The sequence below is a fragment of the Vigna unguiculata genome, chromosome 3, assembly GCF_004118075.2.
Source record: "Vigna unguiculata cultivar IT97K-499-35 chromosome 3, ASM411807v1, whole genome shotgun sequence".
In the NCBI taxonomy this organism is placed as follows: domain Eukaryota; kingdom Viridiplantae; phylum Streptophyta; class Magnoliopsida; order Fabales; family Fabaceae; genus Vigna; species Vigna unguiculata.
This window is the reverse complement of record NC_040281.1, coordinates 47,000,163-47,072,251: the sequence shown is the minus strand read 5'-3', so window position 1 is coordinate 47,072,251 and position 72,089 is coordinate 47,000,163. Positions and strand designations below refer to the sequence as shown.

General features: G+C 28.4%; 4 protein-coding genes and 1 long non-coding RNA gene across 6 annotated transcripts; 2 read left to right on the top strand and 3 right to left on the bottom strand.

The window, feature by feature from the left end:
- Positions 1-5,287: 5,287 nt before the first annotated feature.
- LOC114175494 (sugar transport protein 10-like) lies at positions 5,288-7,490 on the bottom strand. The gene is made up of 3 exons (XM_028060249.1): positions 7,035-7,490; positions 6,302-6,925; positions 5,288-5,743 (listed from the first exon to the last, which is right to left on the bottom strand). The coding sequence occupies exons 1-3, from the start codon at positions 7,488-7,490 to the stop codon at positions 5,288-5,290; spliced, it is 1,536 nt and encodes a 511-aa protein (XP_027916050.1).
- Positions 7,491-14,592: 7,102 nt separating this feature from the next.
- Positions 14,593-17,222, bottom strand: LOC114179165 (U-box domain-containing protein 30-like). Its single transcript, XM_028065403.1, has 2 exons — positions 17,061-17,222; positions 14,593-16,768 (listed from the first exon to the last, which is right to left on the bottom strand). The coding sequence occupies exon 2, from the start codon at positions 16,514-16,516 to the stop codon at positions 15,185-15,187; it is 1,332 nt and encodes a 443-aa protein (XP_027921204.1). The 5' UTR covers positions 16,517-16,768; positions 17,061-17,222; the 3' UTR covers positions 14,593-15,184.
- A 6,514-nt stretch (positions 17,223-23,736) lies between these two features.
- LOC114177411 lies at positions 23,737-24,441 on the top strand. Its single transcript, XM_028062737.1, has one exon. It carries the CDS (start codon positions 23,798-23,800, stop codon positions 24,266-24,268), a length of 471 nt encoding a protein of 156 aa, XP_027918538.1. The 5' UTR covers positions 23,737-23,797; the 3' UTR covers positions 24,269-24,441.
- Positions 24,442-45,567: 21,126 nt separating this feature from the next.
- LOC114179427 (cyclin-D2-2-like) lies at positions 45,568-47,332 on the bottom strand. Of its 2 annotated transcripts, XM_028065770.1 has the most exons (6): positions 47,158-47,332; positions 46,841-47,057; positions 46,677-46,763; positions 46,285-46,594; positions 46,081-46,196; positions 45,568-45,984 (listed from the first exon to the last, which is right to left on the bottom strand). In XM_028065770.1, the coding sequence occupies exons 1-6, from the start codon at positions 47,199-47,201 to the stop codon at positions 45,826-45,828; spliced, it is 933 nt and encodes a 310-aa protein (XP_027921571.1). In that variant the 5' UTR covers positions 47,202-47,332; the 3' UTR covers positions 45,568-45,825. The 2 variants fall into 2 exon arrangements, with proteins under 2 accessions (XP_027921571.1, XP_027921570.1); XM_028065769.1 differs by lacking the exon at positions 47,158-47,332 and having other exon boundaries at positions 46,841-47,145.
- A 10,727-nt stretch (positions 47,333-58,059) lies between these two features.
- LOC114174983 lies at positions 58,060-60,277 on the top strand. Its single transcript, XR_003602796.1, has 3 exons — positions 58,060-58,272; positions 59,188-59,285; positions 60,048-60,277. It is a non-coding gene; the product is annotated as an uncharacterized LOC114174983 (long non-coding RNA).
- The last annotated feature ends 11,812 nt before the right edge of the window (positions 60,278-72,089 follow it).

Sequence of the window (72,089 nt, the reverse complement as noted above, 5' to 3'; positions counted from 1 at the left end):
TAACATAATAATGCATATACCTCATCCTAACTATTGCCACAATTTATAGCACAAATCACCATAGGATTAGACATAATTAAATTAGTTGGTGTACTTTAGTCAACAACAACGTCATTGTTACCCATTGAACTCCATTATGTGGGATCACCATTCATGTAAAGATGAGTGTCCATTGTTGCAACTAATTTATGAGCTTTAGTTTCATTCCCCTAGACAACTCAAATACTTATTGTAGAATCAACCCTTTGATAAGCATATTTGAAGTATTTCTTTATGACCTAACAAAGTCAAGAGAGATAATACCATAAGTAATTAAGTTTCTAATTAATTTGTCTCAATAGGATATTAATTAAGTATCACACTTATTTTTTTATAAGTAGTTGTTTAATAATTTAATTGTTATAGATTTATTTTCTATAGTTTATTATAAAACCACATAGTGTTTTTAGAAAACCGTAGGGTGTTTTAGAAAACCGTGGGGTGTTTTAATGTCCTTCGCATTAACTCTCTCCACCAACGCATTAACTCTCTCTAACAACTCCTTTTTTTCTTTTTCTTTTTAAAACATTGTTCCCTCCTCTGCATTTTCACTTACCCCTTCCAATTTATTGGTCAAAGCAACTCTTCAACACTCAACCCCTTCCAACCTCAGCTCCTTCTAACCTCAACACCAGCGCAACTCCAGCTCACCACTCAACCTCGCCGCTGCTCGAGCCCAACACCGTTCCCACCCAATCTTGAGCCACTCTAAACTGCAAGCTTGTCGCCGTTGTTCGAGCATTGTCGCTGCTCAACCCACACCTCACTCACACCAATAACAAGCTTGCGTGTCCTAACTTCGAGTCATGTGTCCAGTGTTGTCGCACCACCCACCACCGAAGATTTTGTAGTCCACCAACAATCCGATAATGAACTCATTTACGTGTGTGTATTGTTCTCATTTGTGTGTGACAAACGAACTAGCCACTCGTTATTGTAGCAAGACTTTGTTGGTCTTGCGAGAAAATGTACTTTCTTCTTTAATATATGTTCTCTTATTTGCACCCAACATGAACAAGGTGTACTGTGACAAAATTGTTGTCTTTACGCATTTAATGTATGCCAGAAGCGATCGACCACCGTATGGTCGGTTCACAAGTTGGAATCACATAAGTTTGTGACATTCCCTCGTAAAAACATTTGTCTCTAGAATCTATACTGATTTATTGTGCAAACACAACTATTGAACTATTATTCCCTATGAGTGAAATGCAATTGATTATGCATGCTTCTTCAATTGTTTAAATAGAACTAGTAAACCAATGGTCTAGCCAACATTAGTAATCCAGTTTTAAGCCTGAAATATAGGCAGTGTTGAGAAGGAATGATTTCTTCTAAGTAACTACAAAGTTCTTGTTGTTATAGAAAATCACAGGGTGTTTTAATGTCCTCCGCATTAACTCTCTCCACCAACGCATTAACTCTCTGTAACAACTCCTTTTTTTCTTTCTTTTAAAAAACATTGGTCTCTCCTCTGCGTTTTCACTTACCCCTTCCTATTGATTGGTCATAGCAACTCTTCAACACTCAACCCCTTCCAACCTTAGCTCTTTCCCACCTCAGCACCAACGTAGCTTCAGCTCGCCACTCAACTCCATCGCTGCTCGAGCCCAATACCGTTCCCACCCAATCTCGAGCCACTCTAAACCGCAAGCTTGTCGTCGCTGTTCGAGCATTGTCACCACTCAACCCACACCACTAATGAGCTTGCATGCTCTAACTACGAGTCTCGTGTCCAGTGTTGTCGCACCACCGACCACCGAAGACTCTATAGTCCACCAACAACCCGGTAATGAACTCTTTTACGTGTGTGTATGTTATTTTCATTTGTATGTGACGAATGAACTAGCAACTCATTATTGCAGCAAGATGTCGTGGATCTTTCCAAAAAATGTACTTTCTTCTTTAATATATATTCTCTTATTTCCATCCAGCATGAACAAGGTGTACTGTGACGAAATTGTTGTCTTTACGCATTTAATGTATGCTAGAAGCGGTCGACCACAGTGTGGTCGGTTCACAAGTTGGAATCACATAAGCTTGTGGCATTCCCTCATAAAAAACATTTGTCTCCAGAATATATACTTATTTATTGTGCAAACACAACTATTGAACTATTATTCCCTATGAGTGAAATGCAATTGATTGTGCATGCTTCTTCAATTGTTTAAATAGAACTAGTAAACCAATGGTCTAGCCAACATTAGTAATCCAGTTTTAAGCTCTGAAATATAGGCAGTGTTGAGAATGAATGATTGCTTCTAAGTAACTGCAAAGTTCTTGTTGTAGCCTTTTAATTGTTAGTTCATATTTGCATACACGTGATTATAATTGTGATTACTGCTGCCTTGTTGTGCTTACTGCTACCTTGTTGTGCTTACTGATTTATAAGTTATTTTCCATTTACTTTGCTTACTGATTTAATGTGATTATAATTGTGATTGTTGCTGAGAGATAACACACAACTAGCATTTTAGGCTGATTAAAGAAGGATTAATCATAAGGTTACTCATTTCCTTTAATATAAAATTTAAAGTGTGGGGTGGAAGAAGCTTAACTCTACCGTTGTGCTGTTGTAGGTCTGTTGCACAAGTTTCAATCTTGAGAGTTGCACATCTAACTTGGTTCCATCTTCCTTTTCCTAATTCTTGTATGTTGTTTTTAGTATTTTATTTTTTTGTCAATTTTACCTTGAAATTTGTTATGTTTTTGTGGTATATTTCTAGGCATATAGTGAATTTTTTGCAATTCAGTTATAATTCTATAAATACCTGCAATAGTTGTTTAGTAGATGAAATTGATCTTGTTTTGTTATTGTTTCTAGTTAATTTTGATAGTATTAAGCCTATTTCATATTTACATACTCATTTTAGTAGTGTTCTAAAGTAGTTTATCAAGCACAAGATGATTTTTAATTTCTACATAATTTTTAGTAGTTAGTTTTTTCCATTAGTCTTTTGCTATTTTTAAGCTTGCAATAAGTATGCTGTTTGTATTGAGATAAACTTTGTCTTGGGACATAGTTTTGACTGTGTTGCTTGTTCAGATTCTATTGCTATTTTTAAGCTTGCAATAATTGTGTTATTTGTATTAAGATAAACTCTGTCTTGGGACCTATACAATGATAAGGCACAAGTTTTAATCACCCTAAAATTTATATTAAAACCCTTTAATTATTCATCCTGACTTATAGTGAAATTGTGCTTACCATGCTTCATTGAATAAGCAATTGAAAAGGCCTTTTTTCCGTGGGTTACCATTTTCATACAAATTAGTGTGTTGGTCATGATGTGTTATATTATACTTTAATTATTGACATGTGATGTTTTATTTCTTTATTTTGGGTCATTATTTTAAATCATAACTTGTATTAGTTGTAGATATAAATTGCAAAATCATGTGTATATCTAAGTAGTCAAAACTAATTCATTTTCACACCAATTCAAACTACTTTGGAGTTAGTTTTAATGGATTGAATATTTTTCTAAAATAATAGTTGAGTTTAGCCTAGTTTGGTATTTTCTTAGTGAAACTGTGTTGTAGTTTGATTTCTATACGCAGTGCAGTTTAGTTTGCCATAAAACTCAACAATCTTGGCTTCGTTAAAGTATACAGTTTTGCACTTGAATTCATCATTATCATTCTCCACCCTCCTTTCCTTCTCATCTCTAGAGTTAATGTATTCATTGGATTGCAACTTGTATACTGTCTCTCTCTGATTCATTAAACTTTTGTGTACATATATTTTTTTCTGCCAACTTCGATTAATTCTTTTATCTGCTCATATTTTTTCATTAATTGCTCTTGTATATGTTTATGAACTGAATAAATGTAGGAATGGCATTTAAGGGTTGTGGCAAGTTGGACACATTAAAAGAGTTATATGACGAATTGGATAATGGAATGAAGGCTTTCATTACTGAAAGCATATCCTCAAATGGTCCAGTTAGTTGTCTTTTCCGCTTATTGATGGTAGTGCGTAAAGGCAACCCTCTTCCAACTTGTTTGTGTCAAATTTTATTAGAAAAGTATCAAATTAAAGTCGAATGCCTAGACTTTTTTTTCTTAGTCAATGACATCTGCATGAACATCATGCTTGAGGATGTTCTTTTTTTAACTGGGTTACCCATTGATGGAAAACCTATCATTCCAGCTTTTAGTCGTGATGAGGATGCGTTTTCTATATTTGAGTCCAATGCAAAGACCCTTAGTCTTGGTGAATTGAAAAGAATTGCATGTGGACAAGGGCCCCAGAACCATAAGATTTATGTTGTACTGTTATTCATTATCAATTGTATAATAGTACCATCAGGAGATGGACATTTATGTCACCCTACATATGTTCAATTCATTAAGGAATTGAACGATGTAAATGGTTATGCTTGGGGGGCTGCATTACTTTCATTCCTCTATCATGGGATGAAGAAGTATAGAAAAGGATAGAAGAAATTTTGTGATGGCAACATGTGGGTTCTATGGTAAGAAAAATTCTTATGAAAAAGAGGTCCTCATGTGGAACCGTAAGCTATTTGCAGAGAATTGCATTAACGATTTGCCATCTATGGAACCTGATTGGTTGTTGAGGAGCTTGCTACTGTGGATTCCTCTGCAGTAGGACCTGTAGCTATAAAATAAGTACATTGAATATGACGTAAAATTGTTCATTATTTTTTTATGATTGGTTAGCTACTATAGTTTGTTATTAACATATTTAATCAGCTAAATTAACTTTCAATCAATTGTTTTTATTTAATCAGCTAAATTAACTTCCAATCAATCGTTTTCAAAATATTGAACAGATAAGAAAACATATTGAATATGCTAACAGACATACTATAAAGTATGATTTTTCAGAAAGAGCATTAACAATTGGTAGTTTTTGTGGGTGAAAATCAACGTGAAATACTTAATAATGACATTTACAAAATAATGTTATTTAAAATAATTAAATTAAAAAAATATTTATATTATTTTTAATATTTTGTATATCATTACAATTCATGAGTATTCATAATGGTTAACTATTCATAATGTAATATTTCAAAAATCTAAAAGACAACCTACAATAATTCTTTTTACTTGATGAATTAAGGAATTTACCTTCGCATAAAATTTGTTACTTAAAATAAGATAGAACAACAAGAATGAAAAGAACTCATTTATTTTTATTGCATAATTTTGAAAAGATTACACCTTCTCCAAATTATGATTTTTTTTAATCATAACCAATACTTGACTACAATTGGATTTATACAACAGACTTATTGTTCTTAGAGTTAGAATCAACATCCTTGGGAACAATTTTATTCCAAAACCAATGTGAAGTCCAGAGTAGATTCATTTCTTCAATGGGAACGTTCTTGGTTTCGGGTAAAAGTAATGCAATGAAGATGGTCATGATAACCACAAATCCTGCGAAGAAGAAGAACAAACCAAACTTCAAGTGACAAAGCATGGTAAGAAAGACTTGAGCAATTGCAAACGTAAATAACATGTTGACTGCAACATTGGTAGCTTGGCCTGCTGGTCGAATTTCTAGAGAACATATTTCACTTGGCACCAGCCATCCCAACGGTCCCCATGACCATGCATATGCTGCAACATATGCACAGATAAAGAACAACAAAATATCTGCTTCAGATTTACTAAATGCTCCTTGACCATTTAGCCCAAACTTTAGACCGATCATGATTCCAACGACAACCTTCAATCCAAAGCATTAGCAATAAGAAACATGATATATAACAAATTATGTTTAGCTTAGGTTTCAAGATTTATAGTGTGATACACAAAAATATTGTTTGTTATACAAATGTATCAATGGTGTTTCAAATAATATTTATTAAATTAATCATGCATGTTCACATACAAGAAATTGTTGGAGATCTCTCATCAGTTAGATAATATGGTCAATTTATAGTATGTAAGTGGGTGCAAATCTCATCTCACAAGCAATTTTTGTTAGCTCAAGTTAAACTTAAAGTCTACTTTTTAAGATGATATCATAATCATTTAAAGCCTATTCTGACGAGGTTTGTTATTTGTAGGATTTATTGTATCACACATTATTTTTATTGCTATCAAACCATCCTTAGATATCTAATATGACCCTTGAGATGTATATGAACCTCAACTTACAAGCTAATTTTTCAAGACTCAAATAGGTTTAAATCCATTTCTTAAGAGAAAGTAGCTAGGTTTAAAGTTTTATTGAAGTTATAGGTTGCAAAAGCTTAAAAGTATTAGACTTATCCACTTTTACCTGACAAATAAACATTTGGACACCACCTTCAAGAAATAACACTCTTCTTCCAAACTTGTCTACTGTGAAGATAGAAACTAGTGTGGCAACAACATTAACAACTCCAGTGATAACTGCAGACATGAGTGAAGCCTCATTACCGAAGCCTAAAATCTGAAAGAGAACCGGGGCATAAAACATGATGACATTGATGCCGGTGAGTTGTTGAAAGGCTGGAATAAAAATGCAGAAAGTTAGTTGAGGCTTGTATTTTGGTCTTGTAATGTTCTTCCATGGATGTTCTACATTTTTTGCTTCTTCACTAGCATCAACAAGATCTTGATATTCCTCATCAATTTTCTCAGTGCCACGAATCTTCTGCAACATTTTCTTAGCTTTTTCATAATTTCCTCTTTCAATCAAAGAATTAGGTGTTTCAACTACACAGAGAGATCCTATACATAACAAAATTGCGGGCACAGCTGCAATGCCTAGAGAAATCCTCCACCCATTTTCATGCTTGGCTGTACCATAGTTGATTAGGTTTGCAACTAGGATACCAATTGTAATCATCATTTGGAAGCCAATATTGAGTGCACCTCTAATTTTTGGTGGAGCCACTTCAGACAAATACACTGGTACGGACTATTGATGTAATAAACAAAGGTGGAAAAGTTAATCATCATTTTCCTTGGAAATAAAAAAGGAAAACCAAATTAAATAATTAAGATGTATAGCTCATGCTAATTCTTACCTGATTACAAAATCCCACTCCAATTCCTAAAAACATACGACCAATGATAAGCATTGCAATGTTCATGGCAAACCCATTCAGTAGTGAACCAACAAGAAAAAATAAGCCACCAATAAGCATAGAGACTTTACGCCCCAGCATTCTAGTTATAGTAGAAGCAAAAAAAGAAGCTATTAGTGCTGCAAGGTATAAGGAAGAGGTGAATAAAGTAAGAAGTTCGTTGTCAAATTTGCAATATTGATTCTTGCTTTCTGTTGTATCTTTCATTTCTTTGTGCACACCAGGGAAGAACTTAATCAAAAATGGTTCCATGGAAGTCACTCCTCCTGTAATACCAAGATCATATCCAAAGAGAAGACCTCCCATTGCAGCTACAAAACATGTAATCAGTACAAATGTTGTGACATTCCCTTCATAATGTCGCACTGCTCCATCTACAGCAAAGCCACCTGCCATCTTTCAAATTGTAGTTCTCACAAATATTCGAACTCAATTTCACTCTCCACAAGGTTAACCTAGTCCCCTTCAGAAGTGTGTAATTATTATAAGAAAATAACAATAACCACTTTGAAAATTTTATTGCCTCCTTTTCTTTCTTTTATTCTTTTCTCTTGTCACTTCTTTTACACAGAACTTTGTGCTTTAATAAGTAGAGTAACAAAACACTTTTGATGGTTGAAAAAATTTCACGATAAAAATAGGTTTGAATGGTCACTTATGCATTACTTTTTTTGTTGGAATGATGAATAATTTGATTAAATTTATTAGTATTTGCTAGAAAGTTGGAAATCAAGTAGTATTTACCTCAAAAACATTACTAATTAAAATTAAGATTTGGACTTTGTTATTTGACTCATTCTTATTATTGATCGTTTCTCCTATACTTTAATTTGTGTGTAACAAAGTATAATTATTTTCTCAATTCGTAAATAGTGTTACCCCACGAAAGTTTATACTATATTTTCTCTATGTAATAATAATAATAATGATGACCAAATATACTTGTAAGGTAGAATGAAAATGTAAACATAGCTGAACATACATTTATATCTATATCTTGCCTTTATTTTAATTAAATTTAAAAATAGAGAATCACTTTTTTCCTCTCCTTAGTTGTGACCTTATGTTTATTTTATTTCAAAATTTTCAATTAATTAATATTTTATACGGAATAAATTTATCACAAAATAAATAAAAGGTAAAAGTATAATTTATAAACTTAGTTTATTGTACTTATATATTATAATAATAATTTAATAAACCTCAATTCTATATAATTTATAATATTATGGGTAATTTAAGTTCTTGAATTTTATAAAATTATCAAAGCAACGTAAAAATTAAAATACTTTCTATATTCAATAATATAGTTTTATATAAGAATATGAAATTAAATAAAATATATTTTTATTACTTTCTTATGGTTTTAGTTATAGTGGAAATTTAAAATAATCTCTATATCATTGAAAACTATTGTGAATGTGAGATAATATGCAAAAGAGTTATTATTAGTCTTTGGTATCGAGAGCAACGATATTTAGTGTATAAATTTTGTAGATATATGTTGGTTTCATAAGTTTGAGTGCGATTACAAAGCTTATTAAAACCAGTGATCAACCAGTATATCATTTTAATAAATAGTAATAATTTTGAATTCTTATAATGTGATAATTATTCAATTTGCATGCATTCTTAGGTCATTTTCGTAAAAAAGAAAATGCTTAAATATCTTTTTGGTCTTCATTCATTTTTGTAATGTTTGTTGCGGATGGTCCTCATTTTAACATAATGTTTAAAATGGTCATCATTTTTACCGAATGTTTAAAATGGTCCTCATTTTCGCAATTTGTGTTTTATTTGGTACTTTTCTGTGACGCCGTTTAAATCATTAACGAAGCATTGTATAGGTGACACGGTTTGTAGTAGGGTGTGTTACGTTAATGATTTAAACGGTGTCACAGAAACCGTGCTACCTCTACAATGCTCTGTTAATGATTTACACGACGTCACAAAAAAGGACCAAATAAAACATGAATTGCGAAAATAATGATCATTTTAAATATTCGGTAAAAATGACAATCATTTTAAACATTTTGTCAAAATGAGGATCATCCGCAAAAAACACAACAAAAATGAGGACGAAAAAGATATTTAAGCCAAAAGAAAAGTTAAATATGTCACATGACTATGATAATAGAAGTTAAACATTCATCTCTTTGGATGAAGAACAATTTGTTGCAGTTGTGTGGTTTTGACATCAATGCATTTATGTGTTATTTAACTTTCAATTTTATATTGTGATGTATGAAATTAAATTTAAATTGTTCCTTTAAAAAAAAAAGTTAACTAACTCGCTTTTAATTTATTAGAGATGTTTCTTTAAAGGGAAATAAGAGCTAAAATTGTCTTTTACATGAGCTCGAGCTCGTAACCTAAAATTTTAATTATTTATTTATTAATTTAAAAATTTCAGAGTTAAATATATTTTTAATTCTAAATTTAGATTGAAATTTGTTCATATTTTTAACTTTTATACAATTTAGTCTCTAAACTTTAAAAATGAATTAATATATTCATTTTAATCAATGATATTAATATTTTTTATGTGTTGAACGATATTAGTTTTTGTTTTGCAAAATGTTTGAATTAAGGATTATTCAAATGAAATAAAAACTAAGAATAAAATAAAATAAGTAACATAAGCTTTTAAGTTACGCGAAATTGAAATTTGTTCATATTCTGAACTTTTATATATTTTAGTCTTTAAATTTTAAAAATGAACGAATATAATCATTTTAACAAAAAAATATAAATTTGTTTTACGTGTTAAATGATATTAATTTTTGTTTTGAAAAAACGTTTGAATCAAAGGTTATTCCGATTAAACAAAAATTAAGAATAAAATAGAATGAGTAACATATGCTTTTATGTTATACCTAGTCTATTGAGAGTTTATGTCATTCGGCACTTGAAATTTGTAGTCTAATATTAACATGTGAAGAATATAAACAATAAATAAAAGTATCAAATGTGCAGTGGCGAAACTTGGACAAAAATTGTAGGGGTGCCAAATTAGATTTGTTAAATATAATTTTTTTTAGTTAAAAAAGAAGCTCTTCATCTTTTTTCTTCATTTTCTCTACTTAAAACAAACACATATAATAGTGGAATTAAAAAAAAAGATATTACTATCATTCACTATTATATCGTGATACCGAACCATGAATACCATTTTAGATTGTACCTCATCAATTTGATTTGGTGATATTGTCAAATTTGAGGCAGTTTTTCTCGAATTTCTAATGAATTTTTAAATTCATTATATGTAATTCTAAGAACTTTAAAGATTTGTTTTTTATTGTCTTGAATTCTTGGTTGTCATGAAATTTCTCAAGTTTAGTTAACGTAAATGCATTTTTTTCATCTTTATCACAAACCCTCCTCTTTACAAAAAAAAGAATCAATTTTTTTATTTTTATCATAATCTTTCTAATATCAATTCATCACGTCTCGCCTATCTAGAAAAAATAAAATTTATATTCACAAATCACAATTATCACATTGCAAAACATAACAAAACCCATACCACTTTAATTAAATAAGCAACACTGTATAAATTCAAAATTTAAAAAAAAAATTACCATAGGCAGCGAAAAACACAAAATCCCTAAATTTCATAATTAAGGGTTATAATAATTTGGGAAAAATTATAATTAGGGTTCCTACCAATTTCATAAAAGAATCCCTCTAATCATAATTTGGGTTTATATTAATTTGGAATAAACTTAATTTGGGAAAAACATCCTAAAAAGAATCATAAATTTAACATACATTACTCATAGAAAGATATTAACCTTGATATGTGAGAGATCATGGAAGAATGTATACTTCAATCCCAATCTATGTGTTTCTCAGCCTCTATTTCCCACTCTATCTATTTGTATTTATTTCTCTTCAGACACTTTGATGACAATTTATATGGTGGGAAGATCTTATAGTCAGAAAAAAAAAACCCTAATATTTTTTATAAATCAATGTCTCCATTAATTTTTTATTTTATTTTCTCTCTCTTTAATTATACTTTTTCATAATATAAATAATATATAAATATAATTTTAAATATATATATATATATATATATATAAATTTAAAAAAAAAATGGGGGAGCCTAGGCTCCCCCTTTCATAATGTAGTTTCGCCCCTGCAAATGTGTAACCTTTGAAGTATTTAATTCAATAAAATTGAGAATACATCGTTTGAATATAATTACATACAAGATTGTGTTAAAAAAGCATGTATCTTCAAGATCTAAGTTTGAATTTTATAGAAAAAGAACAATCCAAAGAAAGAAAGAAAAGATGTGTAGGAAAAGAAAAAAAAATAAGAAACTAAGAGTCAAGATAATAAATATATATTTTCTAGATGCACACACGTGCTTACATATGCACACTACTTATAATCTTTTTAAAGTATTTACTAATCTACAAATATTTTTAAATTATTTAATACATCACTTAAACATAATTATATACAAGATTGTATTAAGAAGGCATGTACCTTCAAGATCTAAGTGAACTTTCTAAAAAAAGAACAAACCAAAGAAAGAAAGAAAAAGTGTGTAGGGAAAGAAAAAATAAAGTTAAGAAACTAAGAATCAAGATAACAAATGTATTTATCTAGACTCACATGCGTATTTATCTAGACGTACATGCACACTTACATATGCACGAATGCACACATACACACAATTTTAGTAATTTGTAAGGATGGAGATTAGTATTAAAATTAAATATAAGGACAAGTTTAAATAATACTTAGGAAATAAATTTACTTGTCATCCTAAATTAAAGTTTTATATAATATAATAATATTATGTATTCTAATATTTTAGAACTATTATACTTTTCTATTTCGTAAAATATAGGTGACAGGCAAAGGCGAACCTTTATAGTGACAAAGGAGGCCGTGACCCCCTAAATTTTTCATATTTATATAATTTAATATATAATTTCAAATATTTTTAATATATTTTATATGTTTGATATTCTAATTTTTTTTATACATCTATATCTATATATAAAGAAAAAGTCTTCTTTTGGTTGTCCACATTTATTTTTTAATTTTACCGTTTAAACATATTTTTAAAATTAAAATAATTATTTTATTAATATTATATTTTAAGTGATCATTTGTTTAATTGAACAATTTTTTCAATTTCATGATTTTTTTAAAGCTTAATCCTCATAAATGAAAAATAATTATAGTAATTATAAAAATTATTTATGTTTAATTTTAAAATTATAATAATAATAATAATAATGATTTTATTATTTGTTATTATCATACAAAAAGTAAATACAATGTTTTTACTCGTTTATATAAAAAGTTTAGAATTATTCTTTTGGTCTCTATTTTCGTTAAAGAATATTAAATTGGTCATCAAGATTTTTTTAGTCTCAATTTGGTCTTGATTTTCGAAAAATGATGTAATTTGGTCCTTTTTCGTTAAATTTCTTGAATTGGATCAAAAATTTTTCATCAAAATTGGAGTTGTAAATAAGGAAGATTTGTTTTATTGGTGTAATTGGCATAATCCTAGTGTTAATTTTGATAAAAAAATTTCAACAAATTTAACAAAAATAACTAAATTGCATCAATTTTTCAAAAAAAAAGTTAATTTTTTAAAGAACAATATAAAATCGAAACTAAATAAAACTAAAAGATCAACTTAACACTTTTAAACGAAAAAATATACCGATAAAATTTTGACAATCCAAATGTTAGTTGATGATCGCTCGTGATAAGTTTTATTCTATTAATTGTTTAACATGAATATAAAAATATAAAAAAGAAAGCCAGTGAATATCCATTTGAACAAATATAACTTTTTGGATTGAATGATGGCATATGTTACGATAAGTTTCTAATAAATTTAATTAGAAGAAAAATTAGATTACATTTATTTAATTTAGCTCAAAAAATTCATATAATACTTGGTTTTCAGATCCTTAACTATTATACCAAACTTACTTATTAATTAAAATTTGTATTGAATGATAATTTTAAATGTAATGTATTATCCTATTGAGTATCACACTTATTTGGTAACTAAAATTTGTACTCATAATAATATCGAAAATTACTTATTATCAATTTAAGTATTCTTCTTATTTGATAAGTACAATTTTCATTCATATACTAATTTTAAAGAATATCATGTTAAATATAAAAAAAATGTGATAAAAATTTCGATTCACAAAATATTTTTTAAAATTATTGATTATTATAGTGAATTAATAATATGATTGATAATTATAATTTAATATAAAAATACTCATAAAAAACTATTACAACTTGAAAACATTCAAAAATATAAACCAAAAGATTAGTTCTTACAAAAATAAAGTTAATCCTTCTTGGACCTAGCTAAATTTTATAAATATTTTTGAAGTCAATAATTAACAGACGATTTGGTTTAGCATAATTAAAGGGTAAAATAAATGTTTTTAAAATTAAACTCATTATGCACATGTAATTAAAGTTAGGATACACGTTACATCATCACATGTATCTTCCTAACGTGTAATCAACCTATAGGCCTAAATTTGGTTTAAAAGATTATTTTTGTTATATTTTTATTTAATTCTGTTTTAATGAATTAGGATAATAACTTTTCTATCTTTCTTGAATCTGTGTTGTTCAGTGATGATTTTATTTGTGCTTTACAAATGAATTAATTTGATTTGAGTTATTTAACATGTAATTTTAAAAGTGTTAATTTGATCGATCCATCACATTTATCGAGCTGAATGATTTAACCTACCTAAATTTTGAAATGGTTAATTTTTATTTTTATACATTTAAGAAATATAATATATGAAAATTAAGAGTCAATAATTAAAAATTAAAGGTTCATGTAATAATACATCATGCATAATAAATTACAAAATTGAAATGCAACACAAAATCATTCCTAATTCTCACAATCTTAATTTTTCCAGGTATTGACATTACTTTTGTTTGAGTGATGAGATTGTGTTCAATAAACATATTGATTAAAAAATGTAATGGAAATAAAAGTGCAGCATTTGAAATAGTTTAGAAAAAGAAAAAACGCAGATGATTAGGCACACGCGCCAGCATATGAGTGTTGGAACAGAGTGGGATGTTATCGGATTTGGAGGTATTCCTAAGGCCAAACAGGTATTCAACGTTCCTATTGAGTGAAAGCTATATCCTTTCTTTTCTTTCTTTTCCAATCAACCAGTGATTCAGTGAGAAGTAATTTTACATTGGGCTTTGTCCTCAAATTGTGGCACAAAAAGGATGAAAGTTAGCATACATGCATCCATATGTCCACACTCAAACGTCAACTCATCCAATAAATGTAGTAAACTCAACCACATGTGATCAATACTTCACCTGCTATCTCTCTGCTGTCCACGCCTTTCACTGTTCCTTTTCACCTCTCCTGTCATTTCGCTGCCTTCACACTAAAACTCAATACATGAACAACCATGCTGATGTAGTTTCTTCACTTGGAAAGGACACACAATAATTGTCATAAAAGAATTAATAATATCAATTCAACAAATTGCAGGTGCAGTGCATAATAAGAATGGTTATTTCCATTGTACAGATTAAATGTCAAAACCAAAAACCCCAGTATTCTTCTTCTTCTTCTAAAGGGAAAATTGGAGGCCTAAACCCCAAGGGGAAAAAGATACAAGCCATGGATCATCACAATTGAAATTACAAGCCCCACATTAGCTCTCAATGTCATCCCTCTCCTAATAGAATCTTTATCCAACAACACCATGATTTTCTTTCATCCCTATACCCCCCAAAAAGCTATATAAACAATTTCAGCATCTTCTAGATGGGGCTTATTCAGAAAACATTGGACAAGAAGGAACACACAAAAGTGAACCCACTTAAGCAAGTTTTGTCAATGTCCTTCATTTCAAATATCAATTGTTGGAATCAAAACACAAAAGGTATATATACAGGAGATTTTCATTTCGCACCACTAACCCCATTCCAACTTCTGGGGTTCTTTAGTTCTGTAGTAGTCTGGGAAGTAGCTGCTCTCTGCTTCTCTTGCCCTACAAATTTACAAACTGTTGATACAACCAGGTTAATGCCCATGGTCATTGAATGGTTCTGGTAAGTTTGCACTTGGAAATGAAGATTGTATCTGAATAATTCAAACTACACAACTTCAAAAGCTCAGCCGACTGTTGTTTCAATATTGGATTGCAACCGCTTTGGATCACAAGGAGAAGTTTTGCAGCAAGTCCTGCTTCCACAGCGATCAAAGAGCACTCATCAGGTGCCAGCTTGCACACAGACCACAGTATTGACAACGCATATTGAGTACAGTTTTCTGAGACCCTCATCAACAGTTTCACCATAACGTGTATTGTATTAGAACAATTCTTCAAAGCTATTCTGCCTTCCGGAACAGAAGCCAGTGCATCCAAGATAGAAAGACCCAATTCCAAACATTCGGGCTCCAAACCAGACAACAACTCAACCAATTGAGAAACAGCCCCAATGCTTACCAGCAAAATCTTAACTTCTGAATGCAAGCACACTGTTCTCAGGAGCCTCAGCCCAGGGCAGATTCCATTTGAATGCCTCTTGTCTTTAACCAGCCTCATCAACCCAACCAAAAGACTATGGCTCCTGAAAATCTCCAACTTGAAATCCTTCCCTTCAATCAATGTCTCAATCAGCCGCGTGCAATTGATCTTCGTCTCAATTGAACCCTCATTCAAAATGTCCACCATCAGGGAAACCCTCGCAGGCTGCAGTAGATTCCTCTTGGACTCACAATCAAGGTTCAAACTCACCAGAACACCAATGACCTCGGAGCCAACCGCATGGGAAGTAAAAGGACCGAGCAACGCCGACACCACGGAGACTCCATCGCCATCGACCAATGCCTTGCGGGCAGTGGCATGAGCACCCACCACTTGATGGAGCTCCTTGAGGGCAAGAACACGAGCTTGCCCCTTCACCTTCTTGAGAGTCTCAACAAGCTCCGACACCCTCCCATGGACATCTTCTGATCTCTTCTTCATCACAAGGTACTTCTGAGAAAACCAAGTGGATATCAAACGGTAGAGAGTGGTATTTGGTGTGATGGAATCGTCCCAGAGCTCTTGCATTGTGGTGGGGCAAGTGAAGTGTCCCAGACTGAACCATTTGAGAATGTTGGACCTCTCGTAGGTCTGACCCGTGCAAAGAGTCACGGGGTCCTGCATTGGCTCAAGGGAAATTGGGCAAATGAACACAGATGGAACTTCACACAAGTCTAACTCTTCAATCATCCTCCCAAGATCCAGTTTTTCACCAACCCCAGTCCCCACAACCCCAGAATCCACGCCGCCCAAAACCCCATCTTTCACCGCCGTGTCCAGATCTAGAATCTGGCCCTCGATCCCATCCCTCTTACAAGAAGGCTGAAACATTGCCATTTTCGAAACCCCTTTGAGAAAAAGAAACCAGCTTTGGAGAGAAACCAGAAAATCAAATCACTAAAATGAGAGAACGAAACACCCTTCAATGGACATTACAGACGTGGAGTGCGTGAAAGAAGAATAAAACTCTCCCAGGGTAGTCTCTCACGGGCAGTTTCCAAGCAACAAACTTGCTTTATTGTAGAAATCACTCTGTTCCTGTTCTCTCTCTTGTAATAAGTTTTTTTTCTCTCTCTCTATCCGCTTTATCTGATCTCGTTCAATGGTCAAAAGAATCATTACCATCATATTTCACATCATAAGCACATAATCAAGGTTGAAAGGGGGGGCTTAAATGAGCGAAACAATAAAGAATGTAGAGCAATGAAAGAGCAAACAGTGAAGAACAGTGGCCTACTAAGCACAAGAAGTAAATCAATGGCAGTAGAAAGTTCTAAGAAACAGTGGAAAGAGGCATTGGGGAAGGGGGGAAATAATTGAAGAGGCAGAAGGAGAAAATGGAAAGAAGGGTTAGGGAGTGAGAAATGAAGAGGGACCGTACCGGCATGGGGAAGAAAGAGTGGGAAGAAGAAAAGGCATCACTGGCTGGCACTGCCAAAGGGAAAGGCTCATCCTACACACAGCCAGGACTGCCACTGAACACCTCTTCTTTTTTTGGGCAGATTCTTGACTTCTTGTAATCACCCCTCGCCAAAGAGTAAGTAAATTAATTTGGGTAATATTAAGGTTTAATTACACTTTTCTTTTTTATTTTTTTCAAATCACTCATTTTTCTCAATATTAATATATTATTTAGTTTATTGCTTTACCAAAACATAAATTTTACGTGTCACATTGATTTCTTAATTGTTTACTCATTTTTAAAAGTGTAAAATCAAGTAAGAATAAAAAAAGGTTAATATGATATGTTAATTTGAAGTAAAAATTGTAATTAGTTTTTTTTTTTGAAGTCTTTTTACAGTTTAGTATTTTAATTTTGGAAGTGTGGATTTAGTTTTTGTAATTAAATTTTATTAAGTTTTGACGTTTTAAATGTATTTCATAATTACATTCGAGTTGTTTATCGTTTGACACATTTTCGTTCTAATATTGGTTGATAAATTTTAAACTATCAAATAAATTTAACAAAATTTTGTTAAAATATTAAATTCATAATTAAAATTTTGTTAAACTTAGACCAAAATTTTGAAAATAGACTAATTTTAATTTATATCGAAAATTAAGAGATAAAAATAATATTTAACCCGGTTAAAAATAACATTGAGTATAACATTGTCAAATTAACGTCTTTAATATTTTAGAATTTAAATACAAAATTAAAAAATTACCAAACTGAATATTTTTTAAATTTTAATTTATATTTCATCCCAAGAGTGTAGTTGAAATTTTAATCTAAAAATAAAGATTGAAGTGATTATTATATTTAAACATAAGTTTAAATACTAAACCGATTTAGTCTCTGTTTTTCATAAGTTTTTTTAAATTCAGTTTTAATATTTTTATTTTATTCAATCATATGAACCGGGCCACTTGTTCACTTGTTCATTGGATGTTGATTATTTAAATAATTAGCTTCAAATAAAAGAATTAAATTGAATAAAAATGAAAAAATAAAACCTAATTGAAAAAAATATATTAAAATTGGATCGAAAGAACTAAAAAAAAAAATTAACTTAATATTTAGCTTTCAACGTAATGTTATGAGTATTTTGTGTAAAACAAGTTGATTATACTCTATTTAGAACACATTTATCTTTATAAAAAAACGAGTGAAAACAAAAACTTGTGTTATTTTTTTTATGATAAAAAAATTATAGAATTATTATTTTTATTATAATAAAATTAAATATAAATATTTTTTGTAATTTTATTATAGATAATTTTTATTTATTTTGAAGATAGTTTAATAATTAAAAAAGTATTAAATTAAAAAAATAGAAAAACAGTCACTTAAAAATAAAATTGATTAAATAATAATTATAATTTAAAAAAATCTTAATTTAAAAGGTAATATTGAAAAATAAGATGACCACAAAAAAGAGAAATCTCGTATAAATATAAGAGCATATTTGTGTTTTAGTTTTCAAACCTCAAAATTATATAACTTATTTTTAAATGTGAGAAAAAAAAAACTTGAAATACAATTATTTTAATAATTGTAAATAAAAAAATAGAAAATATTATTTATTTAACATTTTCATTATTAAATGTTTAAAAAATTTATAATAATGAAAATTGTAAAACATTGATTTGATTCTATTTAAATTTTATATTAAATTAAAATTAAATTAATGTTTTTATAAATTCGTGTTAAACATAGTATGCGCTGAGATTTTCATTAAACTAAAATCCAAACTAACTTATTCACATTATGTTTGATTCGTGAGTTTTTTGTAATAAAAAGGCATAAACTGAGCCGTGAAAATTTAAAATTTCTAGTAACATAATGCAATAGATATCAAGAGAGAAAATATTGATTTGTTTCATCATTCAAACTTGTATGCAAATGTGTTACCACTCTAAAAGGAGTTTTAATAATGACTAAAAACCTCTTTGAAAATGGTTGCTTCGTTATCATTATTGTTGTACCCATCATTGAATGTATCATATCATAGCACAACATTTGTAATGATAATTTTTTTCGTGTTTGCTAATTTCTTTTAATATGTTTTGTTCATGATGAGTAATTCAAATATGAAATAAACCACAATAAAAAAATCAACATATTATTCATTATTAAACTACAATTTATAAAATAATAGTCTAAGGGAATTTTGCATTAATATATGATTCAATGCTTAAATTATAGTCATTCGACATCGTCTAATATAAATAATATAAAGCATTTAGCAATGAATCAAATATTAATTAAATAATTTCTTTAAAAAAATTGAAATAAAGAAAATATAATATCATCAAGTATTTAATGTGAAATCTATGGACATTTTTTCTCTCTAATGTTAAATATAAAAAAACATAATTATATAAATATTAAATAAGTATATCAAATATAAATTATATAAAAATCAGATAATTAGATAAAAAGAATAAAAAAAATCAATTTATGTACTTGAAATAAATAACGAAACTAGGGGAAAAAAACCTAAAAAAGAATTAGATTTTTAAATTACCTAATAAATTAAAAGTATTTTAGCAGTATAAAATATGTACAAGTACTAATAGGAATATGAAAAAAAATACATATTTACATATATAACTTCGTTCTCATATTTAATTTAACAAATTGGACATTATTCATATACACATATACACATTTAATGTGGAAATTCTTTCTCAAGATTAAGAACAAATTATGATAATACCCGTGCGAATTGGCTCATTTGTCATGTCCATATATGATCCAATCATCCTTTAAATTAGAAATTTTATATTTCTTTAAGATATTGATCACTTTTTTCAAAATTATCCACAATCCCTTTAAAATTAGAAATTTTACATTTTTTAAGATAATAGTATTTCTTTTTTTCAAAATTGATCCACAAAACCCTTTAAATTTAGGAGTTTGACCTTTCTCAAGATAACAATCACTTTTTTTTCAAAACTTAATTATCTTTAAATATTTAATAATTACTACAAAAAAATGTTAAACTATCAATGGAAAAAAATTGTCAGTAAAACAAAATTTATCTACAAATTTTTCTAATATATTATGAAATATTAATTATTATATTATGAAATATTAATTATTGACATTGTCAATAATAAATTTGTCAGTACTTGGTAAATTAAAAATTTTATTATTAACAGAAATACCTATCAACAATGCATCCATCAGAACAAATTGTCCATAAAATTCATCAAAAATTGAAAATGTTTTGGCAATAGATATTATTTTTTGTTATTAATAAATAAATAAAAGTGGTCTACCCTTTCTCTTTATTATACCAGGATAACTAAGCTAGTAAATAAAATAAAAAAATCGGATTAAAAGGCTACATAAGCAAGAAAATGACCAAATTCCGTTAAAAAAGAACTTCTTTTATTGGATAACTTGTCTTGCTTGCTAGGTAATTATTTCAATAACTTAAAAAAATAACCTTAATTGAAAAAAAAATACACTAAAGCTTTTGTGTTGGGTTTTCACCATGTGATAAAATGAGTTGGTAAATTTTAATTGATTCCTTTTAATTCGTTAGCAATGTTTTCTTTTTAATCCATCGTAAATATATTGGTAATTTAACTTTTTAACATTCGTCTGTAAATTTTTCGATAATTGATTTCTTAAAAATTCATTAATAAATCCATCGATATTGCACTTTTAAATTTTAAAATTCATTGGTGAATTCGTAAAAAAATCCACCAACTAAATGAGCATAAAAAACTTTCGTCAAGATCGAACGAATTATTTATTATAAATAATTAAAGATTGGTAAAAAGAAGAGAAGAAAAAAGGAAAAAAGAAGGAGGATGAGGACGAGGAGGGGGTGGCAGGAACAACAATAACAAAGGTATCGATCATAACCACTAAAAAAATATATGGTATTATCGATGACCAACACTCGTCGATAACAAGTAATATCCATCGTTAATGAATGTTTCCCAAAAAAATGATCTTAATAATGAAAGGATTGTACATCTTAAACCCAATAAGAATGACATTTCAAGTTCACCCTGTGTGTGTACTTGATTAAATATTTTCCCCTCTTTTATAAATAAATATAGTATTTTAGCTTTTGTTGAGATGCATTAAGCTCGCTATCACTTTCTTCCAATACATTCTGAAAATAGTAATTTATAGTTTAAATCTTTTAATTTTTAGTAGATTACCAACTATTAAAAGATGATGTAAATTCTTTATACTTAAAGATCTCTTTGTAGTGCATTCAACATTTGCTTATGTGCATTTGCAATATTCATGAGTATTTATGTCAGGTCGGATCAAGTTCATCTTGAACTGAGTTAAGTCGAGTTTACATTAGGTTAAGTTGAATTGGTCTTAGGTCAGGTCAAATTGGGTTCACCTTGAACTGAGTTAAGTCAAGTTTATGTTTGGTTAAGTTGAGTTGATCTTAGGTCAAGTGGAAAAGGGTTTACCTTGAAGTGAGTTAAGTTTAGTCTATATTAGATTAAGTTTAGTTAGTCTTAGGTCAGGTTGAGACAAGTTAAGTTTGGGTCAAGTCAAACTCACTTTGGATTGGGTCGTGTTGATTCCACACTAGTCAAGTATAGTAGAGTTGTGTCCATATTCTACCAAGTCTAGTTTGACTCACATAAGGCTTGGTCGAGTTAGGCACATCTCAAGATGAATATAGTCAAGCGCACCTTAAGAAGAGTTAATTCAGACCTACCTGGGTCATGTCCATGTTAGATGGAGTCAAGTCGGGTTCACATCGGGTCAAGTCTAATCAGACACACATCAAATCAAATCGAGTTGTGTCGGGTCGGCATGGAATTGAATAGAGTCGAGTTAAGTTGAATCAAGCCACATCAGGCCCAGTTGGGTCAAGCTGGTGGTACCAAATACAAGCTAAGTCATTTTAAATGAGGTTGAGATTGGTCGAACCTACATCAAACAATGTTGGATTGGATCAAACCTAAATTGAATTGGGTTGGCTCAATCAAATAAGTTAGATTAGGCCTTAATCTTCCAATTAAATTGCAAATAATAAAAATTAATTAAACATTAAAATGTATAACATTTAGGGATTAATTTGTAATTCCATATTTTAAGAACTCGTATAATTTTGAAAATTGTTTTAGTGTTAATTGAAGTATTGTACAAGGTCAAACCTATTTTATCATTGATCCTAATCCACTTCATGTGAAACTATTTTTTAACCTATTCAGTCGGTGAAGTAATAAAAGACAACTTATTTAAATGTGGGTTAAGATTAACCTATGAACCATTTATCAAATTAACCGCTTTAGTTTTATACTAACAAAAGGTCCAATATAGTTATTAAATGACCAACTTCTTTGCGCATGCTGACAAGACTTTGTTGGTGGATACAAAATTGATTTATGTGCTCAAGAGACTAGTATCGTAGTTTTCTTTTGTTTTGACAATACCCAAAAGCAAGCATCCTTTATTCGAGGTCTCTAGTTATCGAAAACCTTTAGATTTTTAAAACCCACAAACAGGAATCAATTTTAAATTTATTTTTCTCGTACTTTTATTTTGTAAATGTATAATCGTATTATAATATTTTGAAATATTAGAGTATGATTAACCTGATTTTAATTTTCATAGTTAGAGAAGACCTTCACAAATTTTAAAGTATTCCTTTGGCTTTCAACAATTTAAAACTTGAGGTATTGACTTGATATGATAATCACTATAATGAAGAATAAGATTGGAATTATGTTTTTCTATAAAAGACTTAAAAATTCAACTATCGATTGGTTAAACATCTATTCTTAAACGAATGTTGTTGAAAACAAATGCATGCTTAATTACTTAGTTTTCTATTATAGTATAAAAAAAACTCATTACATTGTTTGTTGTAATAGTTATTTTGATAAAAAAAAATTGTACTTACCCAACCTAGCTCAGTCCGGTGTTGTTTATAGGTCCAAAATAACAAAAAGATCCATTATTGTAATACTATCTAAAATATTGAAAGATAATGTTGTTATGCAAAGTGTATACTTTTATTATTATTTAACAATATATACACAAAATCCGTTGTTATATCCTTTAGAGAGACTCTAAAAAACCTATAAATACTTTGCTCCATCACATGAAGTATTAACTTTTACAGTTCACTCGTATTTACTTGAAGTAGTCTTTTCTGTCACCAAGCACGGGTCAAAGTTGTTACTAATTGGCTACTCAACTCTCAAAATACTGCTCGACGAAAGTTTGATAAGAACAAAACTTATTATAATTTAGGATTTGCTATCATTTAATAATAAGAAACAAGTATTTTATAAATTTAAGTTTAAATTATTCTTGATAATAGTAATAATGATAATAAGTAATAAAAGATAATTTTTTAATTGAAAAAAACGCATGAAAATATATGTTAGAAGTACATTGATGTTTTTCAATTGAAAAATTATAAAGCGACTTTACGTGTGAATTGATGATTACCGCATTCTGAAATGCAGAACGGATAGGATATAGACGATAGAGGATCCGGGGTCCTACTTTAGAAAGTGAATTGAGTAATAAAAAAAAGTCCCAAACTGGCATAATTAACTACTTATAACTAGCTACCTTTTCCCACCCAACGCAGCACACAGTGTGTCTGTGTATATAAATAGAGATAACTCGCTAAAGCAGTTACGGAGGATTGAGGAAACGTTGCAACAAACATGACAAAGCAGAAAGAGAGAACGAAAGAGAGCAAACTCAGCCACTACATGAAGGCACCCTTAAGGTTCCTCAAGAAGGCCAGAGACATGTACGTCCAAGGCATGATCCACTGCTCCGCCCAATTATCCAACGTCGACGCCGCCATGGGCTGCCCCACCGCCCACCCCTCCATGCTTCCCAGAAGCTTCAGCGTTGGCTCAGCCACCAGATCCGCCGCAAGCGACGACGACTTCAAGGAGCTCATAAGGGCCGCCTCGCTCAGAACCTATGGCACCGCCTTTGACTTTGGCGAAGCCGCAGCCATGAAAATGAAAATGCCTCGGAGTCGCAGCGTGGGGATTGGAAGGATCGACGAAGACAAGCCCTGCGAATTTGGAGATGATGAAGCGATCAAGGTCAGACCCAGACCCAATGTTTATCCACGAAGTAAAAGTTATTCTACCCGCAGAGCGGCACCAGGGTTGTTTTAGTTAACGTTAATGTTTGTTAATTACTATGTTTCTTTCTCCACTGCCAACGTAAGCAAATAAATTGTGAAAATCGTTCATTTAAAGCCCCGGAGTCTGGCTGTTGAGACCATACTGTTAATTATGTGTGAATTAGTAGCCATGAAAATAAGGAAGTTTTTTATTCTCGATTATCATTATAGGAACTCGATTAAAATGGTTAAATTAAACCAAGTAAAACTTGAAGTTGAAGAATTAAAGATGTTATGGAATGATGAAGACTTTTCTACCAGAGCGATAAATAACAGAAAATGATACACCGCTAAGTTACTACCAACTTTCAGAGCAAAATGGGAATGTCAAAGCAAGTGGTAACAATGTAGAACATGGTAAATTCAAATGAATTTCTGATGGCATATTTTGTTTGAGTAATATACACGCGCATCTACTCTCTTAGCCGAAGTACTTTTGATTTTATTAGCGTGGATTGGTTTTGGATAAAAATGTAAGGTGGATGCGTGAGTTGGGGCATCAACTATCAAGTTGATGTCCATTGATGTTGTAATTTAATTGTGAATGGAGAGTTACGTGCTGAGTACGTAGAGCGCAGCGCACTCAATGTCTCTCTTTCCAATTCATTGCGTTGCGTTAGCTACTTGAAATTAAATTTTACTTATAACAACTTACAAGTATGGTTCTGCTTCAAAGTAATATACAATATTATTAATTAGTAACCTAAGTTAGAAGTTTCATTCTATTTTAGTGTCTCTCGGCATTTTAGACTTCTGGATAAAATAAGTCTCAGATTTGGTAACAACGACGGAAAAGTGGGGTTGCATTGGCGTTGGAGAAGGCACCTATTTGTTGCAGAAAAGATAAAAAGCACAACAGATTCTTCCGAGTTATGGAAGTTAGAGGCATTGCTACTTTCGGTAATTCTTTAAAATCTTGACGTATATTACATGTCCACAATCATTATCGATTGCCCACTAATAATTAATAGCAATATTTTTCACCAATTATTTTCTGCTACAAAGCTTGCAAAACATTTATTTTTTTATATTTTCTTACAGTATTAATTGTCTCTTGATTCTTTTTCTTAACCATATGTCAAGTGAAATTATCCACAACTACACGGTAAAGACTATATAATAATTTTTCCATCACTAGAATAAATACGTTAAGTTTCTTTAATATATTATAATTTCTAATTAGATAGCTAGTGATGCACTTATCTCGTGAGTATTTATAAAAATATAAGTTTGACTCTTGTTAGCAAAATAAATTCAATCAAAGTAAATAAATAACTTAGGTCATAAATTCTTAATTTGCAACTTAATTTATTATTCCATGCATCCATGTGTGTCATGTTGAATCGTCTTTGACATGAATTATTATAAGTCTATCATGTAGCCAGTCAAATCTACTAAAAATTGAAATATTTTTCTCGACTTTGTTGATGAAAGTTTGAAAATCTTAAGTTTTTTGTTAATCATTATAACAACCTAATTTTTAGCATTTTACCAATACTAATAAAAAAGCATTTACATAATTATATCATGACATGAGCACAACCAAAACTAAGATGATGAACAATCATCCCACTACTAATAAAATTTCAAAAGTACTTCAAAAGAAAAACACTTGAAATAAAAAACTAATGCATCATAATATAAGCTTTGTCTATTCAAAACTAACTACTCGTCTTAGTTTATCTACCAAACTAATCTCATAGCTACTCCTTTGTCACACCTACAATATCATCTGCTCACACAAATAATCATGATCATGGTTAATAATAACATTTATAAAATACACAAGGTAAGCTAGAGATGATTTAAAACTTACAAGTTTTAAATAAATAAATAAATAGAACAAGGCTACTAATTCATAAATCTGGTTATTCACAAATAATATCAAAACATCTATCATCCACATTCATATTATCAAACTTTTACGAATCATTTAGCATATATCATTATTGACACGACCTTTGAATGACTGATGTATTGATTAGCACCCTAAGATTTTGCATTTGTCATTGTTCAGTCACTTTCGCTTCACAAGAGTTATAGCTATAAGATGTTCGATCTTATCCCAATCCATAGAGTATGACTAGGTGAATTCTATGTCTATCGAGCTTGACTTCTGTCGACATTCTAGACAAGAATATCCTTCGACTCTCACTTCTAACCTTTTCCTCTATTTGATTTCAAGGATTAGTAGAGTTAAGATAATCTTATTTCAATCTTTATCGTCAATACATCTCATACAAACAACAAATCACAAACCAACATGATAGTTTTCCTCTTTGGAAATAACTAACTTCACAACTCTTTGTACAATCACTTATCACCCATATTATAACCTATAAATAAATTTATAAATAATTTATTTTTGTATAATTAAACTTTTGTACGCTTAATTTTTTACAATGATATGTACACCTATATAGTTAAATTTCGCAGTTTACTCAATTGGCCCATTTTGGTATTTGTCACTATATTCTAAATTATTAATTGACATAAAAATATGTATTTAAACTGTAACGTTAGGGACTAATTGCTCAAACCTCAATCTCTTCAAACAATTTCTCACCAAATTAACTTAACTTAACAAATCAAATAGCCACAGACAAAAAATCCCCAATTTTTACATATTTAACACAAATGACTTCATCAATTGTAAATCATTTGCTTAAACAATTATACAATGCCAAATCAAACTAATTTTTCTTATCTCTATTTGAGTTCTCAACGAACTCACCCTTACGTCCTATGTTCCTCCAACAGCTCTAAAGACACAAATAGAAATTTTGATTTAATGATGTGAATACACCTTTTTATTTATAAAAGATCAAAATTTTTAAAGAGTTTGTTTTAGACACATGCAACACCCTTATAGTCACCTTATGGTCAAACATATATTATCTCAAGAAATATACGTGTTCAAATCAGTCAAGATTTTAGATATAAGCAAGAGGGTTACTAGAGAACTATGAGATTAAAAAGAAACTGTCTCACAAATAAAAGTGACTCTGCTAGATATCTTTATTTATAATTTTGTCTTTGTTTTTCTTACTAATAATAAGATGTATACCCATTTTATAAGACTCATTTTCTCTAATAATTATTTTATTTTACATTATTATTATTATTTTTATTTAGGGTCTCACAATCACTATTTTCAACTTGATTTTTATCTTGTAATTGTTCGAGTTATCTAGCTTTCTATTATTTGAAAGGATATCAGTTATTTATTGTAATTTTTCACTCAAACCATCCTTACGAAAATAAATTTGCAGCATTTAGGTTACAAAAATCATATATTTTATTTTCTTGTTATATTTAAATATAACTTATACTTATTTTATTCTATTTAATGTTTTAATTTTAGGTAATGAAAAAGGAATATTAAAGTTCGCAATGAATCACGATAAAAAAAAAAAAAAAAAGAAAGACCAAAGAGTAGCCCAAGATGCAAAAGAGTTTGATCACCTTTCAAGCAAAAAATGCACTGACCACTTTTTTTTTTCATATCGAGCATATAAAGACAGTTACTAAAAGAGAATCTGATATCTTTTGGTTAATTTTTTTTCTTTTTGCAGTGTATTCACCTATGAATGTGCTTTATCTCTCCCTTTTCTTCTTGGAGTTTTTTTTTTTTTTTACAAATGACAAAAATATGGAATCTGACGTCTCTTCAAAGATTTATGAACTTTTTTTCTTCACGTCCTCGTTTTATGTTTTTTCTTTACTCTTTTCTTGTCTAGTAAACCCTCCTTGTTAAGATTATAATTCCAATGTAATATTCTTTTAATTGAGAAAATAATGAAATGATATTTCTTTATATTTATTTTAACATATTAAGAGTTCTAAATAAAAATGAACATAATTTAGTTTCAACGTTTTCCTCAATTACATTAAACGCGTTTTCTTTGAGATATGAGATTTTCATTATTCTATTTAATTATTAATCACCATTAATTCAAAATCTTGAAGTCCAGATTTTTTACTAATTTTTTTTTGTCTGCTGAACATTAAAAATATACTGTATTTATATTTTAAATATTTTTGTAATATATTTTAAAAAATAAAAAATAATAATAATTAATGTATTATAGAAGTACAATATAAAAATATAAAAAAAAATCTAACAAAAAATCTAAATTTCAGATGTTGCGATATCCATTTAGAATTATCTAGGAACCAATCCTTATCAACATATTTAAAATCTAACTAACTCAATCCAAGTCATCAATCAATTCCTGAATCGACAAAACGAAGCATTAATCAAAAATCAATGGTAATCGCAAAATGCAAAAGAAAGATGAAAATCGATGAAATTGCTTAGATCTGTCTCTTTCGCAAGGAGTTTGCCATGTGTTTGACGTATTGTAAGAAAAAAAATTAGATGCACGCAACTGCTTACTTTTCACGAGCGAAGTTCACCATTTCATGTTCTACCTTCTTCCTTTTCGGCGAGGGAAGCGAACAAAAACAAAGTTACGGTTTGAGTAGGAAGGTGCGATGCGAAGAAATGTACCCCACTTTGAAGTGCCCCGTGACAACTTCGCATTGCCAAATGCATGTCCAAGCTATATTAAGTGTTTTAATAAGTGTCTGATGATAATTATTTACTAATATTCTTATTTAGTATACAGGTAGTTTGTTGTTTGTTCATGGTTTTTATAAATTATAATGGGAAAATAAATAATAAGCTTGTAGAACTAAAAATTTATGGCATAAAAACAAAAGGCATAGAGCATATATATAGTTTTGAAAGCAAATAATGTTTTTATTAAGTAAAGAATTATATAATTATACCTAAATATTTGAGATGTTTTAACCTATTTACAAAGTATATACCTATTTTATTTCCCATTTACATCATATATTCGGTACGTATTTAATCCAACTAGCAACTATCTCAATAACATAAGTGCATTTCCTCACTTTATGTTCTTTTGAAACCCTATAATTATGCTCCATAGAAGATTTTGTAATTTCTCTAACTATTTGAACGCTTATGGGAAGAAGTAACATACATAAGCAGGTCAAAACCGATAGTTTTTTTGTTTTCATTGCAAACTTTAACTCAACAAATGGTAATAGGAGCAATCTCTATAATTTCTCCATCGGACATCAACAAAACATAATCAAATGCTATAAGGAAGTCAACTTCATTAATAATGAGCAAGATGGCTTTCCTAGTAAGTTTTTCCCTTATGATGGTGTGGTGGTGTGTGCATAAAAACAATAAATATAATATATATATATATATATATATATATATATATATATATATATATATATATATATATATATATCAACATTATCAAGAGTACAAGTGCACGTGCAATTTGAATTCAATGCTTCAAACGTCCACCTAGGCTGATAATGTCACTTTAGTTTATAATTAAATGCAAACATTATCTTACAAATAGGTTTTGTGAGATTGAACTAATATTAAAATCTACTTCTTAATATGGTATCAATGTAATAAATTAAAACTTATTTTAATAATATTTGTTGTTTTTTAGATTTATTACTATTAAAAGACTTATTATTTGTTAAATTTATTGTTCCATAGTTAATATTTAATTTCATGTTTGAGATATAGGCATTACATTTTATAATGCAAACCTCCTAAAATCAACTTAATCCTAGTCACTTCTACTAGCAATTACATGAGAGGAATTTTCAATCAGCATGAAAAACACCATTGTTATATATATATATATATATATATATAAAAGTTATGAGAAGGAAGAATACATACAAAAACGCGTATAAAAAGTGTTTGGTGTAAACAACTCAAAGAGAGTTTGCTTACTGATTTATTATAACCTTGTTCAATATATAGAGTACAATGACTGATCATATAAAGGAAAAAGTAAAACCTAATCAAACATAATATTTGATAATAATTAAAGAGAATAAAATATATGATATCTTTATCCATATAAATAAAAGCAGAAGATATATAATATTCTTATCACCCCCTCTCAAGGTGGGCATGAAGATTATAAAGTCTCAACTTGAAAGTAGCAACCCGAAAAGCATAAGGATGTAATGACTTAGTAAACATATCACCAAGTTGATTTGTAAAAGGAACATGGAGAAGGTGGATAAGGCCATCAACAAGCTTTTGACAAATAATGTGACAATCAAGTTCTATATGCTTGGTTCTCTCATGAAAAGTGGAATTTTTGACAATGTGAATAGCGGAATTATTGTCACAAAAGACAGTGTAGGGAGTGGGGATAGAAATATGAAAATCCTGAAGAAGGTATTGAATCCATTGTAGTTCGCATGCTAGAGATGTCAAGGCATGATACTCAACCTCAAAAGAAGACCGTGAAATAGTGATTTGTTTCTTAGACTTCCAAGCAACCAAAAGAGGTGTCTAAGAAAACACAATATCCATAAATAGAGTGTTGAGTAGTGGCACGTTGCCCAATCAGAATCAGAAAACGCCTGAATTTTAACAGAAGTTTAGGATTTATACAAAAGGTCATAGCCATGAGCATATTTTAAGTACCGAATGATTCGTAAAGCCTGCTACACATGTGGTTTACTGGAAAAGAAACAAATTGGTTGAGTTGTTGGACAACAAAACTAATATCAGGCCTGGTGTTAGTTAAGTAAAGTAATCATGCAATTAGATGCCGAAAAGAAGAAGAATCTAGTAGAGGAGATCCCTCGTCAACATGAAGTTTGATAGAAGGATCATATGGCGTTGGTGCACGTTTAGATCCAAGCATCCCTGCCTCTGAAATGAGGTCTAAACAATATTTCTTTTGGTTCAAAACTAATCTATTAAGAGAACGAGTAACTTCAAGGCCAAAAAAATATTTGAGAGGGTCAAGATCTTTAATATGAACTCTATAGTGAAGATGAGCTTTTACAGCATTAATTTCAACAATGCTATTACCAGTGAGAACCATATCATCGACATAGACCAATAAAACATAATAATAGAGGAGGCAGATTCCTTCACAAAGAGAAAGTGATCAACAAAGCTTTGTGTGTAGCCAAGAAGAAGTAGCTCTGAAGTTAATTTTTTATTCCAATTACGATTGGCTTGTTTTAAACCATATGGAGACTTGTTAAGCTTACAAACAAAATTTGGTTGGAAAGTGAAAGACCAGGTGGAGGCTTCATATAGATCTCTTCATGTAAATCTCCATGGAGGAAAGCATTGTCAACATCCAACTGATTGATAAACCAATCACTAGTAGTGGCCAAGGCTAAAATGATACATATAGTAGTAAGTTTGACAACAGGAGAGAAGGTTTCAAAATAATCAAGCTCCTCGGTTTGAGTAAAACCTTAGCCACCAACTGTGCTTTAAACCTATCAACTGTGCCATCTGATTTATGTTTGAATTTGTAATCCCAACGGCAACCAATTAACTTGATGCCTAAAGGATGAGAAACTACAGTTCAAGTCTGATTTCTGTCAAAAGCATGTAACTCAGCATCCATAGCCTCTTTTCAGCTATCATGTTGAGCAGCTTCTTTGAATGAGAAAGGTTCAACTTGGGCTTACATATTATGACAAAAGACAATATGATCAGGAGAACAATTATCATAAGAAACAAATAAATGCATTGATAAGATGTGAAAAAAATAGAGCATGAAGTTGAAGCAAGTTTTTCACTTTATGAATCAAAAAGAAATGAGAAAATGCGGAAGACAATTTAAATCTGATACCATATTAATATATATATATATATATATATATATATATATATATATATATATATATATATATATATAAGTCATGAGAAGGAAAAATGTGTGCAAAAAGTGTTTGGTGAAAATAATTCAAAAAAAGATTGTTTACTGATTTATTAAATTCTTGTTCGATATATAGAGTATAATGTTTTATCATATAAAAGGAATAATAATACTTAATAAAATAAAATATTTGATAATAATAAAAAAAAACAAAGTATATAATATCTCTATTCATATAAATAAAAACATAATATATATAATATCTTTATCCACCCTAAAAGACAAAAATTACATGGTCCCTACTAAATCCTCCCTGTTAGCAACGAAATGCAGTCGAAGTCCCTATTGGATCCACCTGTAACATATACCACGACACATGCAAAGGCTACTAACCAACTACTTCAAAATTTGCATATATAATTTCTTCCCAGCGTATACACCTCACCACTGCTGCTACAAAATCCAAATGAAGAAACAGAGTCAAACATATTCATTGTAAATTCAAAAAAGAGGAATACACCTTCACCAACAGACGATTGAATTATGCATTTGATTCTAGCATACCTCTAGTCACCCCTGCTTCACCAACAATAACTACACCAGATTCCCTTCAATTGTGTAGTATAGTACATAATATAGCTTTCACATCAGTTTGATAACAATAGAGTAATACAAAATAGTCACAAAAATGATGATATCCGCATATATTAAAGGAAAATAATAATTTGACAAAATTTTATTTAATAAACAATTATTTTTGTAAGAGAATCTTTGTTATTTTATTTTTATAACTTCCATAAAAAATTAAAAAATTACTCTAATTAATAACTTTTGTCAACTTTATCAACAAAATATTTATCAAAAAATATTTTCCCATAGTAAAATCAATATGATCCAATATTTAAATCATGACCAACTTCCCACTAGAATTTTCATTTCCGCTTCATCAGCATAGCCCAACATCTCATCTTTACCTTGATAGAATTCGTAACGAATATTAATAGATATATGTTGATAATTAATATGGATATTTTACTTATTTATTTATTGATGAGATAGGTACAAATATAATGATATTTAACTCGTGGTTATTCAGTATCCACTAATTATTGTTTGTAAATTTTATTTAAATATTTTTTTCCAAGAAAATTAAATGATAAAATAAACTCATTAATGAGAAAAATATTAGTTATTAAAAATTATATTTTATATATTTATATTTTTTATTTAAATTTATGAAATTGAAGTTATTAAAAATATAGTAGTCAAGGTAACACCACTAATACTAATGTAGGACATAAAATCACTAAAAAAGCTCCATTATCATGTTGAAAGATATTAAACCTCGTTACCGAACATAATTCTTCTTTATTGAGAACCGTTGAAAACCGTCCAAATTTACACATTTATCTTTTAACTAATTTTATCATTATTATTATAATTTTATTTGGTAGTTTAATGTATATCTTAATTAAGTAACTCTATTTAATATTTTATTGTTATTTAGAGTTGTTAAAAGGTCGTTAAGAAAAAAAGAGTTGTGAAGATAATTTTTTTTTTTATTTGAATCAAGATTGAGAGTGTGGATTCTTGATTAAATTTTGTGTGATATCCCTCTGATAAGTCTTTAAAATATAGAGATAAACACTAATTTTAATGTTTTAAAATATATTAAAAACTTTGTTAATAATACACTAATGCCAATTTATTTTAAAGACTCGGTAAATGAATAACACTAAAAATTCAATAGAAAATTTAATATCTTTCTCATGTTGTTCAGGCTTTAATCTCATCTCATTGATATTCAAGGTTGAGGCTTGAGTGTTATGTATCCTTTGGATTTGGATCTATACCAAATTGGTTCTACTAAAGGCTATTTCTTCATGCACCCTATCACAAAAATATCGGTTTCGGAAATTTTTATCCGGAACAGGGATGGGTCCTCCTTCCGAAAAGATATTTCTGGAATTGATGAGTTTGTCCTGGAAAAATATTTCTGAAACTGGTCTATAGTGTTTCGGAAAACAAAATCCAGAAATTCACATATTTGATTGGGGGGTGCAGGAAGAAACGGCCTCTGCCAAAACCCAAACCAATCTTGATCCAGTAAATATAACCCTTTTTGCATGCTCGGACTTTAGTCTCATCGATTTTCAAGGTTGAGGTCTAAGAGGGGTCTTTCTTCCTACACCTTCAAGTATTTTTTCTGTATCTTCAAAATATTTTTAAACTTCAAATAAACTTTTTGATCATTTAAGGAAATTCACGAACATCACTCTCCAAAATTTTTACTGGATGTCGACTTCCGGAAGTTTAAATATAAGACTTCCGGAAGTCAAAATATATCACTGAAAATTGACTTTCAGAAGTTAAAATATATCACCGAATGTCGACTTCCAAAAGTCAAAATGTATCACCAGAAGTCGACTTTCGAAAGTCAAAAATTATTACCAGAAGTTGACTTCTAAAAATCAAAAAACATTACCGGAAGTTGACTTCCGGAAGTCAAAAAATTAATTCTACTTTAAATATTTTTAATTCTTTTTAAAATTTATGTGTTCTAACTTTTATTTTAGTTTTTAAAACACGTATTAAAAATTATAAAATATATAAATTTAAAAGAAAAATTACTTTAGAAAATAAAAAATAAGAAAAAAAATGAAAAAAAATATTTATATATATATATATATATATATATATATATATATGTTTATATATATATATATATATATATATATATATGTATATATGTATATATGTATATATGTATATATGTACATATATATTTTGATTTTCGGAAGTCAATTTTCGGTGATATGTTTTGACTTTCGGAAATTATATATTTTGACTTCTGAAAGTCGACATTCGAAAATAATTTTTGGGTGTGATGTCCGTGATTTTTCTTAAATAGTAAAAGGGTTTTTGTGAAATTTAAAAAAATTTTGGAGATGTAAAAGAAATTTTGGAGCTGCAGGTAGAAAGACCCGTCTAAGAGTTATGTACCCTTTTGATTGGATCCACGCAAAAATTTGAACCCAATGAAGTAAATGTGATCTTACCAATCCTGATCTAGTAAATGTAATCCCCTTCGTATTCTTCTCAGGCTATATCCTCGTCGATTTTGTTTATATGATATTTTGTTTTTTGTAATTTTGTTATGAATTATTATTAAAAATATTTGAGCTAAATTCTCCTCCACTAAGATAACGCATGTTTGTAAAGAGTATCCAAAAGGAACATGCACTAGGAGCACGAAAGACAAGGGAAAGGTTTTATTTTAAGATCATATATTATTATTTTTTTGGTTCGTTTTTACTGTGCCGCATAAGTCACAAAATTTCCTTATATCTCATTTAATTTTGTTCTAATATTAAATTAAAGTAATCTTTTACTCATCTCTTTGTATCCCACAATTAAATTTAAATTGAATGTACTTTTTAAGAGAGCGAAAATATAAAAGATATTTTATAGAGATTTTGAGTTTTTTTTTTCGCATAAACTTAAGTGAAGACATTAAAAATAATTTAATTTATAATGGAAAAACATATTATTTGACTGAATGTTATTCATCAGCTGCCTCTTGGAACCCGTTCGTCTTTTGTGGAATGTTATTCATCAGCTGCATTCACTATCTATTATTTAATTTTTTATTCACCAGTTATTTTCTTGCATTTTAATTGAAGATGAACTTTTATATCTAAAAAAAGTTAAATGCTTAATCATTTTTAATACTAGCAATTTCTATTGCATCAACTACCAAAAAAATCTGGACATTTGTGATGTAGAAAGGAAAGTCAAAGTATGATTCATCTTTCACATTTTTATTTGCATTAAATAAAAATCTATATATTACTAAGTTAATGACATGATTCCCGTTTAGGATTTGGTATTTAGCTCCATATGTTTGTTTAGTGTTTTTTTTTTTTTTTTTTTGAAGATAAAGTTTTTACACCCTTCAACATATATTGTGATTTTTAATTAACCGGGCAAGTCTTTGGTCTTAATAATATTTATCATTACATAGATTTTAATGCAATTTAGGGGTGGAATCATAAGTCTTTTATTTAATCTATGCATTACTTTTCTTATTGTTTTCGTAAAATTAACATAATTAGAACAATCCAATATGAATTCACCTACGTGTTAATGATACTTGTTCTTTTAATTTACTTTATCATGATTTTTAATTTATTTAGCAACTGAGTTGATATTTTGTACGCTAGAGTATATAATTAATAAGTATTAATGTCAGGTATAACCAATAACTGTGTCTACAGTGATTCATTACATTAAATATTGCAATTGATGTTGCTAATGGCCTTGAATTTTTGTATGAGGATGTTTCAAGGCAAATAATTTTAGAGGCTTCAAGACATAATAAGTGGTTATAATTTGGATGAGTGTTGCATTCTTCATTAATCTAATTTTCAGTATATATATATATATATATATATATATATATATATATATATTTTTTTTTTTTTTTTTTTTTCTTGTTGATACGTTTTACTTCATGATGAAAAAGTGTTTGATTTGAAACTCCTTAAAGATATTCAAGTAAGAGATATTAATCATGTATCTACTCATGGGAACAAAAATTATATATTTTCTAATAAATTAATTCACATGTTATTTTATATCTAAAATTTTATAATTCTTGAATTTGAAGGACTTCTAATTCTTCAAATATTATTATATTACACACACATATATCTGTAAATAAAAAAAATATTTGATAATATAAATTAAGAAATGGTGGAATCTTTTGTTTCCATAACTTGGTAGATACATATTTTTTTTCTTTTACTGGAACGTGTTTAAAAAGTTTTACTGTCAAAAACTTTAGCATTAATGTTCTAAGATAAAATATATAAGATTAAGAGAAAAATGTATGAAAATTAACATAATAAATAATGCAAAATTCATGTGATAATCGGAAGTCTCCTACCCTCTACCCGTTTTCTTATTACTTTAATATTAATTTTAATTAATTTTTTATAAAATAATAAAAAAATTACACTAAAGGAAACATAATATTATCAAATATTCAATATTAGAAGGAGGGTTGTTTCTTCGATATGAAATACTTTGAAATAAATTATAATTATTTACATTTTATATTAGAATACCAAATAAAATTTCATGAGAACCAAAACATTTTAAATTTTTAAACATTAATGAGATTTTATTTACAAATTTAATAATTGTTTTGGTTCTCATGAAATTTTATTTGGTATTATAATCTAAAATGTAAACAATTATAATTTATTTTAAAGTATTTGATATCGAAGAAACTACCATATTTCTAGTATTGAATATTTGATAATATTATGTTTCCTTTATCATAATTTTTTATTAATTTATAAATATTAATTAAAATTAATATTAAAGTAGTAAAAAAATGGGCATGGGTACGAGTCGTTACCCGGTGGGGATGGGGATGAGGATGGGACAAAAATTTAATACCCGTTGAATTTGGGTATGGGGATGGGGATGAATTTTTTTTACGGTGATGGGTATGGGATAGCGAAACCAGTACCCGCCCCGCCCCGTTGCCATCCCTATAATCAATGGTTGAGAAATAACAAAAATTGTTTTAGCGAAACAAAAATGAAATAAAAATTAATAATAATAAGTAAAAAATTATTATTTTTTATATTACCTAATAAATGAAAGGTTTATGTTATTAAACACTTAAATTGAGAATTATTAAACATTCTCATGTGAAAGGAAAATATACAATAAATAAAAATATTAAAAAATAATAGAAATATTCAAATGTTAGAAATAAGTTTTTTTTAGTTAACATACATCATTTTAACATAATTAGATAAAGGTTATGATAAGATAAAAAATATATTGGAGATGCGAATGAGTTTCATAACAAACCAAATAATTAAAAGAAATAAAAAATAAAAAGTATATATATATATATATATATATATATATATATATATATATATATGTATATATATATATATATATATATACATATATATATATATATATATATATATAGTTACTTATTTAATTGTGAATATTTTAATAACTTAAATGAGAATGGAGATATGACGGAGACAAATATTATGGCGGGGATATGTACATCTCATCTTCATACCCAATTGAAAAAATCGGAAATTTCTCATACCCATATCAATACGAGAATTCTTCGTCAATACGGGGATGAGTTCAGACAATAAACACAAATAGTTTTATTTGTCATCTCTAATGCTAATCATTATTATTTCTCTATATATTTGTGATATATGCGTGCCATCACGGACTTCATCATTAAATGAAAACAAATTAAAATATTATATCAAGTAGATTAAAAATTGGAAAAAAAATGACCATATAAGTAAATTCAGATAGTCATATTCTGCTCTTTTTTTCTTTCATTGAAAAAAGAATAAAATAAGATAGTATTTCATAAATTAACATCAATCCGTAATAATTACATTATAAAAATCGATATTTATACCTATGGGAATTTCTCAACATATATATATATATATATATATATATATATATATATATATATATATATATATATATATAATTTATTAAATTAAAATAATAATTTTAAATATTTCTTTAAATTTAATCGATTTTTTCGATTTTCCTGTTTTTTAAACAATTATTTTTTATTTATTTATAATATTATAAAAAATCTTTATATTTAATTTTATAATTATAACAATAGATAATACTTTTATTATTTATTATTATAATGCGTAGGTTAGTATTTTATTATTAATATTTATTTATTTTTATTATTATTATTATTATTATTATTATTATTATTATTATTATTATTATTATTATTATTATTATTATTATTATTATGCATAGTTGTTTTTACTACTATTCATGTATACAACGTGAATAGTAAGATAATTTGTGATTTCTATAAGTACATTATTTATAATTTTTTTCAAACAAAGAAATAACAAATAAAAAGCTATACTTTCAAGAAGAACAAACTTAAGGAAGAAATTAGTAGCAATCCTTAACTTAAAGTTAACAATACCCGATACTACTTCTAATTATATAGGTTCACAATTTTATATTTTTAAATGTTAGAATGTTACTTAATAATATTTAAAATAGTTTTAATGTTTAAAATTAAGTTGTTTGTCAAGTTATATACGTTGATACTTTATTCTTTAACTACTATATTTATAATAATATTTCGAGAATTATGTGAACATTTTAATTACACTATTATAAAAAATAAATTAAGTCAATTTACTCTCATTGTAATGCAATAAATATATAAAATAAATTGCAAAAGAAAATCGTAAGTGAAACAACCCATGGCAAAATTCCTAGCTCACCAAAAAGTGAGTCAGATTGAGTTGACCCTTTTTTAGGTCAACCCGTGGTGAGCCAACCCGTGTGAGCTGAGTTGGCTCACTTTGAAACACCTACTTTTAGGTCTTGGGTCCATGTGATAAGACATGTACGGTAACATCAACGAATATCAATCAAATAATAATTTATCTTGAATAAATAATAATAATAATAATAATAATAATAATAATAATAATAATAATAATGTAATACCAAATATCCTTTAAATATTTGGTATCAAAGAACGTCAAAACGTAATCAAACTACCGAGATTTGTCATAATTACCTTTAATATGTGAATATTTGTCTTAATAGATGTATCTTAGAATATTTTGTAGTCATTTTGGTGATAAAGCTATTTGGGCCTTATTGGACAATGTTACTTAGTATCAAACTACCGAGATTTGGTATCAAATATCCTTTAAATATTTGGTATCAAAGAACATCAAGACGTAATCAAACTACCGAGATTTGTCATAATTACCTTTAATATGTGAATATTTGTCTCAATAGATGTATCTTAGAATATTTTGTAGTCATTTTGGTGATGAAGCTAATTGGACCTTATTGGACAATGTTACTTAGGATCATCTATTGGACCGATATATAGAGTTATAATTAATTTGATAAATAAGTAACATTAGAATCTAAAATTCTAAAAAGAGTTTAGAGAATAAATTTTGTTAAATTATCTATAATAATATATAAAGATGATTCGTCCACATTTTATAATACCTGTTTTACCCTTAATTATTTTATAAATAATTTACTTTTAACCGTTATTCTAAATACTTATTTGTCTTAAACCATTATTTCAAAAAAAATTATATATATTTTATTTTTTTCAATTTTATATCTAACAACTATTTTAAAATTAATTATATATTTATTATTGATCTTGATTTAAATTTCTTAAAAATTAAAAAATCGAACACATAGGCGTGACATATGTGTTCACTTGTAATAGCATAAAAAAAATGAAACTTTATAAAGGTTTAGATATTTCTTTACTTTAAATTTATTTATGTGTAAAACTCCAATTATTATATGAAATTGTGTAAAATTACGTATTAAAACGTTATTGACTTTAAAATTCCTCTTGCCAACTAAAAATAATTAAAGAAGAACCTTGAAGCTAATAAATAAACCCAACTCTCGAAAAGAACTACCATTGGATTTTTTAAAATATAATTAACGAAGAATTTATTGAGAGATTTTCAAAAGTTCAGTTACTGACAAAATTACTAACAAATTTTTTTAAAAATCAATTATTGATAATTTGACTAATAAATTTTAAAAATATCCTGTGACGAATTTTATTATCATATGTTCAAAAGTTAAAGCGAAACTTTGATATTTATTTTATGGACAAATATATTCATTAATAATAAAAGTTATGCATTCTCAAGTACAAATTTATTATCCATGAATATTTATCATTAACTAAAATCTTAAAATCTGTTTGATAAATATTATTTTACTGACAAATTCTTTTTCTATAGATACAATTTCGTTGACAATAGTATTTTCTTCATCTGAATAAGATAGAATATCAAGGAACTAAATAAATTCATAACTCGTAACATGCACTACATATGTTAGTAAGGTGCGATAAAAAACATAAGAAAAAAAAATACTGAGTTAATTCATTTAAGACTAGCACCTAATATTAGATACGGGTAAGTTATGTTTATATTTTGTGAAGTCAACATATGTGATTATGATTTCTATAAACTATTTTAATATAATCAATTACTATAATAAAATAAACGTTAAAAACAAATTTGAAAAGTTTAAAATCAATTGTAAAAGCTAAAAAGAATTGAAATAATACAAACTACACTTTAAATATTTTTATCGGATCATTATCTTGCTAAATTACTAACCCCGTACAAATGCACTTTAATAATGTTAAAAACATTCTGCGAAGCGTCAAAACTTAAGGATGAAACACGTAAAACATTTGTATTAGGCCTTCAATGGTAAAAGGTTTAAAAAAATATTTAGTAGTAATATTTTTTTATTAAATTAATTATAAAATTATGTTTGAGAAAAAAATGTCACATAGTTTTTTAGTATTAATATATTTATATTAAATTAATTATAAAATTATATTTAAGAGAAAAAAAGCCTCAATATTTTTAGTATTGATATATATAGCTCTCAAAACAAGTCTCTCAATTCGACTCACACGGGTTGACCACTTCGTGAGCCAACTCAATCTAGTTCGTTTTTGAGTGAAATTACAATTTTTTTTTCAATCCTAAAAAACTAAATTATAATTTTGATTAAGATCTAAATAAAGTTAAGACATATTATAGGTTTATAGGTTCACAAAAACTACCTTCAATTGAAAGAAAAGGCACTACAAGTCAAAGAAAAGTAAAATTAAGTTGATAAGTGACTTTGGTGTGTCATTTTAGTTTTTGAATTGAATTTTTATTTTACACGTTTACACAATTGTATTTGTTCTAAATATTTATATAAAGTTGTATCGTTCTTTTTACGCCAAAAATGGATCAATTACACTAGTTTAGAGAGAGAATTAAATAAAGAAGAGCATTTAGAGTTTTCATTTTTTTAATATAATTTAATATTTAAAATTTATGGGTGAGTTTGTGAGCCAACCTAATTCATCATGGGTTCAATCTAGGTGAGCCGGGTTCTTAGTGGACCAAGTTCATTTTTGACTCGTATCGAAATTTATAATTTTTTTAACTTAACCCGACCCGAACATGGTGGACAAGGTTGATTAGTGGGTTATAACCCTTTTTGACACCTTTATATACATATATTATCAGTGTATGTTAATTTTTATTGGTATTAAAAATGATATTTGATGAGTTAAAATATTTTTCAATAAAAAATTAATTTTTTTAGAAAAAAAAAGAGTGGTTAGTTATTTTTATTCTCTTATAATTAATATTAATTTCTATTTTTTTATTTTATCTTGAAATGACTTCTCATCTACTCATTTCATTTTTTGTCTCATCTTACTTTCTTCTATCGGAGAGTTCTTTTTTTGAAGGTTTTGATCGACTTCATTTCTTGAATTTCATATTGCGAATATGTACCACCAATATTTTTATTTTCATTTATGGTTAGTGTGTTTTTATTTTTATTTGTGTTGTTGTTTTTATTTTATTTGTTGAATTTGTATTAAAATTATAAAAATATTTCTTTTTCTTCAATTTTGTTTTGGTACTTTTTGGATTCATTTTATGCGTTTCGGGAGTTTTTTCTCCACATGTTATGATAAGGAACTGAAATTTTTACACGGTGTATGAAGGTGTTGCAGTTTAAAACTAACCGAGAGGAATGGGTCCAGTGTAACGTTGAGCTATGAGTCGTAAATCATGATGATGAGAAAGAGGTTTCTATGCGGGAACGAGAAACTTCGTCTTTTAAATCATTCATCGCGACCAATGACCATGATTAATATATACGAACAGTGTTATACACTAGCAAAATCATACTGAAAAGAGCAATAAGTAAAATGTAGTTAAAGATTGTAGGAGAGCGTGTACCTTGTCCTCTTATCTTCTTTGTTCATATGTTCCCGTTTTACTTACATAATGGCTCCTCCTTTTGTTTTAATCTGTTGTCTACCATTCGTAGCAAACTCAGTGGATGATGTTTTAATTCTCCAATCCGTACAAATTTTCACACAGGTTAACAAAATCAATACACATGCTACTCGCATTTAATAAAGTGGCTTTAAACTACCACTATGCTTGTTTCCTGTAGTGTTGGTATGGTAGACAACAAAATATTCGGTACAACCATGGAATTTTCCTTTGGCTGTCCCAGAAGTAAAAATGAACAAAGAATAATGACAAAATCGAAACTTGTCGGTCTCTTATTTAGTATATTGTTGAATTGGGTCTATCAAATAAAAACCCTTTCTTCAAGCTTAAGCAACTCCCTTGAAGTTTAACATAGAACCAAATTTAGAATAACTTCATTGTTAACCACCTAATTAGCATTTTCTCAGGAGTTCCACGTTAACTAAGATAAGTTAATTAATGTGCCTGTAAGTCTTTAGATTCTCTTTCTTAATAAACTAGTATTTTTAATTAAACTCTTCTCTTCTGCATATGTCTATAAATTTTCAGTTATATATCTATTAAATTAATATCAGCAAAATGTTTCAACCTCTTCGATCATTTGTTCTCCCTCTCCTTATTGTTACCATCAACACTTCATCTTCAATTTCTTCACTCAACTATTGTAGGGTTTCTATTTCAACCATATATACACTTTAAGACCTTTATCTTTGTTTTAGACCTATTTAAATCTCACATGCACACTGAGTTCAACTCTCTCTTATCCTACACCTTCATTTAATGTGTTTTAGGTTTTTATTTTAAACCATTTTGTACGCTGTGGAAGATATAATTGTTGTTAATTAACTTCTAATAAATATAGATACTAAGTTTGTCTAAATAGTTTTTTATTTGATAGGAAATTTCAAAAGAATAATTTTAAACACCACAATGTATAACAGTTACACTAAATAATAATATAAAATCCCACTTTCTACATTAATTATAAATTCATATTAAAATTTCTACCTATTTATTGTAATTTATATGTTGTCTCATCCGAATAAGTCTCACATCATTTAGGAGTTGAGGTCAAGTGCAGTTTAAATACTCCATCCACCAGCTCTATACTCCAAAATAACGTATTACATTTCAGCAGACACAAACCTCAATCTCATTGAATCAAATTGAGTCAATTAAGTCAATAACACACATTTAATTATGTTTACTTTCTTTAATATTTTATTTGTTATTTAATGTTTTTTGTTTGCATTAGAATGTTTTATTCTCAATTTTAAAGATTTAATCGCATAAATCCTTAGTTTACTAGCATCAAAAGTTTAGTTTTTTTTTTTTCTTTAACTCTTAGTTTTCTATTTCACTTGAAAAACTTTATTTTGTTGACAAATTTTTCATTCTTCCTCACGTTACAATCTTTATTACATTTTTTTTTTAAATTTTGTTCAAATGTTGAATGCTATTTCAGGACATAAAATCCTCAATTTGGTAGAACCATCACATTTGATATAATTATTTGACGTTTATTTAATTATTATTTAAAATTCTAATTTGATATTTACATAATTATAATTTGTTTAATACTTGATATTGAAGAAAAGAAAAAAAAGTATATCATATAATATTGAATTATTGACATTATCATATTTAATTTATTGTGATTTTGATTTTTTTTAAATATTTAATTCATATTTAAAATAATACGGGGAATATGAGTATATCCCTTTTATGATAGAAACGAGGAAAAAAAAAAGATTATATGGTTATTGAATGTAGTAGTCAAAACACATGTGCTACCATGTTGAATTTTTTATTACAATAAAAAATAATAAAATTATTATCATTATTATTTTATATTATTATAATTATAAAATTAAATATAAATATTTTTTATATTTTTATTGTAAATATTTTTTTTTAGATAATTTTATAATAAAGATGTTAAGTTTTAGAAAACGGTCAAATTAAAAATACCGGTTAAATTTTAAAAAAGTGTACTTAGAGACTAAAATTAATAAAATAATTATGTTAATTTAAAAAAAATTATTTAGAAAGTAAAATTAAAAAATAGATATTAACACTAAAAAAAAAAGGAAGAATCATCTATGTATAAATATAAATAAATGAATAAAAAGATAAATTTTTACTTAGAAACGGAAGCTGTTGAAATCCGTCTCAATTCCTGGAAACCTCTTTTTGTGCCTTCACTTCTGTTAATCTTATTAAAAATTAATTGCAAACTGAGACTGTGGATAATAGTGAGAAATCCATTCTGTTTGTGTGGCATCAATCGACCAAAGGTCTAAAACTGAGTTGTGGGAGAAATCGTGTTGTCTAAACCTCTAAAACTTATAATCAAAGAATCAATATCCTAAATTGTAAATCGTACAAGTTTTGGATTAAACTAAACACGTTTGATTTATTTTAGAGTTTCTGATTACCTGCTACTTTTTTTAATAGCTATATCCAGTATATTAGGTAACTTAATTCTCTTACTATATTTATTTTGTTTGATTGGATGAACATTACATCATTTGGTATTCAATTATATTTTTTCTCAGCAGGTTTTGCTATGATTGAGTTAACTCAGAACCCTGCAATTTGGGAGGGAACTTATCACAAAAACGAAAAATTTCATTTACCCCTTGTGACAAAAATATGGCTCACACAACAAAGAAAGGTATACTTGGTATTTCTTTTCAAAAATCTAGAATTTTTCAATATAACTACTCTGGTTTACAGTCAGAATGTTCCATGATGAACCTTGTTGAAATGCACACCCAATGAAATGAATCTCATGGAAGACTCGCACACAATCACACTCACACCAAATCAAAGAAATCATAATGAATGAGAAGTGAAAAATCTGAAAGCAATGTTATGGCCTCCTTGGCTAGAGACATATGTGGCAAGGCTTGAAGTCAGGGCTTGTGATCATCGCAGCTTTCTTGCATAGCTGCACGATCAAGCACACAGGTGGGACTTCGGGGCAATAATTGCATACTCCTTGGCCAATAAAATTCTGATCGGAGAATTATCTGTTTCTGCTTCATTAGTTTGTAACATTTCTGCACCATCTCCTACATCCAAAATCAACAACAGAAACATTAAAGATGTGAAATTATAATTTATCAATTGTTTATCACACTTCCGTGTCTTACTACAGCGGCACTTACAATGTTTATATTCTTGTGGAAACAATCTGATTTCGTGTCTTCTACACATTGATTGTTTACCCATAACAGAGCAGCTGCTGCTATTGTGGATGGTGAAAACACCAAGAAATCCATGACTGGTGAAATGTTTACCAACGTTAGTATTCAGCAGCGATTAAGATATTGCAATAAAGTGGTAACGGGTAAAGGGTAAAAGTTTGTTACCTAGACATGTTCTGATAATAACATCTGAGACACGAGAAACAGTGAAACTTAAATCACCCCATGTGGAAGCAGACCATGAAAGCTTCGCAATGAAAAGATGGACAAAATCAAAAGGTGTTATAGGGCGCAAACGCCACTTGAGACTGGCCATAACCAAAAGTTCCATCCTTTGAACTGTTTTGGGATTAAAGAGGAACCTAGACTCGATCACTTGTAGGTCTAAAAGAAGCGGCACTTTGGTTTCTTCCATTTTAGCTGCTAGTGAAAGACAAGCAACTGATAACAGCTGCAGAGGCCATGCTTTATCATGCTGCACAAGTATGCCACTTTGTTAGAACAAGCATTGTATTTATATTTCATCAATCAAACAATTTGAATAGAAATTACTATACCTTCAAGGTGTGTGACGAGAGGAAACGATCGAGGTAATTTACAGAAAGATAAGCTGTCTCAGGTCTAAAACTGTAGTAAGCATGCACCTGCAAATTGAGACAAACATCAATATCAAAAAAACTAGTTGCAATGTAAAGCAATGTTTAAGTAGCAATGTATGCACCTTTAGGATCCAATTTATGGCTTCTTCTCGAGCATTAATCAGCCATGTTTTGGGAATCTGTCGTGGGGACTTTGTTTGTTCCTGTAATTGGTCATTTTCGGATTCTAATAAGCTCAATAGACAACTTTCATCACTGTTGGAGTCTCCCCACAGAACATAATTCAACTTCAAAGCCTCATCAGAATCCTCCAAGTCAATCACTTCGCTAGTTACTTCACTGCAATACAAGTCAGGAGTTTGGTGGCTTGTGGACTCGAGAGACATGGTGATTAAGAATGTATAAGCGGAGAACACAAGAAATGAACAACCATATATACCATTGTTTTGAATAATGAAGCCAATTTGTCTGCACCTGAGACATCGTACATGCGCAACGCAACCGCCAGCATTTTTGTTTTTAATTTTCATTTTGGGTTGCAGTGGGATGCATTCAATGAGGCAGAATCTAAGGGGCCATTATAGAACTTCACAAGAAGCTTCGTCAATAAGAGCTGCCAAATTTAGTGGGACCAATGTAGAGCATCGATACCTCTGTCATCTCAAAGGAGTTTGAGTATGTTCAAAGATATACATAAACATGTAGAATTTCCACGTGATATCTTAACCTGTTGAAGAGATTGTGATTGTTTTCTACAAAACATTAAAGCAAGTTCGTCTGTCACACTTCACTTCCATTGGGGCCACATCTATTATTGTTGGCCAATTGCGATAAGAGTAATGCTGTATACACAGTTCCATGTAGTCATGCAACTACGTCATAATTTCATTCAATTTTCGTCAAATAGTTTTATTTTTATAAGATAAGATTATGAACGATAAAACTCAAGTGTCGTGTATTATATTATTATTTAGTCAATTAAAGAAAAACTCTTAATATGCATGATGAAAGTTAATGACAAAAATCAGGTAAACTATTAGAATACAACACTGTTGTCTTATAAAATACATAGCTATAATATACATCGTTTAATTTATGAATGTAATTAGTGTATGAAATTTTAATCAACCAACTAATAAAAAATTATAAAGTTGTAACTTGTTACTAATGTTTAATTATTTTTGAGTCTCGATAAATTTGAATTTTTTTTCCTAATAAATATTTGTTGTATATTGACACTACAAAAAAAATTGAAATTACCGACGGAATTTTACCAACGGATATATTTTTGTCGGTAAATTTGAATTATCGACGGATTTTACCGACAGACTCTCAAATTTTAATTACTGACGAAAAAAGCCGTCGGTAAAAAAAAATCATTTACAGACAGAAAAAATCTGTCGGTAAAATTCGTCAATAATTCAAATTTTTTTTACCGACAAAACTACTGACGGATTTTTTTTGTCGGTAAAAGAAGCGGGAAATTTTCCACCCAAATTTGAATTACCGACGGATTTACTGACGAAAAAATCCGTCGATAAAAGAAACGGGAAATTTCTCGCCCAAATTTGAATTACCGACGAATTTTTTCGTCGATAAATCCATCGATACTTACATAACTCAAAATTCGTCGATAATTGAATTTTTTTTTATCGACGAAATTACCGACGGATTTATCCGTCGGTAAAAGAAGCGAGAATTTTTCCGCCCAAATCTCACCTTATAAGAAGACGAGGAGAAGAAGAAAAGAAGAAAAAGAAGGAGAATAAGAAGAAGAAGAAGAAGAAGAAGAGAAGAAGAAGAAGAGAAGAAGGAGAAGAAGAAGAAAAAGAAGGAGAAAGAGAAGAAGAAGGAGAAGAAAAGAAGGAGAAGAAGAAGAAGAAGAGAGGAAGAAGGAGAAGAAGAAGAGGAAGAAGGAGAAGATGAAGGAGAAGATGAAGGAGAAGAAAGAGGAAGAAGAAGACGACGGCGGCGGCGGCGGCGACGGTGGCGGCGACGATGGTGGCAGTGGTGACTGCGATGGCGACGGCGACATTGACGGCGACCACGAAAAAAAAAATTGAAAGAGGGAGAGGAAGAAAATGAATAGTGTAACAAATTTACTGACGGATTTTTGGTAATTACCGACAGAATTTTCCGTCGGTAATTACCGACAGATTTATCGACGGATTTTTTTGTCGATAATTACCGACAGATTTATCGATGAATTTTTTCGTCGGTAATTACCGACGGAACATGATTTCCATCGATAAAATTTTACATACAAGCATTTTACTGACGAATTTTTGACCGTCGATGATCCCTCGGTAATGTTGATTTAGCGACGGATTTTGGCCATTATCGACGGATTTTGACCGTCGGTAATAATGGTTTTTCTTATAGTGTGAGTTCTTCAAATTTTAAAATTTTTTAATTGAATCTTTACCGTTAACAATTTAATTGTGATCCAGGTCACTTGACCTATGTCATATAGGACAAAGGACAATTGATGTCACTCGTAAGAATCTTTCTCAGCTTATAAGAAGACGAGGAGAAGAAGAAAAGAAGAAAAAGAAGGAGAATAAGAAGAAGAAGAAGAAGAAGAAGAGAAGAAGAAGAAGAGAAGAAGGAGAAGAAGAAGAAAAAGAAGGAGAAAGAGAAGAAGAAGGAGAAGAAAAGAAGGAGAAGAAGAAGAAGAAGAGAGGAAGAAGGAGAAGAAGAAGAGGAAGAAGGAGAAGATGAAGGAGAAGATGAAGGAGAAGAAAGAGGAAGAAGAAGACGACGGCGGCGGCGGCGGCGACGGTGGCGGCGACGATGGTGGCAGTGGCGACTGCGATGGCGACGGCGACATTGACGGCGACCACGAAAAAAAAAATTGAAAGAGGGAGAGGAAGAAAATGAATAGTGTAACAAATTTACTGACGGATTTTTGGTAATTACCGACAGAATTTTCCGTCGGTAATTACCGACAGATTTATCGACGGATTTTTTTGTCGATAATTACCGACAGATTTATCGATGGATTTTTCCGTCGGTAATTACCGACGGAACATGATTTCCGTCGGTAAAATTTTACATACAAGCATTTTACTGACGAATTTTTGACCGTCGATGATCCCTCGGTAATGTTGATTTAGCGACGGATTTTGGTCATTACCGACGGATTTTGACCGTCGGTAATAATGGTTTTTCTTATAGTGTGAGTTCTTCAAATTTTAAATTTTTTTAATTGAATCTTTACCGTTAACAATTTAATTGTGATCCAGGTCACTTGACCTATTTCATATAGGACAAAGGACAATTGATGTCACTCGTAAGAATCTTTCTCAGCAATTATTCTACTAAGAATACCACTACTGAATTGTGACTTGGCTCACCTAGCCTCTGCCACGAGACAATTGTACAACTCGCAACTAGGGATGACAAATAAACTCGTCCCCCCGGTATTGTCCGAACACGTTCCCATTTTGACAGGATATCTCTATATTGAATGGGTATGGATATGGGTATGAAGAATCTTCAACTTCTTCAATTTGGTATGAGGATGAGTATGAGGATGTGCATATCTGTCCTCGTCCCGGTTCTCATACCTGTCATAATACCCATATCTGTCACAATACTCGTTCCCGTTTAAATTATTCAAACATTCACAATTAATTAAGTAATCTTGTATGTATTACTATACATTTAATATTTTTTTATTTCTTCTAATTGGTTTGTCATAAAATTCATTTGTATCTCCAATATATTTTTCATCTTACCATAACATTAATGTAATTATGTTCTTATGTTCAAATGATGTATGTGAATTACATATTTTTTATGTCTCACATATGATATTTTAATTTTTTTTTAATATTTATATTTATTATATTTTTTTCTTTTCACATGAGAATGTTTAACACCCTCAATTTATTAAGTGTTTAATAGCATAAACATTTCATTTATTAGGTAATATTAAAAAAAAAAATTCTCTACTCCATTATTATTAATTTTTGTTTCATTTGAATAACATTTTTTGTTCCCTAAAACAATTTTCTATTATTTGTCAACCATTGACTATGTATATATTTGGAAATTTTCCTTAGATCTTTAAGGTACTTCTCATCTTATCATACCCTTAATCATATATTTGTTTTTCTTTGTGCGATTTCATTCAATAATCTCTCAAATTGTTTCTAAGACACACATTTGATAATTTTGTAATATTTTTATTTGTTGTTTATTTTAATCATGTAGAATACTATTTTGAGATATTTTATATATTTATTTTTAATTTTCTAACTCATTATCAATTATATTGTAATTTTGTCACTTTTTTAAATATTTAATATCGAAGAAACAAACAATCATCCTCTTAATGTTGAATATTGAATATTTGATAACATTATGTTTCCTTTTCCGTAATTTTTTTTATTTTATAAAAATTAGTTAATTAATATGGAAGAACAGTAAGAAAAAAGGTACAAATATGAGTACGAGAATATACCCATTACCCGGTGGGGATGTGGATGAGACAAAAATTTGATACCCGTTAAATTTGAACATGGAGATGATGATTAATTTTTTTTCTATGGAAATGGATATAGGATAGCGAAACTAGAGCTGTCAAAACGGGTAACCCGACCCGACCCGGCTCAATCCACCACGGGTTGATGTTGATGATTTAGTGAGCCAACCCAACCTGGCTCACTTTTTAGCGAGCCAAAAAATTCGAACCCGGCCCGACCCACTACGGGTTGATGGATTAAACGGGTTGGCTCACGGGTTCACTTAATTAAAAAAATATAATTTTTTTATTTATTTTTCAGTCAAAACTAAATTATAATTCTAATTAAAATCTAAATAAACTTTAATACAATCCAAATACAAACCAAAATATAAAAAAATACAAATTATTTATGTGTTGGTTAAAAAAAACAAGGCTTAAATATACATTTGGTCCCTATTTTTGTCAAAATTATTCAATTTGGTCCCTATTTTCGTTGTTTGTTCAATTTGGTCCTCATTTTTGTAAAATCGCATTCAATCGAATCCTTTTGGCAAACAGTGTTAAAATTATTAACGGCACAGTGACACGGTGGAACTGTTTGGGTTACGTGTCAAATTTTTGAATATATGATGGCACACGTTGGCACAATGTTTAGTTAAAAAGAAATTGGGGAAAAAAGTTTGAATTACGTAAAAAGATAAAACATAGTTAAGTGGAAAAAAAATTAAAAAGTTTGAATTGAGGGTTTACTGCAGCGAGAGTTATCCTTGAGTGAAAAACTGAAATTGAGTATTGGAGTGGTCGAGAGATAGGGAAAAATTAGGGTTGGTGAGAAAGGGGAAAATTAGGGTTCTTGGATGGTGGAGGTTCTTGTTCATCAATTAGGGTTCGCGAAGAGGGGAAATTGCGCTTGGAGAGTGATTTGCGATTGAAGCTTGGAGATTGCGCTTGGAGGTTGTCATTCGAGATTGGAGCGTCAACTAGGTTCAGGTTAGTGTTTAAAAAGTTGTACTTTTTTAGTTGATTTCTGTTCTGGCTTTTCGTTTGTGGTGGCGAGACATACTTCTCAAACAGGAATTCCAAATCACCAATTGGATTGTACACAAGTTTCTTGCTAGCCACAATTTTGCTTGAAACCCTAATTTTTTCCCCAAATCAATTTCACTAACTTTTAAACCTACAACGACCATAAAATTTCACTGTGCCAATGTCACTGCCAAAAATTTGACACGTAACCCAAACAGTTCCACCATGTCACTGTTCCGTTAACATTTTAACACCATTTGCCAAAAGGACTCGATTGAATGTGATTTTACAAAAATGAGGACCAAATTGAACAAACAACGAAAATAGGGACCAAATTGAATAATTTTTACAAAAATAGGGACCAAATGTATATTTAAGCCAAAAAACAACCTAACATGAGTCAAATGTAAAGCCCAACTTAATAAAAAACACTTGTGTGACCATTTTATCTGCGAGTTGGTGAGCTAACATGGCTCACCACGGGTTCAACCCGGATGAGCCGGGTCAAAAATCAACCCTATTGAAATTTGTAAAAAAATTTTAACCCAATCCGACCCCAACTCGTGGTGAGCAAGACTGGCTCGCGGATTCCAACCCATTTTGATAGCTCTAAGCGAAACCATTCTTACCTCGTTTCTCTTGTTGTCATCTCTACCCACAATAAGAACGTGATGACAAAATATTTTCCCAATATTAAAAAAAATTATTTTTAAATTTAATTAAAGTTATAAGATTAAAAAAAATACAAAATTCCAAAAATATAAAATATGTAATGTAAAATCATGAAGGCAAAATTATAAAACGAAAATTTTAAAAATATAAATTTTAAAAATTATAAAATATTCAATTTTATAATTATGAAATTATAAAATATAAAATTATAAAATTATAAAATTAGATACTAAATTATAAAATGATGAAATTATGAAAATACAAAATTATCAAATTGTAAATTTTTTATTTTTTTAATTTTATATCTCATAATTTTATAGTTATATATTTAATATATTTAATATTTTTATAATTTATATTATTTTATTTTGAAATTTATAATTTTAATTATTATGTTTAATTTTCTAAATAATACTTTTGAAAAGTAACAATTTTTAAAACAGTGATCATTGGATAATTATAATTTTATTATTTTAATTCAAAATATTATTATAAAATTAAAATTTTATTATTTGAATAAAATTTGAAATTATATCTTAATTTTATATTTTATAAAAATATGATTTTATAATCACTTTGAAATTATAAAAATATAAAATTAATGTAACTATTTAACTATAAAATTATGAAATTACAAATTGTAAATTATGAATTATGAATTATGAGTTATAAATTATGAATTATAAATAATAAAATAACATATAGCAACAACTTAATTACGTAATATGATAGGATAATAAATAGGTCACTTATTTAATAGTTACATTTATGGATGTCAAAAATATTCATATCCGTGGGTATTTGCGGATAAAACCTGTAATGGGTAGGAAATGGATATTAAAAATGGATACCCGCTACCCGTGGGTACGTGTACTTTTGATACGTGCATGTTAACGGGGCGGGTACGAGTATCATAGTATCCGTACCCGTGGATATCCGTACCCGTGGATACCCGTACCCGCTAAACTTTAATTCACAAAAATACCCTTATATATATATATATATATATATATTAGTAAAAAACATTTTTTCTTATTTTTTATAATATATATATATATATATATATATATATATTAGTAAAAAACATTTTGTCCTGATTTTTTATAAGTTGCACATCTTGTCTTCTGTCTTTTGTCTTCATTCTTTCAACTTCAAGTATTGGTACGCTGTCTTCTCCCCAGTACATCCCTTGACATTTTTCTCTTTCCCTTCTTTGATATTGGGAATATACATCAAACCATATATAGATAGTGACGTTTATGGTATGCTTGTTGTCAAATGATGGAATCAAAATAAGAATAATTGGCACATGACAGTTGAGGTTTATTATTTGATTATGTTTCAAGAATCAATATGAGAGAGTGGGCTTGTTGATAAAAACACTAATTAAAGAATTTCCATTGTGTTGAACGTCATTTTATATTTATTTTTACAATTATTTGAACTTCTATGGACTTGAGTTAGTTTGAAATTTATTTAAAATTTATGACAATGATGTATTTTATTTTATTTTATTTGAATTTATGATTAAATATTTATTTTTTAAATAATTTTGTAAATACTCGCGGGTACCCGTGGATATCCACGGGTATGAAAAAAATAGATGAGTACCCGCATAACGGATACCCGACAGATATGGGTACGGGTACGGGACGAATATTTATCCAGCGGGTAGGGTACGGGGGAGCTACTACCCGTACCCTACCCGTCCCCTTGACATACCTAGTCACATCACTGTATCACTCATTAATCAAAAAATTAACAATCAAATAAAAAAATAATTTATTGAATACTTAATAAATATCCAAATTTATCAGAAAACAAATTGAAAATTTTTAAGTATATCATGACTTAAAACATAATTAAATCTCGTCTTAATGCAACAATTAAAAAAATTAATAATTTTTTTCATTTTAAATCATGACATGAATGCATTTGTAATTAAATATTTTGTTTTTAATTAATTTTGTTTTCATTGTATAAATAATGATTTTTAGTTTGTGTTTTGCAATTTTTTTTAAAATAATTAATCATTTCAATTTAATTTTTATTATCCAAATTTTTCATTATGTTTATATTAATCCAAGCGTCTTATTGGGTTAACCAAAATTTTAAAACTAAATTAGTCATTTAATTAATTAAAACATTGATTCAATATTCAATAGCTCAACCATGATTAAAATTAACATATCAAATTAATATTAAAAATAATGATAATACTTCATAAAATGATATTTCAAAAAACAATTATGAAATTGTAATAGTAAATTTAGAAATAAGATAATTATTTAAATTATATAGCATCCAAACATATAACTATATATATCCACTAGTAGATGATATATAATATGCATATAATTTTATAATATATGCATTCATCGTTTAATGTAAATTATTTACGAAAGAATTTTCAAATATATATAGCTCTAATAAAAAAAAGATATAGATATGTTTTTCTATCAAATATAATTATAATATGACGTGATGATAAATCTTAATAAATATCTTAAAGTGTTAAAGTTTTATGTTTATATATATACAATTTTTACCGGCCATTATTTGTTGACGGTTGAATAAACAGCTAAAATGTGTTTCTGTTAATTTTATATAACCGCAATAAAATCTTTATAACCATTTTATGTTATATAATTAATTTTAGTTTATAAAAAAATTGGATCAGTAAATATCATGCTTCAAAACTATTCACGAGGAGCATCAATTGGGATACAGGGTTCTGTCCTCCATCCTTTTGATACAGGGTTCAGTCATCTAATATGAACGAATATAGCTTTCAATGGCTCTGCCGGCGTGGTTGCCGCAGATTGTCTCTTCCTATGATTTTTTCTACCCCTAATTACGCTTATACAACTCTTTCTGCCGGTAAATCTATACCACATTTATGCTTTGGATTTATGGAATATTATTTCTGATGAGTCAATTTGAACAACGATTCATTCTCAAATTGTGCTGGTTTTATTTTTCGGATAACATTCAAAAACCTAACTATGATTCCCTCTCCCGACTCAAACAAATAGGGAGTTGTAACATTTGATGGAGATAAACGAAAATTATAGTTCAGAGAAGGAATGCATGGAGAAATTACATACATGGAGGGTACCATGTCGTTCGAACCAGCGATGCTTTCAACGATGGTCATTACATCGTGCAATACAAGGTCGGATGGTGCCATTTTTCCACCGTATGGCTCCTTTGGGACACTTAGTTCGGTGCCTCCATTTGACACATATAGTTGTTTATATATTTAATCTATAGTTTCCTTATTTTTTTAATTTGATTTTATATTTACAGAAATTTACAAGTATTTCTATGTTTTAACAAACTTAATTTTAGCAAAAATAAATAGCAAATAGATTAAATTTCTGAATTTTCCTTGTGTGTAACATGTATTAGAGATTTAAGCTAAAGTCTTAGTCCATAAAAGTTTACATATTTGTTCAGATGCAAATGCAAATTCTTGTCTGCAGACTCTACTAGAATATTGAACAGGTTTACAGTTCAATTCTAGAGTACACATTGCTGCTGTCAACTGTTTGGTAGTCTTTACATAAACCTTTATTAACAGTTTACATGACTCATTCAATCTTATCACATAGAATATATATATATATATATATATATATATTTTTTTTTTTGGGACCAAATATACTAAAATTAAAAATAATAATTTTACTTATATACAAATTATATATAATTTGGGGCTTTCTCCGTTGCAACTAAGATCAGCCACTATAATTTTACTTTTAAGGATTAAATATAGAAGAATGTTTAGTCCTTTTTATATTTTCGTTTTATTAAGCATCTATTTTTATGCAAAGTTAAACTAGAATAGAAATTATGCAAAAGAAAAACAAAACACACTCCAAAATGTAATATAATCAAACTGAACAATCTTGCACCGTTTCAACATAAATCTAACATCGAGATCTTTAACACACCCAACATTTGAAGCATGAAACTAAATAGTTATGGACAATTTAATAATGACATGATAAAATATGTGTTAGAGTCATTATATTATTAACTTAGATTAATTAAACCTATGGCTAAGAATATATATATATATATATATATATATATATATATATATATATATATATATATATATATATATATATATATATATATATGTATATATATATATATATATTATGATGTTATGATATATTAAATGTGTAGATATCAATAATATTCTAACTTGATGAAGGGACCAAATTAGAAATATTGAAATTAAATAAGTAACCAACAGAAGTTACATAAAGGGTTATCGTCACCACATGTGAGTACAAGACATATTATTCTTGTTCCTTTCTCTTCAACCCCATTAGAAGAGAGAAAAAGGGAACCTTCATATCCTCTACAGTGGAAAGATCAAGTACCAATCTTTTATCTATTGTTCTCAATGATTAGGTACACTTCCGCATTCTATTTTTTGGATATTGTGAACTGCTCAATTAATTGTAGGGTTTATTACTTTTTTTATGATTGATCTTTCTGTTTATACAATCTAACCAGTGATATTTGATTATATAAACAGAAAGATCAATCATAATTAGGGTTCATGTTAAGGGGGAACAAAACTTTAATCATGTTCTAATACCACATGTTAGATTATATAAACAGAAAGATCAATCATAAAAGAGCAATAAACCATATAATTAATTGAGTAGTTCTCAGTACCCTAAAGAATAGAATGCGGAAGTGTACCTTATCATTGAGAATAATTGATAAAAGATTGGTACTTGATCTTTCAACTATAGAGTATTTGAAGGTTTCCTCTTTCTCCCTTCTAATGTCCCTCTTCTAATGGGTAAGGAGATGAAGAGAAAGGAACAAAAATAATACATTGTACTCACTAGAAGAACCATAATCATTTATATAACTTCTGTCAGTTACTTATTTAATTTCAATATTTCTAATCTGGTCCCTTCATTAAATTAAAATATTGTTAATATCTACATATTTAGTATATATATATATATATATATATATATATATATATATATATATATATATATATATATATAATTAAATCACTTTAATATTTTAACTAATAATATAATAATATAATGATTCTAACAAATTTAATTATTTATTTTATATATAGATGGGATACATATACGCACAAATGATTGCTAACACTATCGAGTGCTCTCCAAAAAATCAACACATCAAACTCTCCAATAAGCAAGATACCAATTTCGTTAGTGTGATTCTCGAACACCGTTCCAGTCACATTATTTCTCTCGAACCCTTTAGTCTAATTGTCAAAAAACCCGAAAATGAGTCTCAAAAACCCGAATGAGTTGGGCGTTGATTTGAAGTGAACCTCGTTGGTGATGATTCCTTGAGCTTTGCCGCAAACAGGTAACCGTTTTTTATTTGGTAGGGCTTTTAGTTTTGTAATTTCATGCCAGCACTGTATGGTCTTCCATTACAGATTTTCTTGCTGGCCTAAGAGTAGAGGGGCGTTCTTTTATCCTTAAATAGACCCAATCATGCTTATGCTTTTGTTCTCTCTGTTCCTTTGGCCAATTCTGTCGTTATTGCTAAGAAAGCATGGCCAGATTTTGCCCATAACCTCTGTTCATCTTTTATGAACAAATATGTTGTAATCATTCTTTCAGGATGGTTATGCTGATACTAAATGTGTGTGGCTGAGTCCGCTTCTTTAACTAGATAAACTTTAGCATGTTTCTACTTTTAATTGCTCTGCTCTTAAGCAGGTTCATGGGTTAGCACCTACTGAATCGTTATAAACTACTCCTGTTTGGATGAATATTTTATGAAGAGAATATGACAATTTATTTGCATGGTACCTACTCCTATTTGTTTGTTCATTTTTCCATTGTCACTTTTTGTAAGTGGCGCGTTATGTTTGCAAATACTATGCATTGAAGGTTGCCTAAAACGGTTTGGTTACCCGAAACAATTGATGAGTATGAGAAAAGTTGATCAATTAGAAAATGGTTTGATTAAATGTTAGATCAATTAGTTTAATGAATGTAGATCACGCCTCTGTGTGACCCTCTGAATGGATTTATTATCCGTTATTGCCTCACGATCGTTGAAACTAGTACTATCTAGCTTCTAGAATATGCCTCTATGGGTCTTGCCTATAGGTTTGATTTTTGTCTCATGATTGTCATGGGTTTGAGTAACAGCGAGGAACATATTTAATGAGGATAATTGACTACCTATGAATAGTAATTCTTTGTTGTCGGATGCAAATTTTATGCTTTTAGGTAGTCTGTAATCATACAAGCTAGTTAATGTGTGTAGGGTTTGAAGGCTTTTGATAGCTTTGCGGAGCCTTTTGCATCTGGAGCTTGGAGTGCTTTAAGAAATGCATGGAGAGGGAGCACTGATTTTGTTCAGCGGTATAATTCATTGCTATATTTGTTTATTTAAATTTTTATTTTAACATTGACCCACATGGAGGTTGTTTTGTATGTCTAGTAACTGATCATTGTTCTGGTGGTGATAAGTTGATATTTTGATGGAAATAAGCAATCTATGGTACTTGTTGTGAGTGTGTGACTAGTGTTGGTATTGTGTTATGCAATTTTCTTAAAGATGAGTTAAGAGTGAACCAATATATGCTTCATTGTGGACAAAAGGACCTGTAAACTGCTACCGTTGTTAATCCTAGCATGCAGTAGTTAATAAATTGGTTCTGTTCACCTCGTGTGAGATTATACCATCTTTTACCCAATAGATTTCACCTCTACTTTCTCTGTAATGTATTTCCTATCTACTGTTTACTCATCTGTCATGTTACCTCATCTACAATACTGTATGGGTTCTTGTTGACACTTTACTGTCTCACATTCAGGATTAAAAGTGCTATGGATGGATAAATTTGACATAGTCATCGTCCCAAGTCCACATTATAGACCTCATTGATAACTTTTTTCTTAATAAGTTACCATCTTTAGACTGATGAACTTCTTTTTTTTTTTGTTGTCGATGACCATTACTGTCATATTTGGTTGGTTATTTCCTAAGCATCTTAACCACTTTTTCCTAAGAATCTATGTATCAATAAACAATATAGAAAAATTTATGTCATCCTGGGACAGAGTTAAAATTTTAGACAACATCCACCAACCTAGACTAATAACTAAATTCTTTATGTATAGGTTAACCTGGGACAGATCCTTCAAAGGCACAAACCATCATGCTAACGTAAGAACTCCTTCCATATTCACCAGCAAAGCAACTTGTAAGTGCCATTTCAATACTCTATATGTTAGTGTCGCTAGAATAAAATTGTATCAGTTATGACAAGTACCTTGTAAAACAAAGCTCTTTCACATTGTAAACCTGTAATTTTCTTGACTTGGTAATTTGAAACCATGCATTTAGTTTACGCACTTTTGTTCAGCTTAGGGATACAATATTTATAATTTCATTGATCATGATATTTTGCATAGGATTAAAGACCAGTAATGCAACCTAAATATAATGTGAACCAACTAGTAGTTTTAGTTTATAGAAATTGTATTTATAACCTTGTGTTGGATCACTTATTGATATTATGTTTATGATCACCCTCAGTAGGTATAATTTATTTTTGGAAGTAAATTGGCATAATCCAATGATTCAAACTAAACTAATTATAATAAATTCTTTTTACTTCTAATCTAAATTAGGTTAGTTATAATTATTTTAGGCTAAATTTATCTTTTGATCACAATTTTTTTTAAACAATTCAAATACGTTTCCTTTTTTCTTTTTTTCTTTTTAATTAAGCCTTATTTTAAAAATAAATTGATTCAATTAAGACATTTTTGTTAAATTTGTCTAAAAGGATTAAAGACATGTGTCATGCTGCAGTTTTTTTTATATTTTTTGTGTGTTTGTAAGTATTTTTAAAGTTTTTAAACAATAACTTGCTGTATAACGTGATAATAATGACAATGACACGTGATAATGATAATGTTATGTGTTGGGTGATAATGATAATGTTATGTGTTGGTATATTTTTTTAAATGTTATATTAATATTTTTATTAAAATTGATATTTTTTTAAAAATATTTTTGAATTATTTTTAAATCAACTCTAACAGTATTGAATTCTATTTAATAAATTACTTTTTAATTTTATAGTAGTTTTAAATGTTTTTTCTTTATAAATAAAAAATTAATTTATTTAATAATTAAAATAATATTGATTGATCATATTAATAGTTTTTTTATTAATTAAAAAAACTTTTATATATTTGATTTTGTTGTATTTATTACAAGAAGTAAATAAATAATATTAATTTTTATTTTTATATTCATTTCTTGTATTAAAAGTATTTAGATTGTTTTAGATGTATAAAAATTTATTTTAATTAGTAAAAATATCAGTAAATATAATTTATAAATATTATTATATTTATTAAATAAATTTAAGTTTTATTTAAAAAAAATAAGTATTTATAGTTATTATATTATTAATTCATATCTATAATCTTTTATAAGATCGAAAGTAATTTATTTAAATAAAATCCAATCATATTGTTAGACTTGTGTTAAAAAATAATTTAAAAATATTTATTGAAAATATCAATCGTAATAAAATATATCACATGTCACCGACACATGAAGAAAAATCTTAAAAAAATTATGAATTAACACAGTCGTTAGTACAAATTTAACAGAAAAAACTTAATTGAATTAATTTTTCAACATATAAGACTTAATTGAAAAGAAATAAAATAAGAAAAACTACTTAAATTATATTAACCAAAATTGAATAAAAAGAGTAATTTAGTTTTAATTTTATTATATCAAATAAAATATAAGACACCTATGAATTGACAAATAAGTAAAGGAATTTTATGTTGTTCAAACTATCCAATAATTCATTTGAAACAAAAGTAAAATGTAATTCTAATTTTGGTACCGTTGATTTTTATTTTTTTACACAAATTTTGTGTTTATTCTAAGCAAAAGTCATAATTTTTGGTCCCCATGTGATTTTTGTATTTGTTAAAGCCTTAATCTTAGTTCTAATAACCCTTTTACGAAATTATGTCTAATTATTTTTCTTAATTATTCATAATTTTCTTCAATATTTAATTTTAAAATCGTTCACGTTTACATTGACTAATTAAGTGTGTTTGATATAATAACTTGAAAACTAAATTATAAGATTTTCTTTATTTATTAACATGTTAAAAGTAATATTGAAGAATTATAAGTTTAAGGTAAATTATTATTTCTCTTTAGTCAATTTATTATATCTTTTTCGTTCTCGTTTACTCTGAGCGCTTCTATCCTTAAATATAGAAAAGAAACCTATTGATATGAAGTTGATATCTTAAATGCTAGGATAATTAAACATGCATGAAAAAAACTTCTTTCATCTATATAATAAAACGCCTTAAAAATAAAATTATGGATAATTAATTTTTAAAGCGTAAAAAAAATTAAAATTCTAAATTGGTGAATTTATAAACATAAAAATTAAATTAAAAAAAATAAAACAAAATAGTTTGTTCAAGTTTTTCAATAATATTTTTAAAGTCTAAATTTTTATTTTGAAATCTTACGGAAGTTTCTGTATTCCCCTTATGCCACGAAGATAAACATTTTGTAAAGTTTAACTTATCTTTGATTAGAAATTTCAACAATTTTAAAAATATTGAAATAAAATTACTTATAATTAATTTTTTTTCTAAATATTTTGTTTGAATAAAATAATTAAAATATCTTATATTTTAATTTTTTATTTGATTAAAATAATTGAATTTTTCTTCTAAGATTTCATTTTAAAATTAAAATTTACAAAAAAAAATATTAGTTAAATTTAAATATTGAAATAATATTTAACAAATTATTATTTTTTAATATGTATTTGTATAATGTGTATAAAAAGTAAAACTGTCAATTTATCGGTTTGATCTTAGTCTATATGAATCAAAATTAAAAAGACCATTGGACCAAAATGTTCATATAGAAAAGTCATAGAGTTAATAAAGTAATAAAAACTAAAATAGTCACTATTGATCGAAAGTATAATTGAGTTGGTTTGAGTTGAAAATCAAGTTGAGATGACTCGAGTCAAAGATCAAGCCAACCTAATCGAATCGAAGAATCTAGCCCAATCAAATTGGGTCAAAAGTTGAGTTAAGATGGCTTGAGACAAAGGTCGAGCTAAGTTGGTTAGATTGACCCAATCCAAAGATTGAGTCGAGCCAATCCATGTCAAAGGATAAGTCGAGCCAACTCAAGCCAAAGGGACCTAAAGGTTGAGTTGAATCGGTCCAGTTAGAAGGTCGAGCAGGGTTGGTAAGTACGAAATTCAAGGTGGAGGGAGGTAGGGAAAAGTTGAGGGAGAAAAAATGAAATAAAACACAAATTTTAAAATAAAAAATGAATTAAATTTTGATACATGACACTCAGAAACAATGCTAACATCAGTTTAATGGAAGAAATCAAATTGACTTTATTTATCAAATATTAAGATTCAATTAAGTAAAAAGAATATAAGAACAAAAATAAATAATAACCTTAGATAAAAAAAAAAACAAATTACTAATTAAACATTTTCTTCTTGTTTTGCTGATTTTATACTCATTTTGTTTTCTCTCCTTTAGTACAAAACTTAGAAATGTTCTTTTTGTGCAGTATCTTCTTTCCTTATAACAATAATTGTAGGTAGTTTGGTTTACTCCAAAAACTAAAATGCCCGATTACACTCATTTAATTGGTGATTACTTTAAAAGAGTTGTGTATTATAAACTGACCCTCCTGGCTTCAACTTACAATAAACAACGAAAACTAATATTCAGTATATACTGCTGGTTGGACAACGTAAGAGTATTTATTAATTGATAAAGGCCAATTCTATATGATTTAAGATTACAAAAACTATGCATATAGGGGGTGCTGATAGCAGTCAACTTATGTAAGTCCTAGCCTAATAGCTAAAAATGTCAAAGCCCAAAAGATTGTATACATTTCAATTGATATGGATCTCAATTCATTAATCACGAGCATATGACGCATAGGTTGGGAAAAAAAAATCAAGGGAATGATGACAAGTGAACTTTTTTTTTATTTGATATTATCCTTTATTGTTATTTACTTTTTATTTTTTCTAAAAATATAAAAATTAACTTCTGTTAACACTATTATTCCTTTATAAAAATTGTCAAATAGTATCACATAACCTTTTTCTTTAAAATCTTTTTCTTTAAAATAAATCTGAAATGCCTGACGCAAAGATAGCATCTCAAAGTCATTAATCATGAACATCTTGATGCATACGCAGCAAAGAAAGAAAAGAAATAAAGGAAATGATGAGAAACGAAATGGTAGGGATGATAATTAAGCAAGGACCACACCAAAGTTTGATAAAGTGTGGTGTGGATTGAAGTGATGGGTAATTTGACGTAAGGAATTAGTTAAGATCTAATAATGGGTCTAAAATAAGGTATCTAACAATTCATTTTTCATGCTATTGTGGGTTTTTCCCTGCCGGCTATGCCTCATCAATTGTATCATCTTTCTTAGTTACTAAGACAAAAGTAGATAGATCATCAACGTCACACCCAATGACGAGGACAAACAAATAACTGAATTAATATAACACCGTTTCCCGCACGTTCAGTAGCTTCCTCGTTCCCAAAGTCACCAAGTTAACGTTCAATCACCATAATAATACCACAACGCAATGAGACCATAACATCAACTCAACCTCTCGTTTGTTCTTAGTTAATTATCAATCTTTAAAACAATTAATGATGTGATTGGGAAAAATCAAAAACTATAAGTTTGTTCGGCAGAGGTTGTTATTGTATCACCTTCGCCTAATGTTTTAAAACCACCACCTTGTCCCGTTGACTATGGTGTTGTGACTTTTCGTGGGTCATAGAGTCCAAATTTGACAGGGCCAAGGAGTTACCATTCCATTACCAACATAAACAATTACAATAGTTCTTCCGCCAAAGATTCATTCATGGCTAACGATTATGGATAGTTCAATGATAAAAAAAATGTACCAATGCGACTAGCACGTGCGATCACGACACAACCTTTTTTTAGTTATGTATAATGTTTATAACTTTTTTTTATGTTATTTTTGTAATTACGTAATTTTTGTGAATTATATTTTAATATAATACAACATGGAGTATATGTTTTCGTTGACTGGGATTACATAATCCTGACAGTTTTTTTTTTTTTTTTAATAATGTGTTAGTTTTTCAACTATTATGATGAATTTCATGTATTTTCCATACGTAAAAGGATGAATGAATATTTGTTTCTTATAAACAATCTTATTGGTTGTTATTTATTTTATTAAATTGCTTAATATTAGTTTAATGTCCTAACAGGATTTTAATTGATGACTTACGTTTGAATTCTCAAGGGAATTTTGAAACGTGTTCAAAAAACATAGTGATTACTAGCTGCCAAAAGTTGCAATAATTGCATGAAAATAAAATCATTATTCTTTTAGAAAACTAAATCGAAATCATTATTAGCAGGAACTTTGTAAGGACATCCAGGGGTTGTGCTCACGAACTTATCCGTGGTCCAGTCTAATAAGAAAAAGGGTTTTGCTAATCGGTAGCCTAAAGACATCGGTTAAAAATAATTAAAATATATTAAATTTTATAAAAATATATAGATAAGTATAATATTAAATAAAACATAACATAATAATTATTAATACAACTTTATTTTTTTTAAAAGATAAAAATGTCCATAAATATTGTACATGTGTATTTAATATTTTATTTAATGTTCACAAACAAAATTTAAAAACTAATTAAATAATAAAATAACTATATTTTAATGTTGATAAAAATTAAATACAAGAAAATTTAAATTAACAAAAACCAACAAAAAAATAGTGTTAAACATCTAAAACTTAAAAAAAAAATAACACAAGAAAGTATAAATTAACAGAAAAAACAACAACAAAAATATTGTTAAACATCTAAAAATGTTACAAAAAAGAATAATTAAAGTGTCAATTTAAGACTTAATTGATTTTTTTTTTCTTTTTAGTAGAAACTTTAAAAATTTCAAAAACTTGTTTTATAACAGTAAGTTATTGTCTACACATTTAAAAGAGTATTTTTGTCTTTATAAAACTTATTATGTGCATTTATACTATTTTAATTACTGTATTTAATTATTTCAGCTTTCAATGTAAAAATGATGATATCAAAGCACATTTATTATTCCTTAACCAGTGCCCACTGATTAGCATTCTCCATAAAAAAAATATAGATAAGTTCTCCAGGTTATTTTTTATTTGTAATTGAATGTTTAAGATTATTCATGCAGGATAACATTGTCCAAACTATTACACTTAACTTACCCATTATGAACATGTTCTACCCAAATATATTGATATGGGAGAAACATATTTAATATATATTATCTATAGTAATAATATAAATATATTTATAATATAAAAAGTTAAAATCAATTTTTTTATTTAAAGAAATAAAAATAATGAATTTTGTTTCGATCCCAAATCAAACAATAGAACGTTGTTAATCATTATGTATTCGAGATACTCTTCACTTTGAAGTGTAATATTTCATTTAATAGAGAATTTTTAATAAATAAAACATCATATCATATAATATAATAGAACATATTAGAATCAATCATTACAGTCATCTAAAATATACAGAGATATCAAAAGGGTCATGGGCGTCGAACAACGCCACAAACACATATAAAATAACATAAGGTAGTTTCGTAAAAGATTGTTCAAAAGAGCAATATATATATATATATATATATATATATATATATATATATATATATATATATATATATATATATTCGAAAGAAGCTCGAAAGAGCAATAACTAATAAGCCTAATCTAAATGGCAACATCTCCACCGTCTTGACGATCACCAGGAGCTGTCTTATCTGCTCACACCAACATTGGTGATCATTGCAAAAAAGAACATACAACAAGAAAACAGAACACAGAAAGAGAAGGGTGAGCTAGTGAAAATAATTTAGCAGATAAATAAAAGTTATGAAACACAATCAACATGTGATAGCAAATAATAGAAGACTCTCTAACTCGATTATCCGGATATATGCATTGGGAATCAAAGTCACTAGAGAGTCATTGTCAATGGGTTTCACCCTATCTCACACAAGGTCAATCCATTAATCATCTAAGGCCATTATCCTAACTTAGACTAGGACATCTTTTTACTCTCACCACATGAACCATTTACTCTATTTGAATGTGAATGGTCATTATAGTTTCAAGATATCACCTTACTTGAATCCATAGTCCAATGCATACACTAAATTAACACCACCATAAAATCTCCCCATGAGACTCATAGAATTTCGTCAAACATATACAATACTTTCCCAATCATGCACATCCTTAATCATATTTTCATATTCGTATATCAATACTTCCATCTCAAATTTCAAACATCAAAAGAATTACATACTTTACAAAAACATACCAAGTCAAGTCTCAAAATGGCAACATCATTCATGCATAGTTTCATATATCATATTTTTAAAATTTACTTAGCCAATCACAAGTTAAGAATAAGAAATTAAAATTTACTGCTCACGCTTAAACTAGATTTGTCTCGCTTGGACAACATTGTTCTCGCTTAAGCTAGATTTTTTTCGCTTGGGCGAAACTGATCTCAATTAAGCTAGAAATTCTCGTTTAAGCTAGAATAGTAGATTTTCATATTGATTTCAGCATGGAAAACCAAAAATACCCAAACAAAAAACAACACAACTCATTCAGTACACTCATCAAGCCAACACATCAAGATGCAATCAAATACCAGGATAAACAATTTATTTCGAAATCTAAAAGAAGAACCTAGCTTCCCTTACCTCGAAATTGTTACTACTCTAGGTGGAGATGAGCACCACACTCCAAAACAACTTAAGAAACTAAAACCTAAGAGCACATGGAGATGAAGGTGAGGCTCCAAACAAGAACAACATGAAACCATAGCTATTAAACTGAAAACAGAAATAAAACGGAGGTTGAAGATCGATTTACGTGGAGTAAAGGAACTTTCAGTTTGTTGTGATGAGTACTTCGTAAAGGTCTTAGTTTCAATAAGTGGTAGAAACTGAGTTAGAAATGAAGGAACAATGGCTGGGGAAATATCGAGACAAGTTGAGAGAAAAGGTAGAGAGGGGAACTGAAAGGGTTTGGAAAAAAGTGGACAAGTGGACGAGCTCCTTTCTTTTTATTTTTCTGAAGTACAAGTAGTTTAAAATAAAAAGAAATGGACTTTACATGAAGCATGTGCTTATTCTTAGAAGACGTTTTGGATAACGAAAGAAGAAAGAAATATTTAAACCCACAACTCCTAACCAATGTGAGAGCCTATTGCACATGCTAAGAACAAATCTTATTAGATTAGATGAAATGAAAACAAAAATATATCCAATTTTACTATCTTGAACACATCAAATTAAACTATTTTTATTTCTTTTTAAAACATTTAAACTAATTATTCATATATTAAAACACCATAATATACATAAAAATAAAAAAAAATAATAAAAGAAGAGTAAATATCAAAATCTTACAAAAGGGAGTGTACAGAATAAATATACTTATGCATGAATTATCAGATTTTTTTTTTAAGTTTAGTGATTACTTATAAAAATACTATAAATCTCAATTTATAAAATAAAATATTCTTTTAATTAAGAAATTACCATATATAAATATATATATATATATATATATATATATATATATATATATATATTTTGTACACATAAGATTGATAATCACATTGATCTAAAATTCAAAAAACATGTAATCAAGATGAACCGTTTTGTACACATAAGACTGATTACACGTTTTTTGAATTTTAGATTAACGTGATTATCAATCTTATGTGTATAATATATATATATATATATATATATATATATATATATATATATATATATATATATATATATATATATATATTATTTTATTACTTTTATTAATTTTTTAAAAGTTTTTTTGAAATTTGAAAATCATGTTTTCATCCTTTTTTTTATTTTTTATTTTGTTTTATTTGGTTTCTTTTTTTTCTTACATCCATCTTTTTCTCACATGTTATTGTTATATTAATTTTCACTATCAATCTCTCGTCATTATCAAAATCAAATTAAATTGCACTATGACAAATTTCAAGAGTTAAAGAACATTTTAGATAGAACAATTTTTTTTAGTAAGTTGATTTTTTATCCTTTTTTAAGAAGCAATCTATTTTTCTCTTATATATGATTTTTCTACATTATAGGCAGATATCTATATGTTGAAATCATAAATTCATGATCTAATTATTGATTGAATTTTTCTTTGTGTAGATATGGTTAATTTAGGCCTTGAAGTTGTGTAAGGAAATAACAATATTAGGAATCTACTTAAAGGTAAAGGAAACAAATTATTTAAAAGTTATTAATTTTCTTAAAATTTTGAGTCTTGATTTTGAGATTTAATTTAGGGTAATCATAATTTTATCTTTTCCTAAGTAAGTGTGAGATGTAACAAATTTATATTAAAAAAATTACGTTAAACAGTAAACAAATTAATGAATTTTTTATTCAGGAGGAAGGTTTGGATGAAGATGAAAAATAAATTTACCTTAACTAAACTTAACTTCATGAGAATCTAAGAATTGAAGAAAAAAAAATTCTCTAAAGTTCTTAAAGTTACATAAAATGAATTTAAAAATTTCTTAGAACGTGATTTGAGGAAGCAACCTCAAATTTGGCAATACCCACAAAATCAAATTGATGAGATACGAAAGGTTTATCTAAAATGAGGTTCATATCAAATGAATTTAGAAAATTATTCGTTCTGATTCAATTATTGAAGAAGTTAAGTCATTGAAAGAGCGTAAAGCAGCGATCTAAGGATGTGTTCTCTTGAGAAAATGGATTTGAGGGAAAGTGTGAAAATAGATTTGTATGAATGCATATGTAAATAGACCAATATGAACTTATGAAAAAATGGTAAGAGGAAATGATTTTTTTTTAATTAAAAAAAATAATTTATATATAAAAATATAATTTGGCATCCCTGAAATTTTTGTCCAAATTTTGTTACTACGTGTAACTAAAATTATTGATATGAATGTGTTTAAGGATTAAATTGATGATAAGTAAATGGATTTAAGAAATTATTTCATCTCCCAAACACGCATATAATATCTTTTAATTTTAATGTTATGGTAAGGTTGTATATTTTTGCTTCCATGACAAATTATAACTTTTTTTTTCTTTTCATTCTATGCATTTACTCTATAAATATTTGTACATCTTGTCAAGTTGACTAAACAATTGTTGACTTTCTACATTCTATATTATGTCGTTTATTCTAAATCTAAAATAATTTATTTACCTTCAATTTTAAGATATCTATCATTATAGCCTTTTACAGATTTTAAATAAAAATAAGATAACGTTGAGAAACAATTTCACAATGTCATCCAAAGATAAACCCCAAACAAAACAAGTTTGTTGAAAATTGCGATAATTATCATAAAAATTATATTAATAATGACTTTTAATTTGTTAAGATTGTAAAATTGTTTTAATCTAATACTATAAACAACCTTTAAACTCCAATATAAAGATTTTTTTCATCTGAAAATAGAAACCAAAATTACAAGAAAGAGATTTGACTTGTGATTAAGAAAATATTTCACAAAGCACAAACTCAGTAATATAATACGTGGAACCAAAGGCATGTGTATGAAAAAGATGTTTTAAGTCAAATAGTTACAAAATAAAAACAAAAGAGTTTTTAAATTGATAGTCTCATAATTGATAATATGTTTCTTTCTTAACAAATCCACCAAATCTCATTGTGTATCTAAATGTAACGAGAGAATAATATTATGTAAAAATTTGTGCAATACATAGATCAATCTTGCATGTTGTTTGACCCTAAGTAACCCATACTCTCCAATAAAAAATTTAATCCAAACATCATAACACTCTATTACAAGAGTATAATAAATAAGAATAAAAAAAGTTAAATACAAGCTTAAAGTGTCTCTTGACTAAGATAAGAAACACGATGGACTTAGAGTCAGTTATATAATCACCAACACTCACTCCCTAACTTATCTTTAAGTGATGTGAAACTTTTGAAGACAGTCCAACTGTAACTTTGAAAATTAAAACAATTGTTTGAAAATGTGGCTTCTAACTTTAAACCAAATAGTTTTGTAACCGTTTCTCCTGTAAAACACTTCTGATATTACTTTTTTTAGTCTTAAAGTTCTCTCAACTATCTTATAAAAATAGAGTCTTATAAAGAAATATTACATAAAACTTTGGACAAAGATCTTTGACAAATTACAATAGCTAGTGTTTGTAAATATGAATATCTCTATTATAAAACTATTTACAATTTTATTTTATTTTTTGTGTGTTATCTATATATAAATATATAGTATTTTCGTAAAAATGTTTAGTAAAATGATACATAACTATCACCAAATTTAATACCATAATGAAATTAAAGTTTGATTTATCATCATTTTGTTATTTGGTTCTTTGTTTCATTGGAAAATGCTATGTTTGTTTGTTTTTTTTAAAGAACAATATTTCTTTCAATTATAAATGCATGAAATGTGACAAGTTTTTCGATTTAACAAAACAAAACATGATGTTGTTCTCTAGAGAACTTTAAACTTTATGTTAGTAACATACAAGAAAGTGTCATATAAATAAACTCATTGAGTTTATTTGTTATTTTTAAGAAGTGTATCTTCTTATCAAGCAAATGTTTCATCTTTTTGTATAATTTCCAATTATATAAATACAAACTTGGTTCTTTCACATGCAACTCATCAATGGGTTTGAATTTCTCTAGTCTTGTTGGGTTATCTATCATTACTATAAGAGTAAACAGAACGACACTTCACACGTCTTAAAATTTTATCATAATTATGAAAATCATGGATTAATGTGAAGAAGTCTTCTTTTATCAATTTGTCAAAATCCGTCATAACCCTTATACCCCATTTGAGCGTTACACTTACTACTCTCACATTCTTATACAATCCTTTCCATCCAAAACATAAAATTCAGTGGTCGGAATTGGTTGTTTTCCTCCTTAATCTTTTAAAATTCCACCCATCTAAAGTTGACTTATTGTAAATATTATCCCTAAACTTCTATTTAAAAATTATCGGACT

What these genes read in the sequence shown, in the direction of transcription:
- LOC114175494 (XM_028060249.1), bottom strand. Translation starts at nt 7,490, where the DNA reads ATGGCAGGTGGCTTTGCTGTAGATGGAGCAGTGCGACATTATGAAGGG. An exon ending in GAGTGGGATTTTGTAATCAG is followed by an intron (nt 6,926 to 7,034) that starts GTAAGAATTAGC and finishes TTACATCAATAG; the next exon opens with TCCGTACCAGTGTATTTGTC. An exon ending in TCCAAATGTTTATTTGTCAG is followed by an intron (nt 5,744 to 6,301) that starts GTAAAAGTGGAT and finishes TTTGGATTGAAG; the next exon opens with GTTGTCGTTGGAATCATGAT.
- LOC114179165 (XM_028065403.1), bottom strand. Translation starts at nt 16,516, where the DNA reads ATGGCAATGTTTCAGCCTTCTTGTAAGAGGGATGGGATCGAGGGCCAG.
- LOC114177411 (XM_028062737.1), top strand. Translation starts at nt 23,798, where the DNA reads ATGACAAAGCAGAAAGAGAGAACGAAAGAGAGCAAACTCAGCCACTAC.
- LOC114179427 (XM_028065769.1), bottom strand. Translation starts at nt 47,104, where the DNA reads ATGTCTCTCGAGTCCACAAGCCACCAAACTCCTGACTTGTATTGCAGT. An exon ending in TATTATCAGAACATGTCTAG is followed by an intron (nt 46,197 to 46,284) that starts GTAACAAACTTT and finishes ACATTTCACCAG; the next exon opens with TCATGGATTTCTTGGTGTTT. An exon ending in TCCACAAGAATATAAACATT is followed by an intron (nt 45,985 to 46,080) that starts GTAAGTGCCGCT and finishes TTTTGGATGTAG; the next exon opens with GAGATGGTGCAGAAATGTTA.